The 72,089-nt window shown below is 33.1% G+C and overlaps 2 protein-coding genes and 1 long non-coding RNA gene across 3 annotated transcripts; 1 reads left to right on the top strand and 2 right to left on the bottom strand.

The window, feature by feature from the left end:
* Positions 1-18,538: 18,538 nt before the first annotated feature.
* On the bottom strand, positions 18,539-20,525 carry LOC137829771 (uncharacterized). The gene is made up of 3 exons (XR_011084080.1): positions 20,075-20,525; positions 18,709-18,786; positions 18,539-18,587 (listed from the first exon to the last, which is right to left on the bottom strand). It is a non-coding gene; the product is annotated as an uncharacterized lncRNA (long non-coding RNA).
* Positions 20,526-44,742: 24,217 nt separating this feature from the next.
* Positions 44,743-49,905, top strand: LOC137811186 (probable alpha,alpha-trehalose-phosphate synthase [UDP-forming] 7). Its single transcript, XM_068612825.1, has 5 exons — positions 44,743-44,996; positions 45,095-45,160; positions 45,720-47,760; positions 48,297-48,570; positions 49,288-49,905. The coding sequence occupies exons 3-5, from the start codon at positions 45,767-45,769 to the stop codon at positions 49,606-49,608; spliced, it is 2,589 nt and encodes an 862-aa protein (XP_068468926.1). The 5' UTR covers positions 44,743-44,996; positions 45,095-45,160; positions 45,720-45,766; the 3' UTR covers positions 49,609-49,905.
* A 12,232-nt stretch (positions 49,906-62,137) lies between these two features.
* LOC137839437 (uncharacterized) lies at positions 62,138-62,518 on the bottom strand. Its single transcript, XM_068648554.1, has one exon. It carries the CDS (start codon positions 62,516-62,518, stop codon positions 62,138-62,140), a length of 381 nt encoding a protein of 126 aa, XP_068504655.1.
* Between the last annotated feature and the right edge of the window lie 9,571 nt (positions 62,519-72,089).

The raw sequence follows: 72,089 nt of genomic DNA, 5'->3' as shown, positions 1-72,089 counted from the left end.
TATGGAAAATGGAGTAAGGAATCACGCCACTTGAAAGGATGGGAGCTTCCAAGATGAGTAGTGCAGAGCCGCCACTTGAAGTGAACTGCACTCAAGATAAGACCCAAAATAACTAGGAGACTAAACTCACAAAACACTCACGCAGAGTTTCTTTTCTATATTCAATTTCAAGTGTGAATTACATGAGTCAAAACACCCTATTTATAGGAGATGAGTATCTTGGTGGGCAAGATGATAGGAGAGAGGAAAAGGGAGAGGGGAGGGGCGATCTAGGGTTGACTCTAAGTCAAAGCCGCCCCTTAAGCCTAGTTTCTAGAAGTTAGGTTAAAAACCTCAATCCTAGGTGCATTTGTCATGAAATGTGGGCTTAGAACAAGTCCAATTTATGATGAGTACACCCCACATTATGCTACATACACCCTAATCTATTAAAATTAAAAATAAAGAAACTAGTTGGTGCTCAGCTCCCATCATGTGGGCTCTGCTCCTGGTGATTCTCTGAGAAATGATAGGCTTTGAGGCATTGGCTATGGAGGAATCTTGACCTAGCCCTGGGTCTTGTGTCATGCTCCTGGTCATCCTTCTAGAATGTTGGGCTAGCTTAGCAGGTGTTATATCTCTCACGGATTCATCAATACCCAATTTAAAAAATTGGATATTACACATACTATACATGTACCCAGTTAATGTGGGGATTCTCCGTCAAAATCGGGATGGGTTGAAAGGTAGTTGTTACGGGATGTTAAAGATATTTTTTTTACATGGTATCATTTGAGATTTTATGGAGAAGGTGAAGATGATTACAATGCATTATATTACATTTAATGTATTTCACTAACTATCTTTCTTAATAAGATAATGTAGTGCACTTGTCTTACTTTAGTTGGTAAATTGTTTCACAATAGATTGACATTTAGTAAGAAAGATTTGTTGTTCTCCATGTTTTTCTATTAAAAGCACACATTTTGATGCTCCTTAATCTAACATCTTGTCTTAGCTTTTACAAATAAATTTTTCTCTTCATAAATGTTGGAAAGACAATGTAACATCTGCAAAAGTTCCAAGTCCTTATGAGAACACAATTAGGATGTTTCATACAACGAATAAGCTTTGCTTAACAAATATAGAAAAGAGATAGAGACATTTCTTCTTTGTACCTCATTCATTGAGAGGAATAAGTTTCGCTCAACAAATATTAAATAGAGATTTAAGGAATTTCTATTTCACCTGTTTTGCTTAGTGAAATTACAAAAAAGAAAAAGGATGAAAATTCCAATGAATTTAGTTGTGCTCAACAAACATAAGCCTTGCTATTAGATGTGCTCTCGGTTTTTTATTCCTTCAACGATTTAGAGTTCGTCCAACAAATTTAAGGTGGTAGTAATAGGATTTTTTAAATCCGCTCAACAAATTCACCTCTGCATATATAAATAACCCTAAATAGATTCTTTTTCTCATTTGGTATGAAACAAACCTAAGAATACAAATAAAAGGAGAGTTTCTTACTACTCAAGGTACAAGGATCACTTGTAACACTTTGATTATATATTATAAAGATATTTGTTATTTAATTAGAAATTGGAAATAGTTTTTTTATACGTATATATTTTCTTATAGAGAACATTAATCGTAACATAACTTCTTATATAGATATGCACGTCAACATTTTTACATCTTTGTAATTATTCGAAGTATATAACAAAAACACATTATTGTTATATAATTCTATCTAATAATAAGAGTTTTACATCATCTATATATTTAATTTCATCCAAGAATATTCAAACTAAGTCATCCACAAGTCAACAAAATAGGAAAAATCTCCTGAAACTTTCTCAAAAAACTTCTATTGAGTAAATTCATCTTTTAGTCATACCACAAACACATATCAACGAAAAACATAGAAAGGAGTAAGGTCTTAATATTAATAAATTTAACATACAATAACAGATAATAGGGGCCTATGATTTGACCTATAACTGTAAGACCTAATCCCTCTTTATGAAACACATGGATCCATATTCTATTTTTGATGATCCACTATAAACATCAAAAGTTATTCGAGAAGTCATTAAGTGATTAAGTATTTCTGTTAAAAATATTGGTACAATCATAATTATTATTCTCAAGAATAACAATCATTTTTTAGCTTACAAAAGATATATATACTCACTACCTAACCTTGTTGATTTTGAATAGGTATCGGATAGTCCCAAGTTTTGCATATTAATATCCTAGTCCAAAGCGTTATTCTAAACTATCTAGATATTCACCTATTCGGTAAGTATTTCCTTAGACCCAATAAGGTCCCTGCCTTTCATCTCCCAATGTACCACATTGTGACTTCCCAACTAATCTCATCTATCAACATGGTCTTATCTCATCACAAGGGAATTTAAGACTCGTCTTATGTTCAACTTACATACTCTAAGATATATGATTTCAAGGATCATAACACCTAATAACTAATAAGATACATCATACATTATCTTAACCAATAATTTATACAAAAATCCATACAAAGATTAAAAAATAATTAAAAATACAAATATAATAATAGAGTATATAAGTAAGTTCATTGTATCGAAAACTATTATATTAAAGTTACCTACCTTTTTATCTTCTTTCTTTGTATAAATTTATCAGTTTAAATTATAAAAGAATAATATTTAAAATATTTTACATAAAATAAAATAAAAATAAGACTAAAAGTAAAAACTTTAAATAAGTATTTAGATGTGGAGATATACCATAAGGAATAATTTTAAGCAAAAGAACATAAAATAAATTCACCAATATATCATCAAAAACATATTAAATAATAATATTATAAATAAATTGAAAAACAAGACTTGAACTATGTAAGAAAATAAATAATTATTTTATTAGTAAAAGAAACTCTCATCATTTCTATTTGTAATAATCAAAACCTTTTAAAAAGGAAATAAAAAATATGATGAAATGAATAAGAAGATTTTGAAGATGTTGTTTTCCTAATTAATACGGAGATATTGAGAATAAATTTTATTTATTATTCACAAGATTACTCCTCAAGTTTGTAAATGAATACCAGTCATTCTCATGCCTACAAGATCATAGAATCTATCTTTAGGAAGCCCTTTAGTGAAAATGTATGTTATCTAAAATCCTACAAGGACATGGGTTGTAACCACTAAGCCCCTCTCAAGATTAGTTTTGATGAAGTGTCTGTCAATTTCAATATGTTTAGTCTTATGATATTGGACTAGATTATGGACAATTCTTATGGCTTACCAGGAGAACCACTAGCAGCACTATCAATATTAATTTTAACCTAACTAGGGAAGAAATCTCTCATCTAACAGTAAAATGATGAAGGACTTTCCTATTACGAGTATTAATTTCAAATAACTTATGCACAAAGAAGTTGAACATATCATTCCTCGTGGAGATATTAGACAAATTACCCAACAGGCAAGTGAAGTCTTTAATGGTGGAAATGGTCTTGGAAAGATTAATCTTAACTTGAAATCTAGCATAATTTTCCGTACGCCATATCATCCAAATAGAGAAGGTAATCACAACAAGTTTAATCAAATTAACCAAATGACTACCATCACTTTCAACAAAAGAAATGAGGTCATCCACATTAGAGAAAGGAGTATTAATGAAAATTTGTAAAATCCAACTCCAAATATGCAAAGCATGAGGACATTAAAAAAAATAAGTGTTTTGAATGGATTCTTGTTGTTTTTCACAAAGAGTACACATAGAACATATATGTAAACCTACATGTTGAATGTGTTGGTCAGTAAAAAGTCGTCCATGAAATTTTTTCCAAAGTATCATAATTTTAGAAGGAGTATATTGAGCCCAAATGAGTTCATCCCAACCACAATAAACTCTGGGATCCAATAAAAACTTTCTAATAAACATGAAACTGAAATTTTTTTATATTGTTAAATATAACATTATTATATTGTTATTTATTTACTTTTTTAAAATTTGAATTATTCTTAAACTTGCCAAACAATTTTTATGTTATTATTTTATATTATTTATATAAAAAAATCTTTTCATTATTATTTTTTATTATTATGTCTATTTTACTGTATTATAATACTTCTTAAAGATTACTTAATTTATTTACGATTTACAGTCTTTATTTGGATAAAAACATGAATAATTGTTAAAATATATTTAATAATGAGAGTTAATCATAAAAAAAATATTTAAAATAATAAATAAAAAAAATAATATAGTTATTTCAAACTGAAAGGGTTATATTATAAGATCATTCCTTCCTTACGTTTGCATCATTTTTCTCCTTTCTTACATTTTCATCATTTTCCTCCTTGGTCATCCTCAATTCTACTAATCAAATTTTTAGGTTAGTGATTCTTTTATTTCATTCTCTCTTTTTTTTCTTTTTATGGTGTGTGATATGACTTAAGATAAATATAGGATTTTTGGTATAAGAGACCCTAACAATTAGAATTGTTATTCTAAAATTATATTTTTTTTTATTAAAGGATCCCCTAGTTTCTTTATTTTGATATATAGTTTTTACTAGATGACGTTTTTATTATAGCTTATATTTCTAAGTTATTTAAGAAAAAAAATTATCAAGAATGTGTGTTGAAATACATATCAATATCATTTAAAGACATTTAAGTGAGGTGACATATTAACCTTAAGATGATATGAAAGGCCTATCAATTTAAATTTTCTAATAATTTATTTGGATTAGGAAGTGGAAAGTTGACTATGTGAGATTGGAAGTGTAAGGATTTGAGAAGAAAACTCTGAAGAAAGTATATAGTGTTTAGATTGAGATATTTAAAGTGGATATTTAAGGAAAGTTTATTAAAGTATGTGAGTGATGTGATGGTTGTAAGAATATTTTGAATTATTTTCGATTGTGTAAATTGTAAGATTACAAATTTACCCTTATGTATAAAAAAATAATTAATTTTGTGCATGTTTTAGTTAATTAAAATAATGTAAAATTTCAATTATAAATAAAAGAATAAAATAATGTAAAATTAAAATTAATAAATAAAATAAAAAATTTAAATATAATTATATTATTTTCATTTTATTAATTTAAATTAATTTGTTAGTTAAATTAATGTATTTAGATAATTTTAACATTATTTATGATTTTTTAATTTATATTATAATATGTTATATATATAAGAAAATTAATATTAATTATGATTTTTAATATTATTATTATAAAATAATTAATATATTTTAAAAAGTAAATGAGTATTTAAAACATAGGATGAACAATAAGTAGTCATTTATCGAAAGAAAAAATATATAAAGTCATTAAATTTAATCCGGAGAGAGATAAAGACATGTTAGTTTCTTCGTAATTTTGAAATTATGATAAAATTAAGAACATAATAATGTTAATTAGAAAAAGAAAACACATTCCCACTAATAACATTTGAATCTTTCTTGAAGAAACCTTCAAACTTTTTTTCTAAAAGACATTTTATTCCTTTATCTGACAATAATTGCATCTCTTTCATCGCCAACGTCTTCAATGCACTATTTGAAAAAATTACAACCTAAAATCATGCCACTTCTAATATGTTTTGAAGAAAATAATAAAATTAAACAATGAATAACTTTAAAATAGCATTCTTAAGTTTGCATCAAACCTAATTTAATAACTTTTACCTTGTACTTAAGACAACCTCAAAATCATTTTTCGACATTTTTTTAAGTTGTTGTTGTTGTTTTCAAAATAGCAAAATCTCCACAATCATAAATAGGTGCAACAAAGGCACTCGTGCTCCCACCAGCATGGGTAAAAGTACAACATTTTTGCACACCACAACTGGTACAATTAGACGATGATGAGATGGGATATGCAGACATTAAAGCCCACAGAAACAATGCTCTCGATTCTCCAATAAAGGTAATGGAGCCTAAATTTGATTTATGCATAATATAAATAAAATGTTACAAAAGTTGCATTCAAAGCAATATCATTCTCTAAATGAGTACCATGAAAACCTAAATATTAAATAACAATTTATCAATGTTCAACATGAAAAATAAAAATAATAATAGCAAAAACAATAACAATTTATCAATGTTCAACATGAAAAAGAAAAAGAAAAATAACAATAACATAATGATAATACAATCATTGGTGTTAATGACATTTAATCTCATTTATTTGATCCTAAATTCACTCCATCCTTTGATCAACCTTGTGTATTCATGGTCCTCATACTTTCCTGGATGTTTTGTATCCCGCCCCAAATTTGGGTTAACATTTCGGCTTGATGGGGGATTGCGGGTTGAGGTTGACTGCCTTGAACATCTTCTTATGCCAATTCAAGGTCTTCATCATCTTCTTTGTCTGCCTGGTCAGGCCTACCAAGTTGCCAAACACCATTGACCTTGAATATATTTAATTTGCTCATACTTTTTTCCCAAAATAATGATTTCATCCTAGCATTATTGTTGCATCATTTGACAAGTCCAAGTCATACACCTGCATGATCTGTGTTATCAAAATGCCATACAGCAGAGGCATGCTGACATTTTATTATAAGTTGCATGATGTAATGAGACCAATTAATCAATATATCATTTTTGGTGCACCACAACATGAAAATATATTTATTCAATAGTTGTGCGAAGTTGTTGCCACGATAGCACAACATGTGCACCTATGTGTATGTAATAGTTTGTTATTCATATTCAAGCTACCTGCATTTTTGACATTTTGACATTGTACCTCTTCACGAATCATGGATGATAACGTCAGTGCTCGATCAAAATTTACTCCCTTAGGGATCGTTCTAGGGGTTAACTTAATGTCATCATACTTGATATTTGCAATGTTCATCTAATCCATTTTTCTTATTTCAATTCAATTTGAAAAAATCTCAATAGAAAGGTCACCAATAGGTGTGAACTTTAGATTTGTATAAAATACTCTCATCAATTCCTCATAATACGGAAGTTTCATTCCAAGGAAATGTTGTAATCCTTGAAAATTCAGATGGTTTTGGAATTGAAACTCTGGTGCAACGAAAAATGGAAAATGCATGCTTTTGGTGATAATATTGGTCTCCTATGAAACATTTTTTCATAGACCACCATTATTACTAAATTATCTTGAATAATCAAGAACATCTTGAATTTTCATTCATTGGGTAAGAGGAACTGCATCATTATGTGTTGGACCTTTACCCTTACGGGTTCTCTGGCATTTCATGGATGATGATGCCATGGATAATGCAATTATAATCTTATATAAAAAGAATGAAATGTTCGTGACATCAAATATGAAACACAATTTTAAGTAAACGAAAGTCATGAAAATATCTTAAACAAAATAGTAGAAGTTATCAAACACAATACTAGAACTCCATAAACAGAATATTACATTACCATTGAAAATACAATACTATAAGTCCTTAAATAGAATAGTAGAAGTTTTGATAATAATTGTCCAATAACAAACATACACTGACAAATTAGACAACAACTAAAATGAAATTGAATCATAAGATATAAGTGAAATACATTAAATAAATGCGGAGTCAGAGACATCAAATCAACATTTAGTCATAAATGCAAACAATTTTTTCATGCTATGCTCTTATGGCATCCCAAATAGTTGCTTAACTCTGACTAGATGCTCACATAAAAACTCGTAGCATTGATCCATGACCCGTTCATTCTGGATATTATGCTCCACCAGCATAGCCCAAATTCAGACTCATAGTACTGGTACGATGCATGGCGACATTGATGTTGTACATGATGAGCATATAATTCGTTTCTTCGTCTAATTTTTGCAGCTACATCTTGTGTTGCGGTTGTTTGTACATCAGCAATGTCAACCAACTCTGAGGTCGTCTGATTTCCATGCTTAGTGGACGAAACACATTGTTGAATATTTGTATTCAACAAAGCAAAATGTTCATCAATTTCATCCATGGTGATCCCTTTTCTTTTTTATCCTCGAGACGAAGATGTGCCAGCAGAGCTCGCAGAAGGCATAAAAGGAGTGTTTGAGGGAATGTCAAAAGGAGTGTTTGATGGAGTGTCACCTGATTGAAGATGAGGAGCAGGTAACGTGGGACGCAGTCATTTGCATCTTCAAAGTCCAGTTGCTCAGGGATATAATCCATATTATTGTCATCTAGGTTCACACTGAAATTACTCATGTGTATAAATGAATTGATCTCGCGGGCTATCTGTTGAACCAAGTGATGTTCAAGCTTTGAAGAATCCAAAACCCTTTGAAGGATGTTGAAGCCTTGGTTGTGCTTGTTGTTGTTGTGCTGGTTTAGTCTAGTTCTGGGGTAGTTTGAGTGTTGTAATCCACCCCTTGATCGAATCTAAAGCATAGGCATTCTCAATCTTTGTGAAAGTAAAATGTTTTCAAACTAAGTTAAAACAACCAATTGTTTTGTCGAAACAACCGATTGTTTATACTTAGATGTTTTAAGAAAAGATTGAAAACTGTTTTTCAAATGGTTGAACTGTTAGAACCAAAACAACCGATTGATTCGAGGAAACAACCGATTGTTTATTTTGGGACCATAACAGAAAAACTGGTTTATCTTTGACTGAGCTTTAAATGCTTTAACTGCTTACGCTCCAGTCATTAAATGCTTTGACCAATCTTTTAATGCAATTTAAGAGTTTGTTAAGATTTGATAACAAACTACATCTTTGAATATATTCAGAAAAACAGATTTGAGAATAAATCTTTGACAAGTTTTTTGCTAAGAGTTTTTGAGTTTTTCAAAGAGCTGAGATTGCTGAAAGTTAGTGATTGATCAAAGTTTGTGGAATAGGATTCTGCTTGTATTGATTTCAAATTATCTTCTGTAACAAGTGTAATCCTTGTACTCTGTGAAACAAGTTTTCGTTTTTGTGTTTGCTGAGATTGGTTGTGTGTTCTTGAGGGGATCAAGATCAGCAATCTTAGTGTTGGTGTGTTGGCCAAGAAGAGTGTGTGTCTTGAGGTGTTCAAGGTCACATTCTTGGTTGTGGTGTAAGTGATCAAGGTGTGATTGCTTAGTGGATTTCCTCAGGGTTTCTGAGAATACTGGATGTAGCTCTGGTTTGGAGTGAACCAGTATAAACATCTGTGTACATTTTCTCTATCCCTAACTCTTTATAATTCAGTTTTGATATTTGTTTACTGGTATAAACAACCGATTGTTTCTGCGAAACAACCGATTGTTTTCCCAGTGTTGTGCTTTTGGCTTTGTGTTTTGAAAAATTGATTTCTTAATCAAGGTATTTTTGAAGTATTTTCATTCAAGGCTCAATAGATTGCGAAAACTCTCTTTAAACAATTCACCCCCCCCCTCTAGTTTAAAGCCATATATCCTAACACTATCCTTGATGAGAATCAAATAAAGGAGGCTTTTATTAATGAAGGAAGAGGAAATTCGCCTTCACATTTGAAGTTCTTCCTTCTAGTCTTCTCAAAATTAAAAGAAGACATAAAATAAAGATGAGGCCCAAGCCCAAAGCCCAAGCCCAAGAAGGCCAAAGCCCAACAAGCCCAAGTCCATCCCATGAGGGGCAAGGCCAAGCATTAAATAAAAGAGCATCATTTGATTTACTCTTGTAGGAGGTGTGGATATTAAATAAAGAAGTGTGAAAATGTAAAATAAAGTCACATTACCCATGTGACTTAGGAGAGTAGGTGTAGGTGTAGTTTTTAGGAGGTGTCATAGTAGAAAAAGGTCACACCTCTCATGTGACTTGTTTTTTGTGGGAATTTCAAATGAGTTTTATTTGAATTTTCCCACCTATTTTCCAGCACCCTCACACTATAAATAGAGGTGTGGGCTCTTGTAAAATGCAGAATTGAAATTGGTAATAGAGAAACTCTACTCAATTTGAGAGAGAATTGTGAGAACTTGTCTTCTCCTTCACCTTGTCTTAACTTGAGTGCATTTGGTTCTCTTAAGTGGCGGCACTAGCTCACTTATCTTGGAGCCTTCACCATCCAAGTGGCGTGATCACCAAACCAAATCCTTCATATCCATAAGTTCCTCTTTTCTTCTCTTTTCCATTTCATCTTCATGTCTTAAGTAATTCTGAATTGTATGTTAGCTTCTTTTGGTTCGGCATTTTAGTTTTCTATTCGGTGTTCTTCTTTTGTGTTGTTTTTGGTTCGCTGCCTTTTCAATTTTCAGTACTTCCTTTCGGTTTAATTGCATCCTTTCTCCTTTGTGTTCGGTTCAATTTCAGTATTTTAGCTTTCTATTCGGTCCTTTTGCCTTTTTACACATTTTAATCGGTTCAATTGGCAATAGATGGATCTTCCATATGAGTTTGGTGTTTGGTGTAAGTTTTGGTGAGTTCTTGAAACATAGAATATTTGTCCAATTCTATTAAAAGTGCCTATGCTATCTCTAGCTCAAGTTGATTCCATAGAATGTCAAAGAATCATTTCTACTTTGCTTATACAAGTTCTTATTCATCATTTTTATTGTGTCTTTGTAGTTTCTTTAATTCTATTTTTTCATTCCAGTATAGGTTCCTCTGTTTTTCATAAAAACGTGTTGATTGTTTGGTTTATCAAAATTTCTGTGTTTACTGGAAAATTCTGAAATTCTGGAATTAAGTATTTTGAGGTGTTACAAAAGAGTGAAAAAAAAGAAGTACATCAAAATTCAAAATACAAAAAAAATGATAAATGAAATACGAACAGTGTGTAATTCTGCCGAAAAAAAAATACGGTAATCTGGCAGTAATTTTCGGAAATTTATCACAATTAATTGGCTTACTGTTTTTCAGTGATTCCAGTGCCAATTTTTAGATAACATCTTGAATTTCCAGTGGTTAAAATTTCACATTCCAGTTCGCTTTCTACAGTTACAGTTAAATCTTTAAAGTCACGCACAGTTTTAAAAAAAAAAATCCAGTAGCATTGTTTTTGTTTTCTTCATCTATTCTAGTACTATTCTTTAGGACTCCTTTGTGTGCTATCCTTTCTTTGTGTGCCTTAATTTTCTTGCTTGTCTTTTAGTTCATATTCTTTTCTAGTTTTGTCATATCTTGCATTCTGTTTTGGTTTAGCTTTTCTTGCTTATATCTTTTCTTATTTGTCTTCATTATTTCCTCTAAGTTTTGTGGTGACTTGTTCTTAAGTGAGTGTGGTTTGTTTTGACATTTTTCATTTGAAGCTCATCCAATCCACAAGAGAGGCTTGGTTAAGGAAAGAACACTTTTCTTGGAGTGGTTTGAGTACATTCTTTTGGCCTTTTCCAGCAAGCTACATATTGCTTTATTTTGCTAACAAGTTTCCTTAATTGTTTGTTTCTGTTTTTTGTGCCTTTTATTATCATGGCTCATTTTTCTAGTGGAGAATCCTCTAAACCTTGCTCACCTCAAAAGGCAGCTCTCTTTGAAGATTTAAAGAATGCTAGACAATCCAATGCACAATATCTTGATGTGATAAGACAAATGGAGGCAAGGCTCCAAAGCTTGGAGATAAACTGTGAAGAAGTCAATCAAAACCGAGAGAGAAGACATCATCATCATCATAGGCATTCTTCAAGGACTTCTCACTCTTCTCATGGATATCATGAAGGCAATGAACGGTAAAGGCACCATCACCATGAAGAGAGGCGCCAACATGTGGATGTCCCTTATTCACCTAATGTAAAACTTCCTAGCTTTAGTGGTGAAAGTGATCCTAATGTGTACTTAGGGTGGGAGGCCAAGGTTGAGCAAATATTTGATGTAAATGGGGTTATAGATGTTCATAGAGTTAGATTAGCATCATTAGAATTCTTAGACTATGCCATGCAATGGTGACATCAAACTCTCTTGGACATTGACCTACACAAAAGACCGCCCGTGGTCTCTTGGGATGATTTCAAAGCTTGTCTACGCGCTAGATTTGTACCTCCACACTTTAGGAAAGACCTATTGTTGAAACTCCAACGGTTTCATCAAGGCACGCTAAGTGTGGATGATTACTTTAAACAACTAGACACGCTTTTAATTAGAGTTCATATGGATGAGAGTGCGCAAGCTAAGATAGCTAGGTTTGTTAGTGGCCTTCGAAGGGACATTCAAGACGTGGTAGAACTACAAGAATATTCTTCATTGCAAAATGTAGTTCACCTTGCTAGTAAAATTGAAAATCAACTTGCAAGGAAAAATGCTTTCAAAAATTCTTCTAAAGATAGCTACTACCACTCTTCTTGGAAAAATAAAAATAGCTCTTTTTCAAATATCCTTTCTAAGGACTCTACTTTCAAATCTAGAGATTCTAAGCCTTCCACTTCAACTTCTAGGCCTAAATCACCTACTACATCGTCTAGTAAGAAGTGTTTTAAATGCTTAAGCTATGGACATATTGCTTCTAATTGCCCTTCTAAACGAAATATGTATATGCATGATGGGGTAGAGGGTAGTGAGCATGAGTCCGAATCTTCTAGACATTCCTCACCTTCTAGGTCCCCTAGTGAGAATGAGAGTGAAAGCCCACATGAGGGTGACCTATTGGTAATAAGACGCATGCTTGGACAAGTTTTAAAACCTTTTGATGAAAGTCAAAGAGAAAATATTTTTCATTCAAGGTGTCTTATTAATGATAGGGTATGCTCTTTGCTTGTGGATGGGGGGAGTTGTGCTAATGTGGCAAGCACAAGAGTGGTAGACAAACTTGGATTATCTACCATCTCTCATGCCAAGCCCTACAAATTACAATGGTTGAGTGAGGTAGGTGAGATTGTTGTTAACAAACAAGTCCTCATTACTTTTTCTATTGGTAGATAAAGATGAGGTCTTGTGTGATGTTGTCCCAATGGAAGCCACACATATTCTTTTAGGTAGGCCATGGCAATTTGATAGAAAAGTTTTTCATGATGGCTTTACCAACAAAATTTCTTTTAACTTTCATGGGCACAAAGTCATTCTTAAGTCTCTCTCTCCAAAGGAAGTACATGCGGACCAAGTTAAAATGAGAGAAAAGAGAGAGAAAGAAAATGATATAAAAAGTTCCAAGAGAAGCCTTCTCATGTCCACACAACAAGTTAAAAAAGGTAATAGTTACTCAAAAGCCTATTTTTTTAGCTATTCCTAGAACTATTGAATGTGAGTCGGCTAAGGATAGTCCTACGTGTTTGGATAACTTGGTAAAGGAATATGAAGACGTGTTTCAAGATCCTCCTAAAGGCTTACCACCTCTAAGAGGGATTGAACATCAAATAGACTTCATACCCGAGGTTTCTTTACCAAATCGTCCAGCATGTATGACCAATCCCAAGGAAACTAAAAGAGAAAATGAGAAAGCTAAGGAAGTAAGTGCTAAACCAAGTCACAATACCTTAACTACTAAATCAATTTTGTTGACTCGTGCTACACCTCCAAGGTATTCTTCTTCTTTGTCTTTTTCATTACCTAAGGTAACTATTTCCACACCATATTGGATAAAGAATGTTAAGGATGATTTTTTCATACCTTCTAGTTTTCCAAATAATATCATTTCTAAACAATCTTTTCCAACATGGTCTGTGTATAGAACATCTTTTTCTGAACTCCCAACATTTCAACGTACTAAGTCGTGTTTGCCTATTTCTTCTTGTATTCTCTTATCTAATTGAAAACTGACTTTGTTTTATGCAGGAGTACTGAATTCGTGGACGAATTCTCTCCAACTTGGGGAGTATGATGAGAATCAAAAAGATGTTATCAATAGAAGAAATGGACAAGGGCCAAAGCATTTAAAGTTCTTCTTATTAGTCCTTGCAAAGGATGAAACCCAAGCCCAAAGCCCAAGCCAAGATGGCCAAAGCCCAAGAAGCCCAAGGTCAAGCATTAAATAAAAGATCATCATTTGAATTACTCTTGTATAGTTGTAAGAGGTGTGCATATTAAATAAAGGAGTGTGAATATGTAAAATAAAGTCACATTGTCCATGTGACTTAGGAGAGTAGGTGTAGGTGTAGTTTTTAGGAGGTGTCATAGTAGAAAAAGGTCACACCTCCCATGTGACTTGTTTTTTGTGGGAATTTCAAATGAGTTTCATTTGAATTTTCCCACCTATTTTTCAGCACCCTCACACTAAAAATAAAGGTGTGGGCTCTTGTAAAATGGAGAATTGGAAATTGGATATAGAGAAACTCTACTCAAATTGAGAGAGAATTGTGAGTTTTGGTTTCTCCTTCTTCCATAGCCTTATCTTGTGTGCCATTGGAGAGCTTCAAGTGGCGGCTTCTTTTCACTTATCTTGGAACAAGGACTCCAAGTGGTGTGATGCAGTTCCAAATTCTCATTCCAGCCGAGCTTCATTCCATAAGTGTCATTCCTTTCATCTTCTTTTGCAATTTCCTTCGGTAGTTAGCTTCTCTTTAGTGTTCTTCATCTTTTCAACCGATTGGTTTTGTGTTCCTTGTGCTGTTCTTCATTTTCTGTTCGCTACCTTTCTGTTTTTAACTCAATTGTGTTTAATATCTTGTTCTATGGATGTTCACAAGGAGATAGCACTCTTATTGAGTTTGGATCATCATTTTGGAAGGCTACGTCTCCATTGATGACTCCTTAAGCTTCCTTGATTCCATTTCTGTTTTCAGCTTGTTGTTTTGTTGATGTAATTTCATTTTCATTGTTTAAGCACTCTTTGATCCTTGAATTGTTGTTTTCATTCTCATATAATGTTGTGTTCAAGAGTTTAAAAGTGTCTCCATTAGGTTATAATGGCGGATGTGATTGACGTGCCATTTTGCGGCAGATGGCTTCACCTACAAAGATGTCACATATTCGTACAATACAAGGTGCATTCAAATATATTTCTTATAAAAAAAATACTTATGGTGGTACCTTTATCAAGTCATTCCAAACTCCATCCTCCGTTTCAAAATGTTTGGTGGTATGGTTCCATGCGAAACCACTAAGTCCACCAAACAAATCATATACCTCCCTCCACCTACCCTTGATGCTTTTTTGGCAATTTTGGACATGATTTTTCTTAATAGCCAATAGTCCAACCTCGTGTAAAGTCATAACAATGTAGTATATTCCCGAGTCATCCAGCTACTGTCAATTTTAAAACCTTGACGTGCCTCTTCAACCATTGCATTTAGAAGAATTAAGTTCATTTTCGTCGTCCACTTAGTGAACTCTCGATAATCGCCTAATGAATCTGGAACAACATTCTTGTCACGATCATAACTTAAATAAAGTTAGGAGGAGAAACATTGAAACAAAATAGAAAGCATATTTTATTACGTCAAATTAATTATTTAGATATAATCTTGCCACATTTCGTTGGCTATAGTGTCCCTAATATGTGATCCTGGCCTATAATCATTCTCACGAACATGAGAAAGGGTTGGTTGTACATCTTCTTGTAGCAATTCATGATCTACTTCTTCAATCAAAGACTCATCGTTGTCGACCCTACGAAGAAAGTTATGCAAAATACAACAAGTTAAAACAATTTTTGTCATACTATCAACATCGTAATGGTGGTTTAGTCCTACTAGCAATAATTGGAAAACGTTTTTTCATTACCCCAAAAGCCCTCTCAATTACATTTCTAAGTGACGAATGTCGATGATTAAACAACTCTTTAGCATTTTTTGGACCTCTTCGTGAATATTCTTTCAAATGGTATCTAACCTCGTGATAAAGTGTTATTATTATTGTTTTTAACATAAAACCTACATCACCAAGATAGTATTTTCCTACAAACATTGTGGAAACCTGCATTAGTAATGACTACTATAACCTATTTATTGTTTTGCACACCCAAACACCTAAAAAACTAACCTTCTCGAATAACCAAAGGATCGTCTCGTATCAAAGTGTCTTTCAATATTCTTGAACTGGTGGCAGTTCCTTCCAAACCGGCCAGGACGTATGTGAATTTCATGTCAAAGTCACAACCTGCAAATATGTTTTGGGTTGGCTAATCTTTTCTCCCTAAAAACGAGATGCATCAGCACGTGAGACCTTAACATGAGTGTCATCTATGGCCCTTAAACAATTCTAATGTAAACCAAATTTCATAATTTTAATTATACACAAAATAAACAAAACATTATATATAATTTAAAATAATGTTGTCATAAACAAACCTTAAAGTAGGGGTAAAATCGATTATTGTTAAGGATGTGTAGTTCTACAACAGTACCATTTGGTTGAATTAAGAATTCTCCCTCCAACCTTAAAGTCACAGTCAAAACATTATGAAAGTGACGGGAAACTGTTTTTCTAAACCAATGAAAGAAGAATGAAACACTTCGATTCTTCACATTATAACCAATAATGTGGAGAAATTTGGCAACTTATTCTTCTACGGTTGATCGATATGCATCTTTAACTAGTCCAGTTTCCCTAATTCGTTGACATAATTGAAGGAAGGCTTATGGTCCCATGCGAATAATATCACGGCATCATTCAGTGTGAACCAAGTACTCCATCAATTTTTGTCTGTGATGCTCTTTTTGTGGTTGGAACTCGGTCATAGAGTTGGTTGTATTAAGCATCGTACGTAACAAATTTAATCCAAAATCAATCGTACAGAGGATCATCATTGATGCACCTTGGGTATTTTTTTTAATTTGTTGTTGTATTTGTGAAATTAAATTCATGTTCATCGCACCAAGATCGTTATAAATTACAACTGTTTCCTCAAAATTTGTCATCTCTATCTTGTCAAATGTCTTGCCAAAATCATATTGTTATCCATGTAATGTTTAACTTTTTCATCCGAAACCATGATTATGGGTAAGTGTCAATACATCATTACAAATATGATTATCGTTTTAGTGTAAAACTACACTAATACGGTTACCCTAAAAACTAATTATAATAAGTCATAAAAATTTGAATAAATATTTTTAATGTAAATGACTATATTATTTCAATACTCTAATATAAAAAAAAAAAATCAACATATACACAAATTAAAATTCCAATATTAAAATTTAATCAAACAAAAAATATTTCTAAACAGAAAATAACAATTACATAAATATATGAATTGAATAAAGTAATATAACAAAAATTGATATAAATATATGTAAACACTACAAAAAAAATGTATATTGTGACGGTTATTTTCGTATAAACTGGCGTTTATAACCGCGACAATATACGCTTGTGACGGTTTCCCGAACCACCATAGAACTGGCCGCCACAAAGTTTAATGTGGCGGTTTTACGCTACCCGCCGCAACACCCGTCACTTTAAACATAGTGTAAATAGTGGCGGTTTTTAAATGTAAGCAGTGTCAGTTATAACCGTCGCAATTTACATTCATTAAAGAAGATTTTGGCGCCATATTATACGTAAGTAGTGGCGTTTTTAACTGACGTAATTTTAATTCTGAATAAATAAAATTTAACCAGCAGTTTTTTATAATCTGTTTTATACAATTATAAAATTTAACCACCACTTTTTCATAATAAAATAAAATAATGTATAAAGTTATAATCATCCATTCATTTCATTGAAAATGAAAACACATAAAAAGTTCATATATCCCTAATCAAGTTTTAAATTACAACACATAATTGTTCAAAAGTTCATACATCCCTAATCAAATTTAAAATAACAACACATAATTGTTCAAAAATACAAAGCAGCCCAGTATATCATCATCATCAAAGCAGTCCAGTATATCATCATGATCAATACATCATCATCAATTAAGCACCACTTCCAACATCCAGTACCTGAAATAAGTTAAAATATGTTCACAGTTAATTTACAATTTTTAATAAATAAATGAAAACAATATTAGAATAAAATTTTAAGTATATAATTTCTTCATAACACAAGAAAAAAGAATAAAAAAATTTACAAGTATAAAGAATATTGAGAAAGCCGATAAAAAGATATATACCAAAGCTTGTTATCAAATCAAACATCAATCTGAAATAATTTAAGAAAAATTAAGAAGCAACTAACATAGAAAAGATAGATCATCCCAGGCAAACAATGTCTTTAGATGAGATTCTTTCAAGAAAAGAAACATACATCTAGAAACACAAAATGAGTTTAAAAAAATAATAAAAAGCAAATCAATATGTTAAGGAGTAGCATTAAGTTGAACAGGTTTAAATCTTACCCATTCCTAAGTAAGAAATTTTATCCTTCATCTTGTTTATTTTCTTTTATCTCTAATTCTAAAATGATTTATCATGAAATAATTCAAGTTAATAATAAAATAATAACCATTATTTCTTCTCAAATATGTATTGTAAAAAAGGCATCCTTAATCTTTTGTTTTGTAAAAAAGGTGGTAGACAAAAAATGACTAGAATTACATAGGAATGAACCAGGCAACTGGAGTAGAAATTGGAAAGAAAATGGGAGAAAGAACCACTTGAACATAATTAAAGAAGCACAAATTTTACACAAATGACAAAGTGGATATACATATTGACCTATAGAAGCATAGCATAAACTGTCACCAGTTTTGTGATCACAGATGATTTCAGCCCTACAATTAAAATATTAAGTAAGAACAGTATATACAAAATGATATCACTATTGGTAAATGTCATGACAGGTAAAGTGCCTAATATTACTCACAATGATACAGTTCCAAAGCGAGAAAATATAGTATTCAAGTCCTCATCCTAAAATTTAAAAGAAAAAATATTAGTAGTCAAGTAATGATTTTGACCTCAGTATAAATTGGGGAGAAAGAGAACATGATAACTACATATACATAACACCACACAGAAAGGTATTACACACCTCGGTAACTGGGTTCAATTTACAGACAAACAATACATTGTCGGGAAGCTTAATCTCAGCATCAGGAATATCCCCAATCTGAAATAAGAAAGAAAAGGGAGTTTGCAAGGGATCACATTCACAAATGAAAGAAAAGGGAGTTTGCCATAGATGTTTGAACAAGTATGCTTACTGAAGACTGTAAAATTGAAATTTTCATAATTATAATGCTTGAATTGATTTGTAATCACAAGAATCCAATCATCCAACTATAGTCATACAGTTATAGTCAGAAACCTTTTTACATTGAATGTTGAATAAATATACCATTGCATAACAAGTAAAACCAAATATAATCCTCAAACTATAGCTATAGAGTGACAGTCAGACATAAATTAATTTGTAATATCACAATAATCCAATCATCCAACTATAGTCATACAGTTATAGTCAGAAACCTTTTTACATTGAATGTTGAATAAATATATGATTACATAACAAGTAAAACCTAATATAATCCTCAAACTAGCTATAGAGTGACAGTCAGTTAATTTGTAATATCACAATAATCCAATCATCATGTAATCAATTCCTAATTAAAAAGTGGGAAACAAATATCAGTCTCCATCTCACCTGCTATTAGGGGAGGAAGAGATATTCTCCAAAAATGAAAAAAAAATACTTACATTAAACAACACATCAATGCAAAATAAGTTAATTAACTCATCTATTCTGTCGGGAAACAAAACTCACTGAGAAACATGAAAAGAATGCTCAAAAAGCCTTGCTTGAAGAAAACAACCAACACCATACATAGAACAGGAGGACAAATGCATTCAAAGTATTCTACTTATAACCTCAGAAATCTGTATTTTTAATTTTAATAAGGTTGTATTTCAATGAAGCATCACAAGGGGGAAAGATTCATGCTATCATGTATCATATTGGCTTGAAATATGGCCTATTAAATTCCTCAAGGCTTAAGCAATCCTCCTACACTATGTTAGTTTTTGGAATTTAGGCTTCGAACTTTTCCAGTGTATGAAAAAATGGTCTAGCGTAAGTGCAGAATAGAGCAAAAAACACTCAAAGATTTCTTATTCATTTCTCTTCCTCCTCTGCAAACCTCTCTCCTCTCCAAAGAATTAACTACAAAAATTTAGCATTCAGTATTTTTAATTCAAATAATTTATATCAGCGATACCAAAAACATTGCACTAAAGAATCCAAAGTTCACAACATTCTCCTCTTGGTCAGTTAGAATTTCAATCCTAAACCCTTATTATCAATCCAAAGCAACCATTTAATCCTGAAAGCTAATTTCAACGAATTTAAATAGGAATTTGCAACGATAATACGCATGAGAATCAAATTAAGATTGAATTACTTGTTCTGTCCAGAATTGAAACAATCGCAGTCATCCATTGCATGGATTCAAGGTTATCCAGTGGCCTTCCTTTCACGAGCTTGTTGATCTCGATGTACCGACAAACAAAACGAACAATTTAGCAACCGAATTGAAGATCGTCCAAAATTAAAGTAAAACAGAGACGAGATTGAAATAGGAGAGAGGTAGGGTTTGCGGACAGTGGCGGAGAGTCGTCATTTCTCTGTCTATCGTGGAGGAATGCGAGAGTGAAGAGAGGTAGGGTTTGCAGACAAAAGTTTCAAATCGGCGATGGCGAATAGTGAAGGGCGCGATAGTGAACACTAGGTTATGGATGCGCGAGTGAGTGAAAGGTGACAATGAGTTGTCGGTTAGGACATCGGCGACGGTGGCGAGCTTGTGCTTCAGAGTGTTGGAAAAGGGTGGTCTCAGGGGGCAAGAGACTCTTGAACTTAGCGGGGGAAGGTTGTTGGAAGAGTGTTGGAAAATTTTTGAGAATTGAACGAGAGAACAAGATTTTGGAAAATTAAAATTGAGTAAGTGTGGAAAATGAAATTTTTTGGAGGGAAATAAAGTAAATACGAGGGAAGGAATGAAAGGAAATTTATGCATTTCTAAATGCCACATTTTGAAAGAGAATTACGACAGTTATTAAGATGTCATATCATACGGATAATTGTGACAGTTTTTAATAATCGCCATATTAAAACCGCCACAACTTACAAGTTCTTTTTAGTAAAAATTAAAATTTCAAATATTCAAATAAATACAAACATAAAATAATAATTATATAATTTAAATTAATCTATGTATCACTTCAATTATGATTAAAAAATATATATAAATATTTCTGATTTTATAATCTTAATATTAAAATAGATGGTACGTATGACTTAATCTGATTAATAAAAAACATATAAATATTTATAATTTATATTTATATAAAAATATTCTAATTTTATATCAGAGGTTGTTTAATAAAGTTCAAAGGTTTCCTATTTACAAATAGAAAGTATTAAAAAAAAACTTTTTATAAAAATACTTTAATTAAGAGATAGTTGATATAACTTGGAATTACTTTTTTATTTATTTTTAATTCTTAAGCGAGATCGTATTTATAATCTTTGTTTTGATATTAATTATTGAATGAAACTTTTATTAATAAACCAAAAATATAATGGATAATCTTATTATAACTCTTTCTAATTAATAATTAATAATTCAAATGTTAGGATTCAACTTTGACTTAATTAGTCTGTGGCAAAGAGAAATTATGTAAATGTGTTTTGTGTAAAATCTGGGTTGTTTAACAATGGTTATTTCAACTCAATATTAATTATATTTTACTATTTTTAACGTATAATATCTGAAACTGTATAGATATCTAAATTAATATATAATAATTATTTTAATACGTATAAGTATTAATTGATTTTTAAAAAAAAAGTATAGTTTATATTTTCATTCCATACAAAATATTAATTTAAAAAAAATAATTATTTTTTTCATAAACAATTAAATGTAACAAAAATTATTTATGTAAACAAAACAATTAAAAACAAAGGAATAATCTAAACACAAATGTTAAACAGAAAAGAAAATTAAATATGAAGTCTTGTTTGTAGAGTTAGAATGTAGCATTTAATACCTTTTCAAAATAAACTAACTTTACTCCAACTTAATTTTTACTTAATATCCTATCAAAGCATGACATTTCCTACATTCCTTGCATTTTTGCAACTTTCTTTTTATAACTTCTTCTATTTTCTTAAATTGGAACTTTTTCTCAAAAACAATTTTATGTGATTCAGATCAATTTTCAGTTATCGATGTAATTTATTTTATTTAAAATAATGAGACAAAGAGTTATCTCGAATCATAAACATAAATAATAACTCCGAATGATTAAAAAAAATTATATCAATATTTCTAATTTTATAATATTAAATTAAATTCTTACTAATCAATAAAAAAACAATAATTACATTAATTAATTTTATTGTATATTTAAAATGGATTTTAATTAACACTCTCAAAATTTATTCAAATGGCTTCTCAATAATAAACAGTTTTAATTTATAAATTTAATTACCAATAATATAACATAAATTTGGTTACTATATTAATATTTCTAATTTTAAATAATATATTTAATTAATTTTGATTAATAACACCAAATTAATTTATATTAATAATAATAATTTCAACAAATATATTCAAATCTGTAATTTAAAATAATGTCAAGCAAAATAAAAACTTATATTTCATATTTTTTTTCAAAAATACAATAAAAAACTATATAAAAAACATAAAAGAACATGGAGATAATTAATTTATTAATATAATTATTAAATTTCAAATAAAATATTTACATCTAAATTTGAAATACATATGAACTAATAATTTCTAAAATATCTCAATTAAAAACACATTTAACTTAAACTACAAATATATTCAAGGAAAATACAAACTTATTCCCATAAACAATTACGGTAAAATAAATTAAACAAATTAAATTTATAATAAAAACATCCAAAAAAAATATAAATTTAAACGATAAATTTAAAACAGAAACAAAATACAAATTGAAAAAAAAAAACACATACCTAGACAAAAGCCGAACAAGAACATAACTGGAAGGAAGAAGAAGCTCCGCTGGAAAACACCCGAAAACAATCCACATTTTATGAAGAAAAGAAAACAAAGCAAGAATCACACAAAACACAAATTGAAAAATCTGAAAAAAAAACTATGAACATAATCGATTACCCTATGCCTTAAAATACAACTTAATCAATTAGCCAAAGTTTTCAGGACCATAATCAATTATTCCTTCTATTACAAAACAAACATAATCGACTATGTTACTTATAATTGATTAAGTTCGTATTTACACACCTCAGATAATCGATTATGCTCCCAAAAAACAACACATAAATGATTATGTATTTAACCTAATCAATTATTAACTATTTTGAATGACATAATCAATTAAGTGTTGTGTTCTTTTTCACTGGTAATCGATTAGGCACGGTAGAAAACTCACACAATGGCTAACCTGAGATTGAAGATACAATTACAAACTCACTGGCTTTGCACTCTACTAACTCACGAAGCTTTCTAAGGCCACTCAAGCAATGCAAATGTTTGTTTGAATGAAATGTTTGTTTCAAATGCAGTGTGTGTTTTCCATAAGCATGTTTTATCTAATTCGTGAATGAAACAACATTATTTATGAGCTAACAACTCTAAGGTAGTGTATTCATCACGTTCATGGTGGTAAAAGATATTCCTTGTGCCAAAGTTAGGAATTTGTAAAATGGAGTAATTGTGGTGTCGTGCATGGCACTAGTGCAATGTAAAATCAATTCATTCAAAAAAGTGAAGAAAAAGGGAAGGCACAATGGTAAAAGGGATACTATGACATGACTTTCTCTTCACTCGTCTCTCTTTTCTCTTCAACCTTCAGAAGATCACTCATTCACTCAACTCCCTCCCCCCCCCCCCCCCCCCCCCACCTCATCTTTGCCCTGATCCAAATTGGATGACACCCTCTTATCCGTCTTTGACTACAATGTCACCTCCACAATCCAAACACACTATAAGAGAGTATAAATATAACAAATTCATGTGACATCACAAGTTTGAACTTAATATTAAGCCAATAATTAAATATAATTAAATAAAAGTTAAAGAAAATATTAGTCACAAACACATGTTATTTTATTAAGTTTTTTTTATATTGAAATATGATTTACAAGTTATCCTCTTAATTGTTATTTTTTTTAAAATATTAAGATAATTTCATTTACTTTATTTTACCTTATCACTCTGTAAGTAAATCTCACCTAGCATTTTGTATTAAATGCAACTTTCTAAAGTTGTCTAGTTTATCTTTTAGTTTAAATTTGTGTACGTTTTTTTTTATCTAATCTATATAAACTATTTGTTATGTAACATTATATTTTAACTTTTTTATTGTATTGTTTAAATTAGAGTCGACACAATGACATCACAAAAATTAATATTAAATTGCATTTCTTAGTTATAGCAACATTATGTTTCATCTTTTTCAAACTTAAACGATGTATTGGGAAACTACAAATGATGGATTATCTAATTCAATACTTAAATTGTGTATATATTAATGTTAAGTCTTTATATTATAACTTTATTTGATAAATTAAACATATTTATTTATGTTATCTTCAATATACGAGTTTTAATTATTTTTTTTCTACAAAAAGTTAAATTTATAGTATTACTAAAGAAATGGTTAATCTACATAATGAAAAGTATGCCATAAGATTAATTTGTTTTTAATCACTAAGCATGTTAACCTATATAAAAAGAATTTTAAAATTATTAAAATAAATATTACTTTATTTAAGAATTTTATTACGAAATCAGTATAGGCATAGTCATGCCAACACATCTACATAACTACTATTGCAAGAGAGTCTCAAAGAAAGTGAACTTGACTCATTCGGGTTGGCTTATCATAAATTGAGTTAAAAAAAAAAGTCTTCATGAAACCAATTTTTAAACACCAAAACAATTAGTTGCAATAGTAACTACATTAGAAACTATTTTAGAAACTAAATAAAAAATTGGTTTCTAAACTAGTTTCTATTATTGTTAAATAGTTTCTAAATTGGTATCTAATTAGCAACCAAGGTTTTAACTACCAATTATTTAGTTTCTAAATTTGGTCTCTAAAACCACCTTGGTTGCTAATTAGATACCAATTTAGAAACTATTTAACAATAATAGAAACTAATTTAGAAACCAATTTTTTTTGTTTCTAAAATGGTTTCTAATTTAGTTACTATTACAACTAATTATTTTGGTATCTAAAAATTGGTTTCTATTTCATGTTTTTCTTGTAGTGATAACTACTATTATAAAGAGGCTGTCAAATAAAGTCAATTTGATTCGAGTTGGCAGCTCATAATGAACTGAGTTAGAAATTAGTCAAATCAGCACTATAGTAAAATCATTAAATAGAAATCAATGGTATATAACAAAAATAAATGATTGTTATCTAAATTAGTTTCTATTATTGATAAATAGTTTCTAAATTGGTATATAATTAGCTAACATTTTTAAAATCTCTAAATAATTGGTAGTTAAAACTTTCGTAGTTAATTAGATACCAATTTAGAAACCATTTATCAATGATAGAAACTAATTTAAATATTAATAATTTTTTAATATATAAAATAGTATTTAATTTAGTCTAGTAACTAACTATATTTTTTTTTCTCTAAAATTGATTTTTATTTAATGATTTTCTAATATTACATATTCACTTCTAGGTATTAAAAAATGTGTAACCCCACTCAACCCAGATTGCCTCATCCTCCAACTTATTTCGTATGTTTATTTTAGTACAATCAATATGAATTTGTTCAAACTCATGTATAATTAGGAAATAATAGAATAAATATAGTAAAACTCAAAGTCTCAACCTATATAATTGAACAAACAAATAAATTAAACATCAAAATTATTTAAACACTATTATACTATATTCCAGTCTTAGAAAGATCAAAATATCAATTTAGATAATTAAAAATAATAAATAATTATAATGAAAACGATGAAAAACATTATAAAAAGTTATTGTGTTATGTGACTCAACCTACCTCCAATTTGACTCAAACTCCTTTATTTCATAACTTGACTCAAACTCCTTTATTTGATAAGTTAAGTAAGTCAAGTTCAATTTCACTCACATTTAAAAAAAAAAAAATTTTTAAAATCAAGTTTTGAACGTAGTGGGATTAACTCATACTATTCAACTTATTTTGACACTCCTAATAAAAAGTAAAATATATTTATTTTAATATATATATATATATATATCTGAAAATAAATATATATTTTTACGTAGAAAAAGTAAAATATTTATTGGTCAACCTGAAGCCATCAACGTATAATATCTGGATTTGTTCCAATCAACCCAAAACATCCTTAAAAGTTACAACTGCGTCACAGGTTTGGCCCGTCATAATTGTGTCACAAGAAAATGTAGTAAAAGTGGGCACCTGTCTGGGACATGCTGGGAATAAAAAATAATGTTGTATAGTGTGCTGTTATTTATTGTGCTCTATGTTATCCTTAAAATGTAAAGCCCAACAGCACAAACACTTTCCTTCTGTAGGTTAGATGTTGCCAATAATGTATATTTTTTAATTATTTTTCTCAACAGCTAAACTTTGAGTTTTTTTATTTATTAAAATTTTTATTTTTTAAATTTGAAAAAAAAAAAACATAATTTTAGTCTCTTCTACTTAATCTTTTACATTTAGTGTTAAGGACTAAAACTGTATTTCTTTTCATTTGAAGAACATTTTTTTTATTTGAAGGATGAGAGTTGAAAGTCCATATTTTTTAATATGTTCTTCTGAATACATTCTTTATTGTTATTTGAAATTTCTTACATATTATAAAATACAAAAAACAATTTATATACACCGAATAGAGAAATCTTTATTATTATTATATGAATATTATTAATATTTACGTTATAAATACGGATGTTATCCAATAAATATTATAAATTATTTTTTTTCTTAAAGGATGATGATTTTATTTAATAATTTAACTCAACTCATAAGATTAAATTATTAAATAGTCGAATAAATATTAACATATTTATTTTAAAATAAGAAAAAAATACAATTTTAATATATAAAAAATTGAATTTTATGAATTTTATCTGAACTTCGTCATTGAAATAATTGAATCCATATGTTTTTTTTTAATTTAAAATAATCAGTAGTTCGCTCAGAATTAATTATACATTAATATTGTTTTTTTAATAAAATACAATTAACAAAATATTTAAAATATACTTAATTATATTAATTTTTAACAAAGTTTAACTAAAACTAACAATTATTATTTTTTTATAATAAGACTATTTTTTTTTAATGTTGTTACTTGTAACTTCCCAAAATATTATAATTTTTTTTTAATGTTATCCAATAAATATTATAAATTATTTTTTTTCTTAAAGGATGATGATTTTATTTAATAATTTAACTCAACTCATAAGATTAAATTATTAAATAGTCGAATAAATATTAACATATTTATTTTAAAATAAGAAAAAAATACAATTTTAATATATAAAAAATTGAATTTTATGAATTTTATCTGAACTTCGTCATTGAAATAATTGAATCCATATGTTTTTTTTTAATTTAAAATAATCAGTAGTTCGCTCAGAATTAATTATACATTAATATTGTTTTTTTAATAAAATACAATTAACAAAATATTTAAAATATACTTAATTATATTAATTTTTAACAAAGTTTAACTAAAACTAACAATTATTATTTTTTTATAATAAGACTATTTTTTTTAATGTTGTTACTTGTAACTTCCCAAAATACTCCTAAGTATTAATACAGGTTGTGGTTCTATATAATCTTAGAACCTTTCAAAATATTCCTAATGCGTGATGATTAGGACTTGTATAAAAATAAATAATTACATTTCAAAGCTCGAAATTAAAATTATAAGGTCTTTAAGGCACTCCTGCAACTATATCAAGATATGCTCATTTATGTAGTACAATCATCGCAATTTACAACATAACAAAAAAATAAGGGTAAGTTAATGAAAAGAAATTTCATAATAAACTCAATACATGCAATAAGAACCAATCAAATTAGTCATTCTCAAGATTTCTTTTAAAATGTTGTCATAGAGAATTCTAATTATTAATTTTTATCATTCATATAAACCACACATGAATTTATTTTCAATCACAATCATTGAATTTCATTTCAATTCAGAGTACTTTGATTTCATTTCAACCATACTGAATATTCAATAATCCATCATATTTCGAAATACTCATTAAGTATGTCCCTATCAGAGACTAACATCTGATCCAATACCCAAGACTTAAATTTACATATGAATCTAAGAGAAATGATAAGACTAAATTCAAACATCCAAAACCGTGTGACTACAAGTGATCACAATGTGTATGAACTCTCTCGTCAATTTCTCACCAATTGATACCTTAGTCCATGTGACTTAGATCATCAATGAAGCTAGAAGATCTCTATTAAAACACATGTTTTTCATATTTAATTTACCATTACACAACATCTCATACATTATCACAAATCTATGGCATCAAGTTCATACAAGGTTTCCTCATAATATATCATTCAACCACTCATACATCATTTAATTTTTTTTAGATACATCACAAAATCATTTAGGAAATTCACAATTGAATTGATTATACAAACTCATATTTACTTTATATTTATATATAACTCATTAAAGAGACAGACAATAAGAAAAGAAGAATTTTCTTTTTAGCTCAAGCTATAATGGATTTTTAGCTTGAGTGAGAATTTTTAACTTAAGTGAGAATTTCACTTCTTTCTCAAGTGAAAATTTTCTCACTTGAGCAAAAATAAGGTCGAAATCAAGCTGAGTTGTAGTGAAATTTTCACCAAAGCAAATTTTTCCTCGTTGAACGAGAATTACTCACACTTGAGCGATAATTTCCTCGCCTAAGCGAAAATTGACCCAAGACTAGACTAAACTTAGTTGCACTGAAATTTTCGCTTGAACAAAAATATTTTCGCTTGGACGAAACTAATTTTCTCTTAGGCTAAAATCATTTCGCTTGAGTGAAAATGAACCCAAGAGTAAGGTAAATTTTCTACCATATTTCGCTTGAACGAAAATATGTCGCCTAAGATAAAATACAAAAACTTAAGTAATTTAAGAGACCTAATTCGAAACCTTCATCCAAAATCAACACTCCAAATCATTCAAAACAAAATTCACAATATTAAAAAATGTATTTAACATACAAAATAACACTTAAATACTAAATTATCAAAATATAATATTTCTACAAATTCAAACAACATCCCTGCAAGAGAAATTGTAACTTGGGACCACGTCCCATCTACATTCAAATCTTCTAGTCTATTATACTATTAAAAACTAAAGTTAGTTTCCCTTACCTTAATTGTTTGATTTCCAAGCAACCTTTATAACCTTATTCTTTTTAGTTTGTATAAGCTTTAAGTTATGAGAACCTAATGCAAGTTATCTAAATAGAACATAAATTCAATATATAGTAGAATAAGTTGAGATGATCACTTTTCTCAACTAACCCCATCAAGACTGATTACTAAATCCTAAGAAAAAGAGAGAATAAAAGATCTTTAGAATAAATATGAACTTGCTCTATTTGAGAATTTGTTCAGATAGAAATGCAATGCTACATAGCTCTTCAGTTATTGTCACGTATAATCAAATTCTGAAATAGATGATGTGTGGAATGACAAATAAAGAAAAAAAGTGGAGGAATAAAGAGAGAAAGAGAGTGTTTTATATTTTATTTTAAATCTAAAAATAGCTTGGATAACATTTTGAACAGTAAAATAAGGTTAATAATATAGCTTTACGATAAAAGCAAAATAAAAATAGAAAAAATTAAGTAAATTTATTAGAATTTAAAAAAAAAATCAATAACAAAATATATTCAATTTTCTTTAAACCTGCAATTCACAATATAATAGTTGTTAATGTTTAAACAACTCTCAATAGGTTGTGTAACATAAGAAAATGAACGATATATAAATTTTATTAATTTACTCAATATATGTATAAATTCACTTATTTATAAAAGAAGGAAATAAAAAAAAACCAACATTCATATATTTCTTCCAACTCTCGCTCCTGCACTTAGACAAATATTTGTTCATGTACGATCATCGCAATTCATACACAAACAAATACATGCAAGGGTAAGTTATCGAAATAAAGTTCTGACATACAAAAATATAACTAAAAGAATTAATTTGATTAGTAATCCATAATTAATTTATTTTCATTTTTACTCAAACCCAGTCATACAGAAATCTAGATATCAATCACAATAATTCGATTTCATTTTAATCCACTTTACTTTGATTTCATTTCAATTATACTGACTTCACATAGATTCATTTACCTCACAATACCTTGATTTCCTTTCAACCCTCGGTACCTTTGATTTCATGCCAATCATAGTGATTGCATATGAATCTATCGTCTTCCGGGAGACTCATTAATCATATTATAGCCACATAAATCCATTTGTCTCACAATACCTTAATCTCCTTTAAATTCTCAATATCCTTTTGATTTCATTTCAATTAGTGATGACATATGAATTTATTCTCTTCCAGAAGACTCATTAAGTATGCCCCTATTAGAGACTGACATCTAATCCACTCCATTTAGATCATAGTAAGTTCAAACATCCATACCGTGTGACTACAAGCAGTAATAGTGTGTATGAACTCCCTCTTCAGCTTCTCACCAACTGATACCTTAATGTACCAAAACACAACATCTCATACATTACCTCAAATGTATGACATCAAGTTCATGCAAACTTTCATCAATCACATACAACACATATCATTCACATACAATACATATCAATCACTTATACATCATTCAATATTTCTCAGATAAATTACATACATATATATATATATATCAAATTCATACTCATATAAACTCATAATCAAATTCAGTTTAACTAACTTTATAACGTAACATGCATACAATTACTAGATTAAATTATTATCTAAATCATCTATCTAAGGTTCTATTAAAAAAATATAGATAGTTTCCCTTACTTGAAATTTTTTATTCCAATGAAAACTTTAACTCGAGCAGAAAAACCACTCCAAAATCTAGGGACCTAAAGCATATTATTAAAACATCACCAAAATTCAATATGTAGTAAAACAAGTTGAGAGGAACACTTTTCTCAACTGTCCCCATCAAGATTGATGACTAAATTCTGAGGAGAAATAGATGATAAAGAATCTGTAAAGTAAAAATGAACTTCCTATATTTGAAGATTAGATTGAGTAAAAATGTAGTTTGACTTATCAGTGTGTGATTAGATTTGGAAATAGATGAAATATAAGAGAGAAATTGAAGAGAATAAAGAGAAAAAAAGAGGAAAAGAAAGAGAAAAAAGAAAGAAAAGAAGGTTGGGAGGGTTTACTTATAATCATATCAACCAACCCTACAATACAACCAATCAATCTAATTATAAAGTGAACATTAATAAATTATTTAGATTGGATCAAAATTTGTTATTATATATTCATATAATTAATAGAAAGAAAATAATTTATTTATATAAATTCATTCATAAATATTTATTTCGTTAAAAAAAATTATCAATTTACTTTATGAATGATTACATATTCTCTCCAATTCAAAACAATATATACACTATTATAAAATCATTAAATATAACCAATTTTAGAGATTAAAAAATATTTAGTAACAAAACCTTGATATTTAATTAGATATTAATTTAAAAATTATTTATCAATAATATAAATTAATAATTTTTTAATCTTTAATATATCTAATTTAGTTAATGTAACAACTAATTATTTTTTGTCTTTAAAATTGATTTTTATTTAATAATTTTCTTGTAATAATATTTTTTAATTTTTCTATATTAGAATTGATTAAACATTAAAATCAACTAGGGTAGATATTTCATCTAGGTTTAAAGAAACTGGAGAGGACTTTTTCACATAATAACTCATCAGCTATTTTTTGAAGTCCAATGTATCCTTTTATTAATATTTAATGTTCAAAGTTAATCCAGTCATTTTCTATAGTTAACTTTTTGTTTTTAATTTTAATAATTTATTTTACAAAAATATGTTTTCGAAAATTGTTTTAAGATATATCTTAAAATTTATTTTTGAAAATTAAAAATAATTAATTAGAAAAATATACTATATCGGGTTCTTCGTACATGAAACAATTAGGAAGATTTTTTTTTCAAATATAAGAAATATATATATATATAACCACTTTTAAATGCATTAATTGTTAATTTCTTGTGTACCATTAATTCATTATAAAGTATATTAACGAAATACTCATTCATTTTTCTAGTACATTTATTAGGTCATTAACGATATAAATCAATTTTACTTTTATTGGGATTGAGCAATGATCATTGAAATATTCACACTATAATTAAATATTACTCTCCCTTAAACTATTCAGTTTTATGGATATCTTTGAAATAAAATTTAAATTTATTAATTAATTAAAACTCGTTAGTTTAATTATTATTATTAATCTTCACAATTAAGATATATTTATCTTATTATATCACTATATCACTGTAAGAAAATTGTAAGGATTGAGACAAATAGTCTTAGAGTAGAAGTGGTAAAATTAAAATGATACCTGAATATTTTATTATTAAATTTGAAAGAGCATATAAATAGAAATTTTGTTATTCAGGTTCCATTTTAAAAAGAACCACCATCTCTTTAGAAAGTTATTTTCCTTTTCCCTCCCTTCTCTCTAAGATTCTGACTTCCTCGTTCATCTGTTCGACGATCAGAGTCCACCATCAGACTCCTGGTAGTGAGCACCACACAAGACTGCCTGATCAGAATCTCTGATAGAGTAAGTTCAATTTTTGCTCTTCTCTCTGAGTCAACTTTTGAACTTGTTAGGTTGTTTTTGTCTTTGCTTTTCATGTGACCCTTTTAGCTTCAGGGTTAATCTCTGTTAGCTCAAGGTCCTGATGATATAGTTAGATTTTTTATTAGGACTCTGTGGTGCAGATTAAGTTACCTTTAAGTTCTTGCTGGATTTAGAGCTCTTAGCGAGTATTTGCTAAATTTTAGGTAAGGGAAGCTAGCCTTAATTTCCAATAGAACACTAGGCTAAAAGATCTAAATGTGGGGGTGACGTGGTCACCAATCTCAAACTTTTTTTCAGGATTTGTTTGTTTTAAGTATATTAGAAATTGACTGAGATTCGAATGTGAAATTTCATATATGGTTGCTGTTATACAATTATAATGTGTTAAGTATTGGTTGTTTGATGTTGATTTAGAGTAATTTTCAGCTATAGCATGCACTTTGTTATTTTTGGATGCCCTCTGGTGTTATTTAGATCAAACTAAACTATTTTCGATCAATCCAAATTTCCTGGGTGCTCTTTGGTGTGATTTAGATCAAACTAAAATATTTTCGATCAATCCAAATTTCCTGGGTGCTCTTTGGTGTGATTTAGATCAAACTAAAATATTTTCGATCAATCCAAAATTTCCCGGGTGCTCTCTGGTGTGATTTAGATTAAACTAAAATATTTTCGATCAATCCAAAATTTCCTGGGTGCTCTTTGGTGTGATTTAGATCAAACTAAAATATTTTCGATCAATCCAAATTTACTGGGTACTCTCTGGTGTGATTTAGATCAAACTAAAATATTTTCAATCAATCCAAATTTCCTGGGTGCTCTCTGGTGTGATTTAGATCAAACTAAAATCTTTTCGATCAATCCAAATTTCCTGGGTGCTCTTTGGTGTAGTTTAGATCAAACTAAACTGTTTTCGATCAATCCAATTATATATATATATATATATATATATATTAATATTATTATTATTTTAGCATAGTTTATTTTGGATTATTATTGTTAAATAACTTTTTGGATATATTTGGGTTGTTAGAAAGTATAAATTATATGTTATGATTGAATGGTGTATTGATGTGTTAAATGAAGTGTGCAATGATGTGAAAGTAAGATCAAGACATAGTATTTTCAGGAAAGAAAATATCGTGTTAAGATTGGTTAAGATGTGCATTGACTAAGGATTCGTTTAGAAGGAGATATCCTGACTCTACTGAGATAATGGAATCATATAGATGAAGTTATTCAGGTGGTGAGAGTCGAAGGAGGTTCATATGGATGGGTAAGTTATTTGAAAGATAACTAACTTGACCTGTTATATGAGTTAACCCTGTCATACTAGGAGAGAGATGATATTGAGATTATTTATGCGCATAACTGTGTGGATTTCACAGTGATTTTGTATGACAGGTGCTGATCTCTGAGTCTAAGTCAACGCACGAGTTTTCCGGAAGTAGAGTCAAGTGTCTATGTGATATGAGTCAGTGAAAGTCTGACATGTGAAAGATGAATATTGAATTTTAATAGACACTTGATGCTTTGAGAATTTGTATGACACTTGATGATTTGAGAAATTGTATGAAACTTAATGATTTATGTTTATTAATTTCAAATTGAAATTATATAGAATTTTGTTTTATATAGCTAACTTACCATGTTATTTGTTTGTATTGTTTCTTTATCTGTGATGATCGTGTATTTACACGGGAGCAAATGATGTTACAGGTGATTGAGCTCCTCTCCAGTGAGAAGCTGGATGATGAAATTATTTTAGTTGAAATTTGAATATTTGTTTTAATTTTATGTAGATATTAAAGTTTTATGAAGAGAGATATGTTTTGTAACATTTTAAGAAAAAGTGGTGGACATATTTGTATTATGTTTATATTTTCTTTTTAATATTATACAGATTTTTTTTTTAGTTTTTAGATGTGGGAAAATATAGGGATGTTACACAAATCATTAAATAAATAAAAAATTAAAAATTGAAATAATTAGTTATTATGTGACTAAATTAGAAATTATTTTATAAACTAAAAAAATTATTGGTTTTTAAAGTAATTTCCGTTATTAATAAAAGTTTATAGAATAGCGTTTTTAAATTAGTATCTAATCATTGACTACCAAAGTTTTAGTTACTTACTACTTTATATTTAAATTAGTTTCTATTAGTCGTTTAGAGACTAATTTAGAATTTACAATATTAGTAGTTAAAATTTTTGTAGCTAATTTAGATGCCAATATAAAAGTTATTTTATAAATTTTTATTAATAGAAACTATTTTAGATACCAATAATTGTCTAATTTGGTCAATGTAGTGACTAATTATTATTTTTTTGTCTAAATTTCATTGCTATTTAATGATTTTCTTGTAGGGTATATAGTAACATCCCAAAAATATATCTAACTATTATAATACAAGCTTCATAGGTTTCTATACAAACTTAGAGTTTTCCAAAACATTACTAATGCATGATTAGTACTTATAGAAATACAAATATTTACAATTCGTAGCTCAAAACAAACTTTAAAGCCTGCCTCTCCTGCACCTTCGTGTACATAGGACAATCATCACAATTCGAACACAACAAGAAAAAGCAAGGGTAAGATAGTAAAAATAAAATTTTATAATATACACAATTAAATCAGAAAAGAAAACCAAATTACATGATCATTTTATCAATTATTCAATCTTTTTCAAATCCCAACATAAAAATCACATAGATCTCACATGGATCTACACATCCGGAATATTCAACAAACAGAATAACAACTGACGCCTTCCGGAAGACCCGTATTAAGTAAGTCCTACTACATACTAACACCTGATCCAAAGATTATCAGCGAATCCAATGGAAAGAATCAGGGTAAGTTCAATACAACCCAAGTCGTGCATCTCATATGTCACGGTGTGCATGAACTCCCCCATCAGCTTCTCACCACCTGATATCTTAGTCTATGTGACTTAGATCATCAGTGAAGCTCGGAGATCTCTGTTACCACATAGACATCAATACTTAATACACAAACATCAATCCATACATTATCCCAAATGTATGAATTCAATTCCATTCAATTTTTATCATACAATATCATTCAAAATGCAATCCACAATATTTAAAATCTTATTTAACATAAAAAAATAACACTTAAACACTAAACCATCAAAATCTAATATTTTTACAAGTTTAAACAATATATAAACAAACAACACAATATATAATCAAAGTACGTCCCTACAAGATAAATTGAAACTTGGGACCACGTCCCTTACACATTCAGATCTTCTACCTTAGGGTACTATTGAAAGTTAAAGTTAGCTTCTCTTACCTTAATTGTTTGCTTTCTTCTTCTTCATTTTTTACGTTGTTACATTATCCCCAACAACAAAAAATTTTGTCCTCGAAAATTAGCTTACCAAGAAAAATTAGGATATGATTATCGTATCTTCTCTTTTATTCCTCAAATGGAATCACATCATATGAGATTTTCCAATACTTTGATTATGTCGATATTTCTACCATGAAGTTACCTTACTTAGAACCCAAAATTTTAACTAACTTCATCTCAAAAGACAAATATTTTATTTAACTAAATCAAATAATAGAAGATGATTGTGACCAATTATATATATATATATATATATATATATATATTTCCATAGTTACGATACACGAAAGGCATAATGAATGTTGGTTAACAGAAGAGATAAACAATTTTATAAGAAGTAGAACCTATGAACTTTGGAGTCATCTTCTTAGATATGATTGCTCTTCGTACACCAAGGAATGACATAACTCTCAGAAAATCATGATTGCCCATAGAGAAACTTAAAGGTCTTCTTCATTTATTTGCATCAAATGTCTGCCTGGTCGAATATGTCTTAAATAATCATAGTTCTCAAAATTTAGGTCACAATTGCTAATAACTAAAGTGATGAAAAAAAATACGTTTATGTTTTTTTTGCTTGGCTTACTTCCTCCTAGTGCATATCAATGAATGCTTGGATGTCTTTTTCCTCCATGATCTTCAAGTATTTTGCAATATTTCTACTGAAAGGTTCTTGTCAAATTACCTAAGAGATTTTGATGTGACTTAACTTAATGATCCACAACTTTGTTGTATTCTAACATGAAGAGAGACACCTCACACCAATCTCTTTGCAAGCATATATCTAATAACACTCATGTTATCCAACTCAAGCTTATACAAATATAGGCAACACCAAATCCCAAAGAAATGGAATTCATAGAACCTTGAGATAGGTATAATTAAATAAAAAATGGATTCTTTCCATATTTATTGGGAGAACCTCTTTTACTTTCTAATGGTCATATGTGGGTGTCAACATCACTAACTCATTTTGTTCTTAAATTTCAAGTGATATTATTCTCATATTCATAAGGATTTGCAACATCAATTACTAGAGACCTTTGATCGGGTAGAAATGTACCCTAACTCCTCAGCTACACCATGGCGTGATCATATATTAAAATAGATGAGGTATGAGAGAGAAATTGAAGAAAGAATGGAGAGGGAGAGAGAACGGGTGAATAGAGGGGTCTATGGCTTCTCTCTTTTTTTTCTTCATTTTTTACGTTGTTACATATATAAAACTCGAGGTAGTATTTTTTTTAATGAATTAGATATTTATTTATGAAAGATTATGAGTAGATTTTTTTAGATTATGTAAGTTAATCCGTCTCGTTCTATTAATGATCTGATAGGTTAGGTTAGTTAGGCCTAAACAAGTTGACAGATGAAAATATTTCGTTAATTCTGTGCTTTTTTTAATTGACTTACATGTATGATCCAACTCGCATTAGTTATAAGAATAATATAATATTAATGTTGAATTTTATTTTATAAAAATATTTTTTAAAAATATACTTTAATATAATTTATATTGAAGAATTGCATATTCTTTCTTTAAAAAAATATCAAATAATGAATATGATTTTTTAAATAAATAAGTCATGCATAAAATTGAGTTTTCTAATATAATTTTAACAAAATTGAATAAGAATTAATGGTTTATTTTTATCTCGTGTAATTCAAGTCAAAGTTTATCCCTCCATTCTTCTAACAAGTATTTGTCATGAGGACAACTTTTATGACTTATTTGTAAGGTTTTATTAAGGGTGGGTGATAAAAAAAAACACTATATAAATTTAAAAGAAATTTATATTTAAAAGTGAATTTTTTGTAAAGAAGAATATTAAGGTGACATTTTAAATTAAATGAGTAATAAATAATATGATTAATCCTCACAAGATAAATAAATTTAGTTTTTATTTCATTACATTGAATAGTATCACATTATTTAGGAAATAAAATAAATGTCAATTTATATACACATTCTTTTCTTGACTTATCCCTTTTAAAGATAAAACTGTGATAGAGATTCAAACTTTAAAGTGAATAATAACTCATATATGTCTTCTCATTATTGTATAAGAAAAATTGTCAAACTCATCCATTTTATTTGATGAATGGTTAGAGATCCATTCATGATTTTTCAAAATTCAATTAATCTTCTTAACAATATTTATAAGTAAAAATTAATTCAACTACCTTTTTATAATTAAATATTTCTTGAATTTTCCTTTTTAATATTTTTCAAAAGTATGTTTTTAAATTTATTTTACGAAACTTAATTTTTTGTTTTTAAAACATATATTTTTGAACAGATATCCATCCATGAAAAAATGGTTAATGGATGGATCAGCTTGGAGTTTTATTAAATAGATTAGATTTTTCTTAACTTTTTTACTAGATCAAAACTTATTTCATTTATTTCCTTATTTTTATAAACATTTATTAACGTTGTCAATTATATAATATTTTTTATTCAAAAATTAAAATAATTTGATCGATAAATTTTACTTACAACAAATATTTGAAATGTTCTGAATTTTAGAAACTAAAAACTAATCATTATCCTCTTATGCTTTAATTAAGTATTTAGTGAGTGATATATTTTTGTATTAAATCATTTTTTTTGTCATTATAATATTTTTTTAGTTTTATTAAATAGATTAGATTTTTCTTAACTTTTTTACTAGATCAAAACTTATTTCATTTATTTCCTTATTTTTATAAACATTTATTAACGTTGTCAATTATATAATATTTTTTATTCAAAAATTAAAATAATTTGATCGATAAATTTTACTTACAACAAATATTTGAAATGTTCTGAATTTTAGAAACTAAAAACTAATCATTATCCTCTTATGCTTTAATTAAGTATTTAGTGAGTGATATATTTTTGTATTAAATCATTTTTTTTGTCATTATAATATTTTTTTAGTTTTATTTCATTATTTTAAATGTTCTCAATTTAGTTTATTTTTCTTAAATGAGTAACATAATTTCGTCTATCAAATTGATGGTAACTAACTATTTTTTAAAAAATTAAAAATAAATTGAAAAATTATTATAATATTAAAATAAAAAGCATATTTAACCAACTGTGTTTTACCATAAATTGTCACTCATTTTTACCATTTTTTTTATGTTATCACCATCCTTAATTTTATATATATATATATATATCAGATATCAAAATGGATTTAAATTTGTAAGTTAAGCAATCAATATATATTTTCATCAATATTATTATTTATTATCATTATATCCTAATACATATTATATACTATATATAATTAATATTTATCATGTTATGAACTTATACAATTTCATAAGGGTGTAAATAACTATTTTAGTCCACAAATTTTTGAATTAATGATAATTTAGTCTATGAAAAATCATAAATGTTAACTAAATATCTAAAAGTGTCAAAATATGCTAATTATGTTTTGTTATATAAACTAATATTAAATATTTTTAAAAAAATACAACTTAATACCAAACTAATCTTTCAAATAATACAACATTGTGAAATTGATTCTTAAATTACATTTTACTTTTATAAAACTTAGGATAACATAATTATTCCGGGATTAAATAAGAATCTTTATTCTTTCAAAAGCTAAATTATTACATATTTATGCATTCAGAAATTAAAAAAAAATGTTGATTTACTTCTTTCAGGAATTAAACCAGTGCTTAATCTCTCTTAAATTAAAAAAAAAAAAAAAAAAAAAGAGTAAAGGTGGTAGACAATTGCAATCTCCTTGCAGAAAAAGTGTATACGTATTCCAAGAACAAGATTTTTTTTTTTTCCATTTATAATATAATTTATGGGTGGGTTATGTTGCTTCTGAATTACGTTGTTGTGTTTGGCACGCTATTTCATTGTCAACCGCAATGCCCTTTTTCGTTTTTTTGTTGGTTTTTATTGACAAGATGATAAGGCTTTTCTGTTCATCTAAATCAAATAAGTTCATTCCTATGTCATTCCCGAACAAGGAATAGTTTTAATGTGACATGTTGGTCTAGAATAAACAAAGTATAAGGATCTTATTTCTTCATGTTTCTTCATTTTGTTCACTTTAACTTACTTCTTGTTGTCTATAGAGGATACACCCACTTCACCCCCTTTTCACATTTAACAATCATAAAACTGATATTAGGGCACACAACCATTAAGTCTAGGGCTAGGAATAGGACCACCACATTCAAAGCTCCTTCTTTTCTTTTGATTCATTTCTAATCAAACCCTATTAATTTAACCTATCCTAATAATAAGCTTGCTTTTGTTGAAGTTCTTCCAAAATTCAACAAATAAAAGGTATAATCCTACTTTCCAACTATTCTTTTGCTCTAAAAAAATATTTTAAAAAAGTTATTATAGAGATAATTTTTATTATAGTAGTTAAATTAAATTTTTCGATGGTTATATTCTACTATCATAAATATTTAATCTAATGTATATATTCTACTATCATAAATATTTAATCTAATGTATATATTTTACTATCATAAATATTTAATTTTATATTCAACGTAAAATGTATTTACAATCAAAATAATAAAAATTATTTATAGTATATAAATAATATAGTTTTCATTTATTTTATAAACAAGTTTTATGAAGATATTTTAATCTTATAAACTCATTTATAAAAAAAAATACTAATTACTTTTATTATTTAAAGCAATTTTGCACGTTTGAAAAATAGAAGGGAAGAGTAATTTATTGTTACCAACTTTGAGAGCATGTGCAATTAAAGTTGAGCCATCACATCTGGTTTTGTTTCACAATTTCTGTAACATGTCAAATTGTAACTTTCAATGGAGTTTTTTTCTTCTTATAAGGGTAATAAAGAGGTTTAGATTCATGGCTTTGTAATAAAATTTCAACATTGTAGTGATTTCAGTGGTGAAGCTGTTACATAATAATATAGTTTTATAAAAATAAGACTCCATGTAAGTGCTTTTCCTTGTTTGGTTTCAAGTTAACATTTTGTTCTTGGTCCACCTCACTTCAAAAAGTCTATTTTATTGTTCCAGTTTTGAAATGATGTTCAAATCCCGTTTTAACTACTTTTTAGATATTTTTTATAATTATTCTCTTTTTTTTTCTTTCTATTTGTAATAAATAACTAAAATATCTCTTCACTGCTGTATTTTCTCTCATTTCAGTTTTTCTTTATCTTTTGTTCATTCTTTTAAAAACTAAATAATATTTCTTATTGAATCTCGTACCAAGTGTAATTAACTTTTTTTTATTAGATTTAGGATATATGTGTTGAATGACTTTCTTTAAAGTATTAATAAAAAATAAAAAATAAATTTCTTCTTAAGCTAAAACCAGATAATATACAACAATTTTATAGCTACATGAAAACATTTTTACGTAAATTAGTGTTAATTTATAGAAAAATATTTTTATTTTCTTTCTAAAAGATAGAAAAGTTTATCAAAACTTATTATATAATGTCCCGTATTTTAAAATTATTTTATTTTTAGTGTTTTAAAAAAAATCAAAATTGATTAATATGATTATTTTTTAATTAAACTCTATTTATTTCTTTTCAAATAGTTTTAAGGAATTAATTTAATCTTTGTATAGAAAGTAAAAATAATTCGTTCACTGAAAAAGTAAGAATTTTTTAATATATTTAAAATGACACGTTAGTTATTATTTTTAATGTAGGAGTAAAAAGTTAAAGGTGTAAGATAAATAAAGTACACCAATATTTTTGTTAAATATCACTCCTACATTCTAAATTGAGTGCCAACAAAAATATAAATTAATTAACACTCTTGGTCTTGAATTTTTTTTAATCTCATTATATTTTTTTTCAAAAATAATTTATATTTATAATAGACAAACATAATTTTTAAATTTAGGAAGAAAAGTAATTCTTTTAATAAGCGATATATTTTTTTTATTATTAATTTAAGAGACAAAATGTGTAACATCCCTAATTTTTTACTCATATATATACTAAAAAAAATAAAACAAGTAATATTTAATTAACGTATGAATATATACAACTATCTCATAATTGTATTTCGAAAATATATCCCTAAGGATTTTAATAATACATCAAAAGTTACTAAAAAAAAATCAAAAAGAGCACTCTAATTAAAACTATCACACCTTCCAATTGCTCACTTAGGAACTCTATTACGTGCAATCTCATTTGTTCTCGTGTACAACACGATCATCACAAATAAAGAAACAAACACAGTCAAATAACAGGGTAAGGTAGTTATAAAAAAATCTATATAATTTTAATTTCAAATTAATAAACATAACTCATCAAGTTTCATACAAATTCACAAATCATAATTTATCTTTCACGACTTCTACTGACTCACAACACATAGACACTTGATTCTACTTCTGGAAAACTCGTGTATTGAACTTAACATCCAAAGACCTTCACATGTCATACTACTTGATGTGAAATCCACACAGTCATGCACATACTCATCTCAATGTCTCATCATCCCATCATCTCATATGATAGGGTAAATCTATTTGATATGCTCTGATGAGTTCTTTCAAACCTCTGACTCAGCCAAATGGACCTCCTTCGACTCTCACCAACTGAATAACTTCATCTATGTGATTCCCAAGATACTCACAGATCAATACACCTTAATAACAATCTCAACACGGTATTTCCTTTCCTAAAAATATTATGCCTTGATCACACTTTCACACTATTCCATATTTCATGTAACACATCAATGCACCATTCAATCACATCATATTTTAGACTTTTCAAAACAATATAAATATATCTTAAAATTCACTGAAATACAGAACTAAACTCCTTTAATTATATTTTTAAATAAGATTTAGAATTTTTCACTTAAAAAAATAAGCAATAATACATTAGGCTTTAAAAAGCAATATATATATATATATATATATTTACAGAGATTCTAGCTTGAGCGAGACCCATTATCGCTCAAGCCGAGAGCACCCAAAATTTCATCACAGGTCTCGCTTGGGCGAGAATTTACTCGCTTGAGCGAGAAAGGACCCGATAACATCTCCCTTTTCATTTTATTCTCGCTTGAACAAGAATTATCTTGTCTGAGCAAATATGCAGAAAAATTCTGCATAAACCTGTTATGTCTGTTAAATTCTAAACAAACTTCCCATTCAATTGATACATTTATAAATCTACACATTAAAATTGACAGTTCATGCTCAGCATGATACAAGCATTCTCATTGAATCATAAAATTATTATGTGATCTATACATATATATGATTTTTAAATCATAATCATTTAAAATCAAACAACCAATTCTCAATCACAATACTTTCAATTTCAATCAAATTACAATTTACTCAAAACAATATATCCTGCAACAAAATTTGGAACGGGTGATCACTTCACCCTCCACATCCAAATCTTCTAACCTAGGGTTCTATTGAAAATTTTAAACTAGCTTCCTTTACGTTTACTTGACCAGGTGCTCACAAAGCTCCAAACCTACCAAAAGCTTTAAGAGTAGATTAACCTGCACCATAGAGTCCTGGTAAAAAATCTAACTATCTCACTGAGACTCTAAGTTAACAAAGACTAATCCTAAAGCAAAAAGAGTCACATGCATAAACTTAGAACGAAACAAATCTACAAGTTCAAAATTCAACTTAAAAAGAGTAAATTTGAACTTACTCTATCAGAGATTCTGATTGGGTACTCCTGTAGTTCTCGTTGCCAGGAATCTAATGGCGGACTCTGATTATCAAACTGATGAGTGAGAAAGTTAGAATTTTAGAGAGAAGGAAAAGGAAAGGAAAAAAAGAATGTCTAATGAGATGATGCTTTTTTGAAAATAAAGGAAGTGCGAACAACTTAATAAATATTACATTCACGAAATCACACAATTAGAAGGTATTGATACTAAATATATAAAAAAAAGTTAGAGTAATAATCTAACTTTTTAAATGCGTTTATTAAAACACGAAAAAAAGTACAATTGAAGTTATTTAATATTTTTAAATGTGAAAAAGTTTTGTGATTAATATAAAACCATACTATAATTAATATAAACAATAAAGTTTCTTATCATTTTAAATTAGTTACAATATTCAAAAATTAAATAATAGAGATCTAATTAAAAAATATAAACTTTTAAATTCTAATAAAAAAAAGAATTTAATAAATATTTAGTTAAAAATATTTAAATTTAATTAAATATTTATAATATTACATGTAGTTGGATATAATTATTGAGAGAGGAATTAGTAAAAAATGTAAGAAATAAAATCGTAATTAAATGATAAACTGATAGAGTGTGAGAATAAAGATGAATGATTATGTTAAAGATTGATGTCATGCATTCATGATGTGTAGTTCTTAGTATTTCACTTTTTTTCCTCTGCGGTGATTTTCCACTTCTCATAATTTATTTTTTGCTTCTGCATTTCCCTTTTTACCCCTGTCCGCGTGGTGGGTGCAACACAGTGACGCGCCAACGTACTGCGAGTACGTGTTAGGTCAGCAGCACGTGCAGAGCGCGTGGTCAATGCTCTCGCCGGGTGTTGCCAGCTGGCATTTCGCTACACTCACTTCCCAACCCAACCTTATCCAATTTCTTATAAAGTTACACTAACCTCACCTCTTGCTGTACCCTCGCTCCCTCACCGCAACTTCCATTGGCCACGCGCGAGTGTACGCGGCATGACATTGGCTGGTCACGCCAGCGCGTTGTCCCTATGGCGCCATCGTACTCCACTGTAGATAAGAGGCCATGATTTTGTTATGCTTAAAAAAATTAAAAGAGAGAGAGACAAATAATATTTTTAAAACGAAAAAATTGGACATATTTGGCTTTCGCCTCAGTTCCTATGAATGTGTATTAATTAATTAATTAAATAGTTAATATTCGGTTTGTGAAATTTTATATTAATTCTGTGAATCTGCGTTTCTATATTTTCACTATAACGCTTTCCTAATTCGTAATTCGTTTCGGGCTGAAAGAAGAAGAAGAAGAAGGAGGAGGAAGAAAGAAAGAGGGAGAAGAGGTAGAGAAAGAGAAAGAGGGGGAAGATCTTGTAAATAAGGAAACCCTAGTTTTTCCTTTTTTGGCTTATTTTTCTAAATTTTCCCATTAATTTTTCAGCTCCAAACTGCTACTGTTGCCAATAAGGAATCTCTTCTTCTCTTGTCATTGCTTCAATCGAACAAGGTCTGCTTTCATTTCAATTCCCCGTTTTCTCAATTTTCCTGTGCTGTTCCCTTTTCTGTTCTGGACAATAAAGAGGGCGTCTTTTTTGTTTTTCTGTTTGGTTTTTTAATCGGGTGAGATTTTCGTCGATCCCTTTGTGTCGGAAAATATCTTAAGTTTTGTTGGAATAATGGGGTTTTTTATTTTTTTTTGAAACCCTTGTAGAGGGTGTCTGTTCCTGTGCTCAATGTGATGTAACCTATGTTGGGGGTCAAGAATTTGGGGCTTTTGCATAGTATCTAAGATTGGAATATGTGTTCCCGAATTACCGTGTGCGTGTGTGCGATGTGTGCGATGTGTCTTCATTTTGGTATAGTGGTAACTATTTGCCACCAGGAAAGTGTGTATGTGTTGTTGTAAAGTGTGTTTGGTTATTTATCACTTAATGAATCCAGTTCTAACGTGTTGATGTATGAGAATGCGCGTGTGTGTTTGTGTTTGAAAGCTGTGTGTTATGTTGTTCTTGTGTCTTCAATGATTAATGGGTTTTTGTTTACCGTTGTTTTTGTTGATTTTGCAGTGTGAAGGACTTTTGTGGGTTTGTGTATTATTTAGGAAGGCGCAAAGATGATGTCCAGATCGTATACAAATCTTTTAGATTTGGCCTCTGGGAATTTCCCGGCAATGGGGGGCAGGGAGTCTAGGGAGAGGAGGCGAATGCCGAGGGTTATGAGTGTCCCAGGGTTTCTCACTGAGGTAGATGATGATCAGGCAGTTAGTGTTTCCTCTGATAACCCGTCGACAGTTACTACAGATAGAATGATCATTGTGGCTAACCAGTTACCGTTGAAGGCAAAGCGAAGAGAGGACAACAAAGGATGGTCTTTCAGTTGGAATGAAGATTCGTTACTTTTACAGCTTAAGGATGGACTTCCGGATGACATGGAAGTTCTTTATGTTGGTTCCTTACGCGTTGACATTGATCCAGCAGAACAGGATGACGTGTCTCAGAATTTATTGGATAAATTCAAATGTGTTCCGACATTTCTACCCGCTGATGTTTTGGCTAAATTTTATGATGGTTTTTGTAAAAGGCAGTTGTGGCCACTTTTTCATTACATGTTACCATTTTCAACAGACAAAAGCCACCGATTTGATCGTACCATGTGGGAAGCTTATGTGCTAGCAAACAAGCTATTTTTTCAGAAAGTAGTTGAAATAATAAACCCTGAGGATGATTACATATGGATTCATGATTATCATTTGATGGTGTTGCCAACTTTTATAAGAAGGCGTTTTAACAGGGTTAAAATGGGATTTTTCCTGCATAGCCCCTTTCCATCATCAGAGATTTACAGGACTCTTCCTGTCAGGGAAGAGATACTGAAAGCTTTACTAAACTCTGATATCATCGGATTCCATACCTTTGACTATGCTCGTCATTTCCTTTCTTGCTGCAGTCGTATGCTGGGTCTGGAGTATCAGTCTAAGAGGGGTTATTTAGGATTGGAGTATTATGGAAGGACAATCAGTATTAAGATTATGCCTGTTGGGATTCACATGGGCCGGATTGATTCAGTCATGAGAATGGCAGTTGAGGAGGCCGAGGTTAAGGAGCTCAAAAGGCAATTTGAAGGAAAAACTATCTTACTCGGTGTTGATGACATGGACATTTTTAAAGGCATAAATTTGAAGATTCTGGCGATGGAGCAGATGCTCAGACAACATCCCAAATGGCAAGGAAGAGCTGTTCTGGTCCAGATAGTTAATCCTGCTAGAGGTAAAGGGATACATCTGGAGGAGATACATGCTGAAATACAAGAAAGCTGCACCCGGATCAACAGAGTGTTTGGGCGGCCTGGTTATGAACCTATTGTTTTTGTTGATAGAGCAGTATCTATTGCTGAAAAAGTTGCCTATTACAGCATTGCAGAGTGTGTTATTGTCACAGCTGTAAGGGATGGAATGAACCTAACTCCTTATGAATACGTTGCTTGTAGACAGGGAATATCTGGTTCTGAATCATGTTCCAATGTCAGTGACCCAAAGAAGAGTATGCTAGTGATATCAGAATTTATTGGGTGTTCTCCATCACTTAGTGGGGCAATCCGTGTCAATCCATGGAATGTTGAAGCAACTTCAGAGGCAATGAATGAGGCTATCTCAATGAGTGATGGGGAGAAACAGTTGCGGCATGAGAAGCATTACCGGTATGTCAGCACCCATGATGTGGCTTACTGGTCACATAGTTTTTTGCAAGACATGGAGCGGGCTTGCACAGACCTTTTAAGGAAAAGATGTTGGGGAATAGGTCTAAGCTTTGGATTTAGAGTTGTGGCACTTGACCCTAATTTTAAAAAGCTATCGATTGATGCTATGGTTTCAGCTTACAAGAGAGCAAGGAGTAGGGCCATTTTGTTGGATTATGATGGTACTGTGATGCCGCAGAACTCCATTAATAAGAGTCCAAGCAAGGAGGTCTTGTCTATAATGGAATCACTTAGTGCAGACCCCAAAAATATTGTTTTCATTGTTAGTGGAAGGGGAAGAAATAGCTTAAGTGACTGGTTTGCTCCCTGCAAAAAACTTGGAATTGCCGCAGAACATGGGTACTTCTTGAGGTCTGTTCTCTCTCCATCTCTCTGAAATGTCAGAACTTTGTCTGTTTTGCTAATATTAGTTCTCCAAAGATTGCTTTTTGTACTTGTCATATGAAACATATCTTAGGCACCTTCATCATACAATGTATGCTGAAGAGTTGGAAAGTGCCATTTTTTGTCGGAATAAATCAGGTTACAGTAATTTTCATTTATTCTCAGTTTGACCAGCCCATTACAAGGATCAAAGTGATCTTAAAGTCTAATTGAACAGATCCAATATAATATTACACTATTTATATCTGGTTTTGCAAGTGGTGTTTGTAAGTCATGCTATGTAGTTCAAATCGTTGTCGAGAACACATCGGCTTCTGACAGCCATGCCAGGAAGAAATTCCAGTCGAGTGGGATTTTGTTTCTGAAAATGTTTCTCAGTATTTCTGCGATTAGCTAACATATAGCTTCTCATCTCTCTTGATCTTCAGTCCTTAAATTCTGTCCTGCATTTTCTGATTTGGTAACATGGAAATTTCTATATTTAAACACATTGTTTTATTTAGATGGGGCCACAATGGAGAATGGGAGATTTGTGGTAAGTCCTCCGACTTTGGATGGATGCAGATAGCTGAACCTGTGATGAAACTATATACAGAGGCAACTGATGGTTCCTCAATTGAAAGAAAAGAAAGTGCTTTAGTCTGGCAGTACCGTGATGCAGACCTTGGTTTTGGATCTGCTCAGGCTAAGGAAATGTTAGATCATCTAGAAAGTGTTTTGGCTAATGAGCCTGTTGCTGTGAAGAGTGGCCAGTTTATTGTTGAAGTAAAACCACAGGTATATATAATTTCTGAGAAGAAAATGAACCTTTTTAGAATCTCCTTTCTAAAATGCTACTTTCCTGAGTTTGGATTTTTAAGTTGTATCATACCCTAAAAAAGAGCATATGTACCAAGCTTAGTTTTATATATTTTTCATAATGTGCTGCATTATATTTGTTTGTTTTGCTTTCATATTTTCTTGGTGGCACTAGGAAAAAATCTGTTAATTTGGCATTTGAAGTAGGAATCTTGTAAAATATAGTTTGTGTGAACCGCTGAGAGTTCATTAATGCTTCTGCAACTGTATCATTGTAATGTTACCTGTGCCATTAATTTGTTAAAAAAAGTGGTAAATAAATAGGTTATTGGAACCGAAGGAAGGAATATTTTGTTACAAAAAGTAGAAAAAAGATGAGGAACTTTCCCTACGCTGGACTACAGATAGAACCTGGCCTATGTTTTTCCAAATCTCACATATTCTCTTTCATAGTTCTGATGTTCTGCTTTGATAAAATCCCCTTTTTTTGGATACAATTGATGCTTCTTGTTGAAGGGTTCAGAGGTTAAAATTTTCAGAATCTTGAATGCATCGGGAGAGCATAGCAGCTGGTGGTTGTTATGTAATCTTGTCATGAACTTATAAGTGATTTGATATGCTTAAACACTTGTGGCACCCTCAGGGGGAAATTATTGAGTGATTAATCTGATTTCATTTGGTTGATTTTGTTTGCAGGATGTGAGCAAAGGTTTGGTGGCCGAAAGGATATTTTCGTCAATGGAAGGTAAAGGCAACCAGGCTGACTTTGTGCTGTGTGTTGGTGATGACAGATCAGATGAGGACATGTTTGAAATAGTTAGTAGTGCAATCTCAAGGAATATTCTTGCCACCAATGCTTCTGTGTTTGCCTGTACGGTTGGACAAAAGCCAAGCAAAGCAAAGTATTATCTGGACGATACAAGTGAGGTAGCATGCATGCTAGAATCTTTGGCCGAAGAATCAGATTCTTCACCCTGCATAAAAGAAACTGGGGATTCCTCTAGGAGGCAAGTATGAGATGAGGTTTCTCTGATTTAGGTGATGATGATTTTTTTAAATTGGGATGTAATATTCGTGGTGGTGACATTTGGGGCGTTTGCAGAGTATGTTGTCATAATTTTTTTCTTTACTTCTTTTGCTTTTCTTTCTTCTATTATATATTACATATATTTTTGGGAGAATCCCGTCATCATTTTCTGTTCCAGTTATTGATATCTTTGGTTGGTTGTGGTTTAGCAGACAAAGATGTTAGTTTGGTTTTTATGTCCTATAACAAAGGAAGAAAATAGTGGAATTCTTGCTTTGCTCCGGTAACCTTTCCAAATTTAGACTTTGATTTCTCAGAACAAGTTATTTATTTAGAGTTGTTCCTAAAATTAAACCATTTTTACCAGAAGCCTGCAATGTAGTAATTATTATATTTGAGTTTTTTTATTTATTGAATTTTCGTTGCTATTTAGAAGATTTGAATAAAATTCATTTTGATTTTCCACTTTAACAATTTGTAGGAATATATCCATTGGAAGATGGAATGGGTATATATACTTTCATTTAATTCTGGATAGCTTCTTTATGCACACGGTTTTCCCAAGTTTCATAAGGTGTAAAATCTCTGCTAATAAGAAAAAGTAACTCTACACACACATAGACAAAGTTATATACTAAAGATTATTAATTATGTTCGTCGTTTAACGATTTAGAGCATTTTTACACAAAATAATACTAAAGATTCAATTAAAATACTTTTATATTGAACAAATGCAAACATTATTGTAATTTATTTGAAAAATAATGCTGTTTCATTGAAAGTTGAAAATATCTGTTTCTATAAGCTTTGCATAGTACACCTGTCATGATAATAATACACAAATCTTCATCCTAAAATTCTTATTCTTTGCATAATCCTGTTAAATGAAATTCTTCTTTATACAATGTCACCATATTTTCACTGCATACACTATTACTTGGAAGTTACTTATGAAATAATTTTTTCTTACCGATGTGATGTGGATTTGATTGCTGTTGCAAATAACTAAAACAATAAATTATGGTGTTTATTGATTGAATTTTAAAAAATAAGTATATATTCAATACAAATCCAATAGATTGAATTTAAAATGCAGATTTATTTTAATTAAATCATATTAATTTAAATTTTTTCAATTAAATTTAAATTGGATTAAATCTAGATTAAACTTATTTTGTTAATTAGACTAAATTTGGTGTATGATTGACCTATTCGATCTGATATGTGTATCGGTTGGACATAGGTCTAATTTGACTTGGTCCGACCTGACTCAATCCATTTTGATCACACCTGAGCCCTATTTGATCTAGACCCATTAACTCAACTCGATCTTGGTTTAACCTAACCTAATCTTGATTGAATTTGACTTGACCTAAGCCTAACACAACTCAATTGAATATGGGGATAAACTGACTCAATTCAACCTAGGAATAGATTGGCTTAACTTGACTTGACATGGATAAAATCAACTTAGTTTGACATGGCCCTAGCCCGATATGGGCTTGATGTCTCGGCCAAAAATACGCCCAACTCAACTTGGCCTTGGTTACACCTAGATCCACTTAATCTAAATCTGACTTGACTCGACTTGACCTACACTCAGCCAAACTAGACTCAATCTTACCAAGGTCTTTCCAGTCATCACCTTCTTTAATTCTGATTTGGTGATAACCACTCTTTAGATCAATTTTGGAAAACACAGTGAATCTATGCAATTCATCAAGCATGTAATTAAGTCTAGGAATTGGATGCTTGTACTTAATGGTGATATTATTTATGGCTCTATAATCACAACACATTCTCCATTTGTCATATTTTTTTGGCACCAATAAGACATGTACAACACAAGGACTTAGACTTTCTAAACCCAACCCTTCTCCTTCAATTCCTAAACCTAGGATTCTATCTCCTTTGTTTCATATGGATTAGTTTTGTATGTTGGTCTATTTGGTAGACTAGCTCAAAGAACTAAATCTATTTGATATTCTATGCCTCTGAAAGGTGGAAGTACAACTGGTCCTTCCTTAGGGAACACATCACCAAATTCTTTCGAAAGTTCTTTGACAGGAGGAGGTAAAGTACTAGTTTCAGAAGGAGGCTTAGAGGTTGTTCAGATAGGAATTTTTTTATTTTATTGAATTTGTCTCCATTTGAATGACCTTGTGGGAAGGAGCACTTTTCTTCCATGCCTCAAAATCAACCCTAAGGACTACTTGTTGATTTTCTGAATTTCTTTTTCATTTTTAGTTGATCCTCTATTACATGTGAAAGTGTAAAGGAAAAAGTAGAAACTTCCTCTCTTGGTGGGTGAAAGTTATTTCTTTAGTGCGACCATTGTACATAATTTTCTTATCAAATTTCCAAGGTCTTCCTAATAAAACATGACAAGCTTCCATGGATATTACATCTCACAAAATGTTGTCATTGTTGTTACCCACATAAAACTTGACTTTCACATGTTTATTTACCGCCAAAACTCCATCTTCGTTCAACTAATGCAGTTTATAAGGCTTAGGGTGGGGAATGACTGAAAAATTAAGTTTTTCAACCAGCCTAGTGCTATAACAGTTGCAGCAAGAGCCATTGTCAACAATAAGAAAACAAATATTTTCTAAAACTTTGTAGCGTGTATGAAAAATATTCTCTCTTTGTGACTCTTATTAACACTAGGTTGATTGCCGAGGATTCTACAAATCATCAATAAATCTTTCAAATGGATATGCAACCTCACTTTTCTCTTTTTCTGATGCAACACTCTCACTAGATTCCTCATCCTGGATATTATATCATCTATGCCCCTTAAGATCATGGTTTTTTTGTTGGGACATTGAGATGTTATGTGAGCTCTACCAAGGCATTTAAAACATTGAATATCTCTAGTGTGTGCGTGGAAGGTTTGCACATCTTTTACTTTTTCTAGTTTCTTAGAGGGTTCTTCTTTAATTTTATCTTTTGAAAAACTTCCCTCCTTTTTGTACTCTTTCTCTAGATAAGAGCAGAGTAAGAACTTTCTTTATGACTTGGTTCTTTTCTCAAATTTGTTGTTCCACATTGATGAAAAGTTGAACCAAGTCATAAGATCCTTGTAGGGCAAAAGTTCCACTTTATCTATTATCTTAAGATTGAGACCACTCATGAGCCTAGATATGGTGATATTTTCTTCTTCCCCGATGGCCACTCGCATTATGTATAACTTAATCTTTTGCCTATATTTTTCTACACTCATATTTTTCTGTTAGAGCCTTTGGAGCTTGTCCATAATCTTCTTATTGTAGTAAGAAGGAATATGGTGATACCTCAATGCACTCCTAAGATCATTCCAATATAAAATATGAGGTTCAATATGGAGGCGTCTCTCTTTCGAGGGAAGTCCACCAATACATAGCATTACTCTGAATGCTTAAAGTGTTCAACGATACTTTTCTTTCCTCACTAACTAGGTGACAGACAAAAAGTTGTTATATGTTCATTTCCAATCTAGATAGATTTCAACATTGTTCTTCCCATGAAAGTAAGGTAAGTCAACTCTGGGTTCACGTTTCCTGCTTTCTTTTCTAAGTCTCCTAGGTTGGGGTTTATAGTAATCATTAATTCTTAAACTCCCTATTTCAGAAGGAGAATCCCCTGACCTAGATTCCTTATATGTAAATTTTTTTTGTTTTTATTTTTTTCATACAAAATTTCATATTTTTGTTTCTCTTAATAACCTAACTTCCTCTTCTAGAATTGCAAGATGAACTTCTCTTTCAATTCTTTCTTTTTCTCTTTACCTCTCATCTTGAATTCTCCAAGTTGTAGTGACTACAAGTACTCTGAAATTTGTTTGAAAATATTTTTAGAAGAACTTGAGTCACTGCTACTATGTTGAGAAGAATGGTTAGACATATTAACAAGATTAAGAACAATCTCAAAGAGAAAAGCTAAGCTCGGTGCACTAGGTAGGTTCCTAAGAAAGGGAAGTGGACCGCTGAGGATCACTTAATAACCAAACATTTCCTAGCCAGATACTATCCCAACACACTTCACAATTTTTTCTCTAAGCAAATTATTGGAAACACAAATGACATGTCAAACTTAACAACACAAAAAGATAACAAATAAAACTATAACACTTATTTAGAATTAAAACTAGTCGTTTCCTAGGTGAGACTCCTTGGTACCTGGACCTTGGAGACACACCCACCGACTAAAGTGGAAAGATTGATCCACTAATTGAAGTTTGAACAAATACAACTCAAATGAAATACATTCAAATTCTTTTTTGCACATTTTTCTTCCTACACTTTGCCTCTCAAGTATTTTTCCTTCTCTTGTTTTTTATGCCTCTTCCTTTTACTTACTCTCCTTAGGATGTTCAACCTTGTATGTTCAAATGTACTCCTTTCTTTAGTGAGTTATTTTTCTCCAAATCATAGCTCCAAATTTACCAAGATTTTTCAACACTCCAACTAAAGGTCAAACAAAATTTAAAAACAAAAGTTTAATTTGAAGCAAGGACAACTCAAAAGGAATTTCAATTTGATAAACACAAATGTATAATAAGGAATTGACAAATTGAAATTAAAGTTTAAAACAAAATTTAGAACTCAAGAACAAAACCTAAGATTGACTCTAGAATGGGTTACAAAAACCAAAATTAATAAAAGAAATTGTAGCAAATGATGAATGCACTTGTTTGATTTAATGTTATTTTTGTTTTTGATTTCGGTCTCTGAAGTTTTAACAATGAAAATTGAATCAATAAATCGAAGAGTATCATTGGAATTTCAGTAAATAAGTGCAGCAATTAATCTTGATAAATCTGGAAAAATTAAAACTCAAGTTGGGCGCATCTTCAATGCGCTGGGCGCAATTCATATAGCATCATGTCTTTGATTTATCATTTTTTATTTATTTTGTATTTTAATGAGCTTTTTTTCCTGCTATTTCTTGACACCCAAATGTACTTAAATCCATAATTTCACAATTTAATTCTCACGGAGTAAATTGCATTAAATAATTTTCAGTAAACACTCAAATATGGAAAAATAGAAAAATAGGATAGCTAATAGATTCCAATGATGTCACACAAACTCAAGACACAATGTAAATTCTAACTCTAAGAACTTGTTACTTAACTAATTAACAAGTATAGAACTCAAAATTCATAAAGTAAAAGCACTCAACAACATATATTCTACACAAATTTAGAACCATTCGATTATAGCAAGAAACAAAATTTGAATAAAAATATTGCAATAGATTGTTAACACATATGGATTCACATGACTGGAATTTAGATTTGGTAAATAAAATCTATGGTACTTGTTCCAAATTCTTTTGCAAGGAAAATAAAATCATATTATATTTTTTTTACAACTAGGTGATAATATATATATATATATATATATATATATATATATATATATAAAGTATGTCTCTATTTGGAATAGTTGAGTCTTTTGCCTTAATAGTTAGTGCTCTACCTAGAGATCTACCATCATATCATATGTGGTCATACCTTTCTGATTGCTGCTACTTCGTATTCATGCTTGGGATCACTCATTGCCAATTTTGTTGCTTTGTCATTCCAAGCATGTATTATTATACAAAATTAACATTGGAGTAAAAGTAGAATAATTTTTGTTTCAGGTTTTGCGCGCTTGTGTGTGGATATTTAGGTATGTAAGTGGGATTTTATGAGTGGGGCCACCATCCATGCATTTATATAATTATTTTATTTTTTATCTATTTTTATTGATCTCCTTTTTATAAAAGAGTTCAACATGTTAAAGTTAGAAGGAAAAATATTTTTTTTATTGAAATATGCTCAAGGAAGGAGATGGAGAAAATTTGATATATGTACAGTTATTAAATTAACATTTTTCTTTTATAAAATTCTATTGTACTCTCATTTATTTGGGTTTATGATATGAATTTGTGTGTGCTCATTCAGCTGAGGGAGTGATTTTCTCTTTTATACTAATTTGATACACTATTTTGCATTTATGTTGGGAGTATTGTGTTTTAATTAGGGATAGCAATGTGGGGCGCGTCATGTGAGCCGACCTGCTACCCATTAACAAAAAAACGTGGGGCGGACTCAGTATTTCAACTCGCTCACGAGCCAACAACAGGACAGGACAAGCTGGCCTCACCCGCAAAAATAAGTTAAGTTTTTTGTGTGTGCTGGCGTGACATTATTGTGCTGTTGATCAATGATCTCTCTGTTTCTCTTCTCGCCGTCGCCACACAAATGACCTAAATTTTAATTAGGTTTAGGTTTTCGTTTTTCTCCAAAACGCACACACACACAACACGCTCTCCTTCCTCTTGCCTCCACCACGATGCATGGGGCCACCATGCCCTTTGCCGCGCCTTCTGCTTCGCCCTCCACCGCGCGCTCCTTCCTCTTTCCTCCACCACGACGCACAGTGCCGCCACACCCTCCGCTGCTCCCTCCGCCGCACCCTTTGCTACGCCCTCTGCTACAATCTCCGAATGCGGACTGGCCCGCAAACCTGTGGACGGACTCTTATGCAGGGCAGAATAGAGAAACCAACCCGTGCTTATTACGTGGGGTGGGGCAACTCGACCCACATTTTCGGGGCCAAGTGCGGGGCGGGCCTATGCGGGATGGGCCAACCCACATTGTCACCCCTAGTTTTAATGCTTTTGTCCTTGTTCTTTATTTATGCCCAACTTTTCCAATTTCATGTGCAACTTTGTTCCTTTTGTTTCAATGTAGGTCCGTTTGCTTTTGGAGCACAACCAATTATTATTTTCAACCTTCGTCTTTTAAAGAAGGTATTGGCCTATTCGGCTAGTCCAATACTTTTACTTTTTGTCACTTACATTTTTTATATATACATCCATCAATTTCTTTAAATTTTGGCCCATTCGTTTGGCCTAATTTTTTAATTATTTGACACTCCTTTTTTATATTTTCATCATCAAGCTTTTAAAAAAAATATAGGCCCACACAAAATAATGTCCACAAATAATAAGATTTTCTTTGTCTTTGTTTTTTTGTTATTAATCCATGCTAAAATCTTCATCTATTTGTGTTATATGTGTACAATTAAATTTTGATTCTTCTCTGTTTTTAAAATTCAAACTTGTTGTTGCTTCAGAAAAACAACCGATTGTTTCCTCGAAACAACTGATTGTTTCTTCTCTGACAGCACTACATAGAATTGATTTAATTTCTTTATGCATTCTATCTTTTACAGATTTCTTTTTTAAAGGGATTACGAGTCAATAAAGCAGTCATGAGGTTTGATTTGGTTCAGGAGAAAGTTACTTTTTGTCATAAAAGGAATATATTCCATATCTTGGAAATTCAAGTGCCTTTATGACTAGTCAAATCCACATGTGCTGACCATGTGATTTTCTGGTAAGGGCTGACGTGGTTCTGTGCAAGCTTGGACCAGATTATTTTTCTTGAAGACTGAAACCCACTACAACCAAGACATCAAAGAAGATTTCTGTTTTGCTATAAAACCCTCTGCAACTATTTTTCTACACAAAAACAACCAATTATCACATCTCTTGCTGCGTCTCATATCTTCCTTTGTTTTTTTGTTTTCTCTCATTTTGGTATCATGGATTCCACTCCCCATCATAAAAAAGGATTAAAACCAGAGCTGTAAGATCAGGAGGGCGTCTTGAAGGCTGGTTTTCAGGAGACAATGAATTGATTGAGAAATATCGCTTTGAAACAAGTAGAAAAGTGATAAACAATCCAAAAGTTGTCTCTTTTAGCTGGGTGAAGAGTCAAAAGCGGGATGATGTGAGAAATCTACTCAAAGAACAACTGCTATAGAGGTTCTTAGAGATGAAAGGGAACATCTATCAGGATCTTATTTGGGTTTTCTACACCAATTTAAAGTTTGAAGGTTATCTTGTTTCTCATGTCAAGGGTGTGGATATTGAGATTACTCATGAGGTATGGGCTGCCGTAACTAGCTTAAAGTATGTTGGATTGAGAATCAACAAAGGGAATATTGGTGTGGTGGAAGATTTCAATAAGATTCAATATTATAAAAGTTGTTTGAAGAATCCTCAAGCACAAGTAAGAACTTGTTCTGTTGAAGGGTTGAAGTTGAATGAAAGGTTGTTGGCTCTCATTGTCACTTGGATTCTAACACTGTTTTTGCCGGTTGACTCCAACGACGATCTCACACCCTCTTATCTCTTCTTAGGTTTGCGCTTCACTGGATCGAAACACTCTGTACCTATAAAGACAAAGGGGGTGCCCTAGAGGCTGTTTGCACTCCGACGCTCAAGTCAATACTGGGGCTAAGAAACAATATGTGAGTGTAATAGTTCTAATCTCAGAAACTGCGTACCTTGTGAGTTTTCTTACGACCCTTTATATAGCCTAGGGTTTCTTCTGTTTCCGTTACCCGCATTTAGGGTTTATGGAGGAATGCCCTTGCGCCGTTATTACCCAATCTTAGTGTAATCTAGCGCGTAAGGCTCCCCTTGCTGGAGTGCAACCTCTAACGGAATGGCCACCTGGGTACCAACTTGTGCACCTAATCTCTGGGGCCATCTGTTCTGGGGGTGCCCTAACTATTCACGTGCCATGCACGCAACTTCCCTTGGAAACCCTAACCCTCACGAGCATTCGTGGCTTCCAAGACTCTTTACTCGTGACATGCCCAGTTGCGCTATCCACACCACTTGCATGGGCACCCTGTGACTTCGACTTCCCCTTACTTCTGGGCGTTTTACTGATAACTGGTGTGTTTCCTAGGACCCACCTTTCGTGGCTCAATTTAGCTGTTTGAACCACCGATGCCCGATGTCACATCGGCCTTACTCTGTTGCTAAGGACATGTCGGCATGTCTTGGTGATCGACATCCGACAACTACTCAGCACATGGCTCATGCCGCTTGTGGGTTCCAGCTTATGTGGCCCACCATTACTAGTGGTCATCGATGTCCGAGGACTGGTCGGTACATAAGCCCCCCAGTCTCGAGCTGTTAACTTGTTCAGCAAAGAGACTAAGTCATCGCCCTTGGCGACCTACGTGGCGCTGGGTGAAAGGACGTGAACAGTACACCGAAGTGACGTCTCTTCGTACTTGTTTTAATCTGCGCACACGTGGTTGGATCAACGACTAGGACTTATTGCCGCTTGCGCTCCTTTGTTTACGTTAAACTCTTTCAAAACCCCGCGCTTCTTCACTGTTCCATCACGTCGCTGAAACTTTCTTCGATCATTCTCTTTCTCTCAAACGCTCTCGCTTCTCCTTCATCAATCTCGACCTTCAAACCTTAACTGCTTAAAGGTATGATTTTTATCTCATGACTTGCTCTTGTTTCATGATTTCGCTGCTCACAACATGCTATAACTGCTATGGGTCTGTTTAAGATTTCTGCACTTTAGGTTTTCCTTCATTTTACACTGTTGCGTTCTTCGACTGTTGCGTTTCTATTTCTCTGGTTCATTGAGCCACATCGTCGCTACTTCTGAACCCTCGTTTTTCTTCCTTTCTCCTATCCCTTTTTAGCTTTCTTCAAGATGGCCAGAACCAAAACCACCTCCAACCCTCCTCCCAACGTCGATTACAAAGCCCTCTACCCTTGGGCTTCTGCTGACCTCCTCGCCGAGACCTCCAGGCTTACTTCCATCGAGGACGTGAGGAAGCATAAAGAAGAAGAGACTGACCCCAAGGGCCGTGTGTTTGGGAGGGAAAGCGACGCATACGTATCGGTTCGACCTTGCGCGAAGGGCGAAACTGTATGTGTTGACGATCGCGCCAACGCTGGGGAACCCTTCTTTTTCTTATATGTCACAATCATCAAGCGGATCAAACTCTACTTGCCGCTCACGAGGTTCGAGCGACGCTCTTGACTGAAATCAACGTGGCTCCTGCCCAGCTGCACCCCAACAGTTGGGCCTTCGTGAGGGCGTTTGCGATCCTATGCAACCACTTAGGGTACACCCCCTCAGTGGATGTCTTCCTCCACTTCTTCGAGGCAAAGAGTCCAGGGAAGAAGCTTTGGGTAAGCTTCAATGGGGTGGCAGGGAGAGTTCTCCTAACTCTCTTCCAGCAATCTTACAAGGGCTTCAAAGGGAAGTTCTTTAAGGTGTGCTGCAACGCTCATGACCCCACCCTGCTAGATGGGTTCCCACTTTATTGGGTGGAAAAGATGAAGTTCAAGAAGCCCAGGGATCTCGAGGAGCTGACTCCCCCTAATCGCGAACTGTGTCAACTTCTCGCAAGCTTGGGAGCGGTGTTTAACACTGCTCAATTGATCAAGCATGAGTACAACGCCTCAGGCCTCAAGGGCTACATTGGTATCGATCCCTACCCCTTGCCTGACTTTACTTGTGTTTCTTGTTGCTGGTTGTACGTTGTGTAGGATTATCTCCTCATGTTTCCTTGTCTAGGTGCAGGTATGGTGCTCAATGAAGAAAAAAGGAATAGACTGGCTGAGCTGATTGCTCGCTGCCAAGCGGCACTTACTGGTGCAGGTGGCTCCGCCCCCACTGGTCCTCCTCCCATTGCCGCTCTTGCTCAAGACTCGCCTGGTCCAGCCCCTGGTGATAAGCTAAAAGGGGTGGTGGCGATTGACTTCGAGGACAAGGACACCGACAAGGGCCTTGTCTTCAAGAGGCCAAGTGTGGGTGTCACGACGACCTCACTCTCTGCCACTGATGGCCACCCTCCTTCATTCAGGGACAATCCCCCCAGCGCCTCCTCTCCTCGCGGACTCCTCGCGCTTGAAGGCAGTGGGGAGAGCACTCCTGGGGGCAACCAAGTGCCTCTTGCCCCTGAGCTCCCCGCCATTCTCCAGCAAACCCTTAAATGCTTCTAAGAGAAGGAGGTGGTGTAGGCTTTGGGTGGAGACATGTTGAGGGATCGCATGGGCCAGAGTCTTGGGGAGTTCCTCGTCAAATCCCTCACCTTCGTGAGCCAGGCGAAGGCAAGGATGAAGGGGGAACTCGCTCTCCAAGCTCAGATCTTCGCCAACCGTGAAACGACCTTGAACCAAGAGTTGAGCAGCCTCCGTCAATCGGAGAAAGAGACCAAAATGCTCCTCTTTGACAAGGAGGCCCTTCAGCTGGAGGCGAAGATCCTACCTCTGCGCAATAAAGTGATCGACTTGGAGAAGCAGGCAGAGGGGCAAAGGCCAAAATGGCCAAACTAGAGGAGAGGACCACCCAACAAGAGGTCCAGCTTGGCCGCGTGGAGGGTGAGCTTGCCCAAAAGATCGAGCTCTTCAACAAGACTGAGGTGGAGCTCATCGAGGACGCCGCCGACGCGTATGGAGCAGGGTTCGAGGATGCCCTTGCTCAGGTTGCCTGCGTGCACCCTGAGATGGACCTCTCCCCCTTTGCATCGTCGAAGCGGGTTGTTGATGGGCAACTCGCGCCCAGAATCTAGCTCGCTTAATTTGTAGTAACTTTCCTCATAAACATTCTGTAAATTCATTGTTTTGTGAACATTTTGTATATAATTTACCGCTTTGTGAACACTTTGTACTTTTGCGTATTTATGTTGCATGCTTATTCCTTTCCCGCACAACTTATCTCTCTTTGTCTTGGTCACCACTTGATCACCCTAGCAAAACTTGTTAACAACGTCTTCAACATGGGTTCACCCCTTAGGTAGCACGCTTCATCCTGCCTAATTTACCTTCTCACCACCCTTATTGTCTTTGAAGTACCTTCATCGTATAAGGATAAGAGGAATCCGTGCTAACTGCGTTTGGCCCTTTCCTAACAAGACATAGGAAAGGTCTTCCCTCCAAAGACATGCTTTACTGGCGACACTGGTGAACCATGCCATTCTCTGGTTCGTTTTACCGGTCACCCCCTATCTATGCAAAGTTTAAGTGAGGGCCTTCTACTGACGAACCATACGAATCATCCTTGGCGCTTTCACTCAAAGGGGGAGGTGTTCTTTGCGAACCATCCTTTCCCAATCTCGAGACCTCTAACCCATGTGAATGGTGCTTAGCTGACCTCATCCTTGCCCAAGGGCAAGGGAGGATTTAAATGGTGAACCCTATTGTTCAACCTTGGTGTTTTCACTCAAGGGGGAGGTGTTCTCTGCGAACCTACCTTTCCCGATCTTGAGACTTCTAACCCAAGCGAATGGTTCATGACTGACCTCATCCTCGCCCAAGGGCAAGAGAGGATTTAACTAGTGAACCATATTGTTCAACCTTGGCGTTTTCACTCGAGGGGGAGGTGTTCTCTGCGAACCTACCTTTCCTGATCTCGAGACTTCTAACCCAGGTGAATGATTCATGACTGACCTCATCCTCGCCCAAGGGCAAAAGAGGATTTAATTGTCGAACCATACTGTTCAACATTGGCGTTTTCACTCAAGGGGGAGGTGTTCTCTGCGAACCTACCTTTCCCGATCTCGAGACTTCTAACCTAGGTGAATGATTCATAACTGCATTGTACAAAATATTTGAGAATATACTTCAACCGAAACTTTATTGGGTGACCTCGTTAAAAAACCCTTGGAAGGGAAAAAGAGTGTCCCCTAAAACTGCGTACAATGCAATAGTTCAACTGAAGTAAAACTTGAGGTTGGTCGCATTCCATGTACGAGGAATCACGCCGCCCTCTAACGTCTCAAGTCTGTACGCCCCGTTCCCAAGGAACTCTGTCACCCTGAAAGGACCAGTCCACTTGGGAGACAATTTGTTCTCTAGCTGGTATGGGTGGGCCTTCCGCATCACCAGGTCGGTGACCTGGACCTGCCGAGGTCTCAGCTTGGAGCTGTACTTGTACTCCACCCTTCTCTTCAAGGCTTCGGCGTTGATTCTTGCTTCCTCCCTTACTTCATCCAGTAGGTCTAGGTTCACCTTTCTCTCTTCATTGGACTCTTCAGCCACGAAGTTCCGGAAGCGTGGCGAGTTCTCCTGGATCTCTATGGGAATCATCATGTCCGAACTATACACCAAGCTGAAGGGTGTTTCCTTGGTGGTGGACTGGGGAGTGGTGTGGTAGGCCCACACAATTCTAGAGACTTCTTCTGTCCAGGTCCCTTTGGCCTTCTCCAGCCTTCTCTTCAGACCCCTCAACAGAACTTGGTTGGTAGACTCAACCTGCCCATTCGTCTGGGGTGCTCGATTGATGCGAACACCTACTTCATCCCAATTTCTGTACACAGTTTTCCCAACTGTTGGCTTGCAAACTGGGTGCCATTATCAGACACCAACCATTTCGGTACTCCAAAGCGACATACTATGTTTTTCCACACGAAGTGCCGAATCTTGTGGGCTGTAATCTGCGCCACTGGCTCGACCTCTATCCACTTCGTGAAATACTCTATGGCAACCACGAGGTACTTCATCTGCCGTACCGCCAAAGGGAAAGTCCTTAGAATATCGATTCCCCAAGTGTGGAACGACCAAGGGCTATAAATCAATCTGAGCTCTTCTAGTGGTGCCTTGTGCCAGTCAGCATGTCGTTGACATTGCTTGCACTGCTGTGCGTACCTCGTGTAGTCTTCCCTCATGGTTGGCCAATAGTATCCCGCACGAATGGCCTTTGATGCGAGAGATCGGCCACCAATATGGCTTTCGCATATTCCTTCGTGGAGTTCTGCCATTATTCGCATGCATTGCTCGCCATTTACACATACCAAAATAGGGTGGGTAAACTCGTGTCTAAACAAGTCTCCGTAAATGAGGGTGTACTTGGTCGAATTTTTATTTATTTTTTTGGCCTTTGTGGGTTGCAGCTAGAGTATCCCATTAGCCAGGTAACGCTTGTAGGGCGTCATCCAGGTTTCTCCTCTTTCAACCAGGCAGACCTGCAATGACTCTCCCCCAAGAACTCGGTATGTGCTTATCCTGGGCGTTTTCAATGTTTCCTGAGTCAATGATCGATGACTCCTCTTCCTCCCTTCTGATGTGCTAACTGTTGAACCAAGTGGTGTTCAATGTTTTGAAGAATCCAAATCCTTTGAAGGATGTTGAAGCCTCTGCTTTGCTTGGTGTTGTTGTGCTGGTTTAAGCTTTGTTCTGGGGTAGTTTAATGTTGTAATCCACCCTTAGATTAAATCTCAAGCAATTAGCATCTCAATCTTTATCAAAGTAAAATGTTTTTCAAACTAAGTTGAAACAACCGATTGTTTTGTCGAAACAACCGATTGTTTACACTTAGGTGTTTTGAGAAAGTTTGAAAACTGTTTTTGAATGGTGAAATCTGTTAAGTAACAAAACAACCGGTTGATTCAAGGAAACAATCGATTGTTTGTTTTGAAACCATAACAGAAAAACTATTTTCTTTGACTGAGCTTTAAATGCTTTAACTGAATACGCTCCAGTCATTAAATGCTTTGACCAATCTATTTTAAATGCAATTAAGAGTTTGTTAAGATTTGATAACAAACTATATCCTTGAATATATTCTAAAAAACTGTTTTTAAGGATTAAGAACCTTGAGACAAAGTTTTTAACTAAGAGTTTTTCAAAAAGTTGAGATTGCTTAAGAGTTGAGAGATTGATCAAGGTGCTGGAATAGGATTCTACTTGTATTAATTTCAGATATTCATCTGTAACAAGTGTAATCTTTGTAAACTGCTGAACAATTCGTTTGTGTGTTTTGCTGAGATTGGCTGTGTGTTCTTGAGGTGTTCAAGATCAGCAATCTTAGTGTTGGCCAAAGAGAGTGTGTTTCTTGAGGTTTTCAAGGTCATTCTCTTGGTTGTTGTGTAAGTGATCAAGGTGTGATTACTTAGTGGATTTCCTCAGGGTTCTGAGAAGACTGGATGTAGCTCTGGGTTTGGAGTGAACCAGTATAAACAACTGTGTACAATTTCTCTATCCCTATCTCTTTAAATTCAGTTTTTTCTTTTTGAGACTGGTATAAACAACCGATTGTTTCCAGCTTTGTGCTTTTGTTGTTTGTTTTGGAAAAACTGAATCCTTAATCAAGGTTCTTTCAAAGAATTTCCATTCTAAGTTTAAAAGTTTTCAAAAATCCTCCTTAAACAATTCACCCCCCCTCTCGTTTAAGGCCATATATTCTAACACTAACTTGATGGACCCCTACTAGGTTATCTGCAGTGAAGGTTCGAGGTGTCTTCAGAGTTTCCTAGATGGCTGTGCTTTGTCTGCCCCCTTGCCCGAACTGGCGAGCTTTGCCAGTAAGTCAGCTCGGGCATTCTGCTTTCTAAGGACATGTACCAACTCGAACACCGCAAATGAGTTCTTCAAAACTTGGACATATTCTAGATAAGTGGCCATCTGAGGGTCTTTGGCCTAGTATTCTCCTGTTACTTGGCCCGTAACTAGTAGGGAATCACTCTTCGCCAGCAAGCTCTGCACACCCATCTCCTTGGCTAATAGTATTCCAACGATCAGAGCTTCATACTCCGCCTGGCTGTTACTGGCCTTGAAAGTGAACCGCAGGGCCTGCTTGATCAATAGCCCATTTGGCCCTTCCAGGATGACGCCAGCTCCGCTGCCTTGTTGGTTAGAGGAACCATCTACAGAGAGCATGTCTACCGAGGAAAGCTCTACCACGAAGTCAGCATAAACCTAGCCTTTGATAGGGCCTCTAGGCTCAAACTGTACGTCGAATTCTGATAGCTCTACCTCCCAACGCACCATTCTTCCTGCAACGTCTGGCTTCTGTAAGACCTTGCGAATGGGAAGGTCTGTCATCACTACCACGGTGAAACTCTGGAAGTAGTGGCGAAGCCTTCTCACTGAGAACACCACTGCCAAATCTGCCTTCTCTAGGGCCTGGTACCTCACCTCAGGCCCCTGCAATACTTTGCTCACAAATTATATTGGCTTTTGCACTTGGTTCTGTTCCTGCACGAGGACCGAACTGATCGCCCGATCAGTGACCGCAAAGTATAGGCGAAGCGGTGTGCCCAGCTGCGGTTTGCATAATACTGGAGGACTGGCTAGGTACTCTTTCAGTTTGAGGAACGCCTCTTCAAATTCGCTGGTCCATATGAACCTAGTGTTTCTCCTCAGGCACTAGAAATAGGGGTGACCTTTATCCCCTTCAGCTGATACAAATCTAGACAGAGCGACCATCCGCCCTGTCAACTACTGCACCTCCTTTACTGAGATCGGGCTCCTCATTGCGAGGATTGCACGCACTTCTCCGGGTTCGCTTCTATCCCACGTTCGGTGAATAGGAAACCCAAGAACTTGCCTGCTTCCACCCCGAACACACATTTCTCAGGGTTTAGCTTCAGTCTATATTTAGCTATCGTCGTCAATAACTCTTCTAGATCAGCGACGTGCTGATCCTTTACCTGTGAGGTCACGACCATGTCATCCACATATGCTTGTAGATTTCGCCCTATCATGGGTGCGGGTACCCTGTCCATTAGCCTATGGTAGGTGGCACCTGCGTTTTTTAGCCCAAAGGGCATCACTGTGTAGCATTAGCAAGACAGCTTTGTCATAAACGCCGTCTTGCACTCGTCCCTGGAATGCATCTTGATCTGGTTGTACCCAGAAAAGGCATCCAAGAAGTTTAGCAACCAACAGCCCGAGGCGTTGTCTACCAAAGCATCAATGCTTGGCAGGGGGTAGGAGTCCTTCTGTTGAGGTCTGTGAAGTCTACACACATCCTCCACTTCCCGTTGGCCTTCTTCACCAGCACCACGTTTGCCAGCCACTCTGGGTACTGAATCTCCCTAATGTGGCCGGCGCTTAACAACTTCTGTGTTTCTTCTTTGATGACCTGCCGCCTTTCCTCATTGAACTTTCTCCTCCTCTAGCGAACAGGTCAGACCTGAGGGTTCATTGTGAAACGATGGCATAGGAAGTCGGGGTCTATGCCAGGCATGTCCGAGGCGGACCAAGCGAAGGCATCCAGGTGCCGTGCTATTTCTTCGGCAATTTGGTCTTGCGTCCCTTGGCCTAGAGACTTGCCAAGCTTAAACATTCTTCCACCGATCTCCTTCTCCAGGACGTCTTCGGTTGGTTCGGGTCGCCTTTCCCGGGCGACCTCTGCACGGGCGACCCCTTCTGCACTTGAGGCCCGGATGGTGACAGTGAACACTCCTCTCTTTGTTTTGAGGCTATTCTCGTAGTACCTCTTAGCCTCTTTCTAGTCTGATCTAATGGTGATCACTGTTCCCCCCAAGGAAGGTAGTTTCATCTTCATGTGCCTTGTCGACGTTATCGCTCTCAGCCTATTCAGGGCAGGTCTACCCAACAATATGTTGTAAGCTGAGGGAGCGTTAAGAACAAGGTACCTGATGTTCTCCGTGCGGGAAGCTACACCATCCGTGAAGGTGGTCCTTAGCTCTATGTGTCCACGCATTTCTACCTGGTCTCCAACAAATCCATACAAGCAGTCGATGTAAGGCCTCAACTAGTCGGGAGACAATTGCAATTTGTTGAAGGTCGACCAGAACATCACGTTTGCCGAGCTTCCCTGGTCCACCAGGACAGCTGCACCTTCCTTCTTGTTATTACTACCGAGATCACCACTGGGTCATTGTCGTGGGGGATGACATCTCAGAGGTTGGCCTTGGTGAAGACGAGGTCGATGTCAAGAGCCTGGTCTGCCTCTTACACCTCCACCGTCATCACTGCTCGTGTGTATTTCTTCCGCTGAGAGGTGGTGCATCCTCCTCCCGAGAAGCCTCTTGAAATGGTGTGAATTTCACCATGAACGGGCATCTCGTGCCTTTGATCACCCCCCGAACGTCTGAACCCCTTGTGGCTCCTTCAAGTAGTCCTTCAAGAAGCCGTTCCTCACCAGTTCGTCCAATTGGTATCCGAGTGATAAGCAGTTACGTATGGGGTAACCAATACTTGGTGGAACTCACACCAAGCGTTCTTGCTGGGCCCCAATCTCTTGTCAGTTTTCGGGGGCATCTTCAGTCTCTTCGCTATGTTGGGAATAACGATCAGCTCCTTCAATTCCACTAGGAGGCTGTGCCTTGGGGGCGCATCCTCCCTCGCGCGCACCTTGGTTTAGGGCTTCCTGGGCTCGTTGGGCTTTTGCTTCCCTGGAGCCTTCTTCTCTGTCGTCGCCTCATGTACTCTCATGGGCTGAGGTCGACTTGGCCCTCGCGGGCAGACGGGGGCAACGCTTCCGCGCTTCTTGGTGACTTCCTCTTATGCGACGATATGGGATACCGCTTGACGCCTGATCTTGCAAAAGGTTTTGGGGCGACACCTGATGAGTGACTCATTGAAGGATCCTGGCATGATTCCCTTCCTAAAAGCGTGCACCATCATATCCTCGTCCTTGGTGTGTAGTCTCACCACCTGTACCCCAAATCGGTTAAAGAAGTCCTTCAAGGATTCTCCATGGTACTGTTGTACATCGAAAAGATCGTAAGAGACAGGCGGGGGAGCCCGATTGACGATGTATTGCTCTTTGAACAGTGTAGAAAACTACGCAAACGATGTTACATGTCTGCCAGGGAGGCTGACAAACCAGTCTAGCGCTGTGCCTGTCAGCGTGCTCATGAACAACGTGCAATGCACTGCATCAGAGCCCCCAGACAACATCATCTGGGTGTGGAAGGCCATGAGATGAGCCTCCGGGTACACTACACTTGTAAAGGCGGTTTTAGGACCTACGAAAGTGGCTGGTATCACGCCGTCCATGATCGCCTGCGAGAATGGCATTGGGAAAGCCTTGGGTGGTGTAGGCAGGGCTCGCTCGTCCACCACGCGTTCCCCTGCCTGCTGCAAATTCCTGCGCAGTTCCTCGTTGGTTCTATGCAACTCTTCGTTCCTTGCTTGCGACGCAGCCAAGTCAATCTGGATGCGTTCCTGATCCATTCTGGATGCCGCCACTGTCTCCTGAAGGGCGCGCATTGTCTCCATGATTTGTTGCATGGTGATGTTTTCCCCTCCGTTTGGTGCGTCGAATCCTTGCCTCGTGTTCCTCATATTGCTGGATCTCTTCTCTATGCTTGTGACTGGTTTGTACAAACACCAAGAGGGAGCAACCATTATGTTCTCACTGAGGAAGATCTTGTCTACATATACTGCATTATGAGCAAAGTCAAGATAAATTGGATCCATATCATAGAGGAACACATACAAAAATCTATGAGGTTAAGTGGCTATCATTATCCTTATGCTATCTTGATTTCTAAATTCTTAAACTATTTTGAAGTGAATCTTGAGGACGAAACATTTGAATTGGTGAAATAAACACATGAAGTGAACAATGGTTCACTAAGCAAGATGGGTTTTACCAAGATTGGTGGAAAATGGGTAAGTAAGGATGGTGAACATGGTGGTTCCTCAAGTGGTGCTCATGCTGAACATGATGAAGAAGATCAAGAAGTTGCTGAAGGTGGTGGTGTTAATGTTCAAGATGAAGATCAACCTGCTCCTGACTTAGGTGCTGGAACAAGTGCTGGAAATCAAGGAAATAGGATTCTCTCAATGCCTCCTTTTGAGAGATTCATGGTCAATAGGCTGGACAACTTTGCTGAAAATCAAAGAAATCTTCATGATCTTTGTGTTACAAATTTTCATAACTTTGACAACAGATTTCAAAGCATGGACACGCTTTCAGACCCTGGATGAACAGAGTGAAGTTGTTCAAAATCAACTTTTTGAGCTGCAATATGGGAAAGAAGATTGAAGTCAAGTTTTTTTTAATTTTCTATGCTAGTATTGCTTTATTTTGAACTATTCTGTTTTTATCTTTTCCTAAAGTCTATTTGTGAAGAAAAATAGGGGGAGAATATGGTTTATGTGTTGTCTTAAAAACTGCTAAAACCTGCTATAACTCTGATTTAATTTTTCTGTTGCATATTGGTTTGTGTTGGTGTGTATTCACATAGATTTTGGCTGGTTTTTCTGCTTATGTTTATGCATAAAACTAGTTGTTGTTTAACCATAACCTGCTATAAGAGATGCTCTGGATTGCATAGTTTTTTGTTTTGCAGGTGTTGTTTTAGATTCAATCAAGATCAACACTAGCAACCAAGGATTTGTCTTTATCAAATAGGGGGAGATTGTTGATCAAGAGTGATCAAGTGCTTTGAAGAATCCAAATCCAAGATGTTTGATGAAAAACTGGTGATCCACTCCCTTGTTGAATCCAAAACTAATGTGAATTAAAATCTTTTTGAAATTAAGTGTTTTTTCAACTAAGTGAAAAACAACCTGTTGTTTTGTCGAATCAACCGGTTGTTTTACTCTTAGGAGTTTTTGAAAAAGGTTGAAAGTTGTTTGGTTTGGTTGACTTAACTGTCAAACCAAAACTATCGTTTGTTTCGTGATTTCAACCGATTGTTTATTTGAAAATCCTAACAGAATTCAGCTTTGAATGGTGAATCTGTTTTAAATGATTTCTAATTGAATACGCTCCTTCATTAAATGCTTTGACCAATCTTTGGAAAATATAAATGGTTTGTTTATGTTTTCAAACGTGAAAGAAACAACTTTAAGAAATTCAGTTTGACATATTTGTTTTTGAGATTTCAAGATTCACATCAAGCTTTGGATTTTCAAGTGAGAGTGGAATAGGATTGCAATTATATTCAATTCAGATTGTACTGTGATCAGGTGTAGTCCTTTCTAAATCTACTGTATTTCTGGTGTTGTGTTGCCAAAGAGTGTTGTGTGTTCTTGAGGTGTTCAAGATCAATACTCTTGGTGTGGTTTGTCAAAGGTAGTGTGTTTCTTGAGGGGTTCAAGGTCACTACTTTGGTGTGTTGTGTTTTTGTTATTTGGTTTGATTACATAGTGGTTTACCTAGTGGTTTCTGGGGACTGGATGTAGCTCTTGGCTTAAGAGTGAACCAATATAAACTGTTTGTGTGATTCTCTCTTACCCTGAACTCCTTTAAATTCTGTTTTAAGCTGTTTGATATTTCAACTGATATAAACAACCGATTGTTTTTCTGTTGCTTTGCTATATAATTGTTGATGTTCTAAGCTAACTTGATTCCTGTTCTGGATTTATACACAGAATTTCATTAAACCTTCAAAAGATTTCGAAAAGTATTTAAAAGCAATTCCCCCCGCCCCTTTTGTTTAAAGGCCATATATTCTAACACCTTTTGGGGAGGGTGCCTCAATTAACAGGCCACCTTTGTTTTGTGGTTTGAACTATCAGTTTTGGAAAGTTAGAATGAAAATCTTTGTTGAATCTCTTGATAGAGGAATATGGGATGCTATTGAAAATGGCCTTTTTATTCCTAAGTTTGAAAAAGATGATGTTTTTATTGAAAAACATTGGTCCCAATGGACTGATGATGAAAATAAAAGAGCAAAATTTGATTGCATTGCACAAAATATTATTACCTCTGCCTTAAATTCTAAAGAGTTTTCCAGGGTCTCAAAATGTGAATCTGCTAAAGAGATGTGGAATACACTTAAAGCAACTTATGAGAGTATCAATGAAATAAAGAAAGCAAGGACAAGAAGTCAAGCAAAAAGGAAAAGAAAACAAAATAAAAAATGAGTCAATCTGTGTTTGATGGCCAAAAAGGAAGATGATGTAAGTAGTGTAACTTCTTGTACTTCTTTAAATGCTGAAAACTATAGTCAATTGCTTCAAGCTTTTAAAGAAACTCATGAGGAAGCTAACCGATTGAAAGGGTTGAACAACTGGCTTGAAAATAGAGTCAAGGCACTAGAAGAAGAGTTGGAGAATTCAAAAAATGATTTTGAAAATTTTGAAATGCTTTACAAAAACTCTTCTTGCAAGTGTGACTCTCTTGTTTGTGAAAATTGTGAATCTCTTGAAAAGAAGGCTCACTACCTTGTGAAAATTGTGGATAAGCTTTTAAAGGGTAAATCCAACTTTGAGAATGTCTTGGCATCTCAAAATTGTGTTTCTAGAAAAGCAGGATTAGGTTTTAATCCACAAAGCAAGCATAATAAGTTTTCAAACTCTTTTTCAAAACTGCCAGAAAAACAACTGATTGAAAATCGAAACAACCAGTTGTTACATGCTTTTATTGCATGAAGAGAGGTCACTCTGTTAGATTCTGTAAAATTAGGAAATATTTTGTTCATAAAGGTATTATGAGATGAATTCCTAAAGATTCTAAAGCTCCCAGTGATAAATGTAATGCAAAAGGACCCATTTTTATAAGGGGACCAAATCTTGGTACTTAAATTTGTCTTTTGTAGGGAAATTTGATGGAAAGCATGCAGTTGTGGTACCTGGATAGTGGCTGTTCCAAACACATGAATGGAGATAAATCTAAGTTTGTGAACATCACTTTCAAACAAGAAGGGCATGTGACATGTGGAGACAACAACAAAGGAAGGATTCTTGGAAGAGGCTCTATAGGAGACAAGAGCAACTTATTGATTCATGATGTCTTGTATGTGGAAGGTCTAAAACACAACCTGCTTAGCATTAGCCAACTGTGTGACAAGGGTTATCAAGTCATCTTCAAGCCAAACTCCTGTGAGATCTGCCTTCCCAACTCAAAGGAAGTAATGTTGATTGGTAAAAGAATCAACAATGTTTATCTCTTAGATATCTCTTCTTCTTGTTCCATTGGTTGTCTTCTTTCTAAGCATGATGAATCTAGGTTATG

The sequence above is a fragment of the Phaseolus vulgaris genome, chromosome 11 (genome assembly GCF_000499845.2).
Source record: "Phaseolus vulgaris cultivar G19833 chromosome 11, P. vulgaris v2.0, whole genome shotgun sequence".
NCBI classification, from domain to species: Eukaryota; Viridiplantae; Streptophyta; class Magnoliopsida; order Fabales; family Fabaceae; genus Phaseolus; species Phaseolus vulgaris.
Note: the sequence above shows the minus strand (reverse complement) of the source record. Positions and strands in the feature narration are given on the sequence as shown.

Bases quoted from the DNA above. Each gene is read 5' to 3' on its own strand.
- LOC137839437 (XM_068648554.1), bottom strand. From the start codon at position 62,518: ATGATGATTCCCATAGAGATCCAGGAGAACTCGCCACGCTTCCGGAAC.
- LOC137811186 (XM_068612825.1), top strand. From the start codon at position 45,767: ATGATGTCCAGATCGTATACAAATCTTTTAGATTTGGCCTCTGGGAAT. The intron at 47,761-48,296 runs GTCTGTTCTCTC...TGTTTTATTTAG, and splicing joins GAACATGGGTACTTCTTGAG to ATGGGGCCACAATGGAGAAT. The intron at 48,571-49,287 runs GTATATATAATT...TTTTGTTTGCAG, and splicing joins TTGTTGAAGTAAAACCACAG to GATGTGAGCAAAGGTTTGGT.